General features: G+C 40.0%; 1 protein-coding gene and 1 long non-coding RNA gene across 4 annotated transcripts; one reads left to right on the top strand and one right to left on the bottom strand.

The window, feature by feature from the left end:
• Nucleotides 1-13,732: 13,732 nt before the first annotated feature.
• Nucleotides 13,733-27,948, bottom strand: LOC108898454 (polypyrimidine tract-binding protein 2). Of its 3 annotated transcripts, none has more exons than XM_018698317.2 (14): nt 27,833-27,948; nt 26,727-26,754; nt 24,264-24,324; nt 22,078-22,250; nt 21,286-21,426; nt 20,532-20,687; nt 20,312-20,422; nt 19,967-20,177; nt 19,476-19,591; nt 17,335-17,368; nt 16,675-16,767; nt 16,208-16,424; nt 15,408-15,485; nt 13,733-15,235 (listed from the first exon to the last, which is right to left on the bottom strand). In XM_018698317.2, the coding sequence occupies exons 1-14, from the start codon at nt 27,838-27,840 to the stop codon at nt 15,106-15,108; spliced, it is 1,557 nt and encodes a 518-aa protein (XP_018553833.1). In that variant the 5' UTR covers nt 27,841-27,948; the 3' UTR covers nt 13,733-15,105. The 3 variants fall into 3 exon arrangements, with proteins under 3 accessions (XP_018553833.1, XP_018553834.1, XP_018553835.1); XM_018698318.2 differs by having other exon boundaries at nt 19,979-20,177; XM_018698319.2 differs by having other exon boundaries at nt 24,306-24,324; nt 27,833-27,947.
• LOC108898455 (uncharacterized) lies at nt 27,909-35,088 on the top strand. The gene is made up of 2 exons (XR_001963442.1): nt 27,909-27,997; nt 30,886-35,088. It is a non-coding gene; the product is annotated as an uncharacterized LOC108898455 (long non-coding RNA).
• The last annotated feature ends 37,001 nt before the right edge of the window (nt 35,089-72,089 follow it).

The following is a 72,089-nucleotide window of genomic DNA, read 5'->3' as shown; positions in this document are numbered from 1 at the left end:
TCTACCAATTACTGAAAATCTTCCAGCTAAATGTTTTATGCATATCCTAAACATTTCAAAGCTATGATCAACATTATAGTTCTGCAACAGGACTTCTGGTATTTGGAGCAAGTAGCTGGTGAAAATTAAGGTTGAAAAATCAGTAGCACCTGTTATTTTGAGGCTTTTCTATTCCTTAATTTGTGCAAGCAGGTTATTACAACCATAAGTTACATTTTATTGTTGGGCAACCTCCAGTGGCTGTAGTAATAATGCCCAGAGGAAAGGAGGAAGTTAGGTGATCTTGTATAGACTGAAAACTTGCATGTTAGGGGGAAGATGGATTTTTCTGCCATCACTCCATGAGGGACTTTTGACAGATTCAGATTTGACACTGGATGTGGATTCAATTAAATGAACCCCAACTTTTTTTTTTTTTTTTTTTTTTTTTAAACCCTGGTCATGCAGACTTTCTTTGTAAGACTGACAGGCATCCATCAAAAAATGTAGTAGAGACACTTCAAACACACATTGACGTTTATGCTGACTGTAGCTAAAGCAAAGATATAGTTTTTTTTTTTTTCCACATTTTTCCAGAATGGTTGGGACCCTTCAAGAGAGGTAAGAGTTGTTTTAGGCACTGAACACTGAAGCTGCTCTCATTCAGATCAGCTAACAGTAGACTGACAGCTCAGGTATTGAAGATGCTAGTCATGGCTGATAAGAGGCAAGAAATGACAACAAACAGAGGCAGTGGGGGAGATGAAATTACCAACAGCCGCCTGATGTCTCAATGTATGACATTCAGTGGGACAGAGCCTGGAGGAACCTGCTGTGGCTGATCGTCACTACACTTGACGGTAAAAAGGAAAGAAAAGGAGGATGGAAACGTCCACGGGGTGGAAAAAAAAAATCAGGAAATGGTGCAATAAGCTGTGAATGTTAGCTCACTACCTGAAGGGAAAGCTATTGGTGTTAGAAATAAACTCTAGGAAGATTAAAAAAAAACCTGAAATGAACGATGAAGGAAAAGGAAAGATTAAGCTAATAGTCTCCTTTATAGCATAACTGGGTTATTTTAGACGTTGGTGGGGGGGGGACATTCACTTCACTTCCCCCCCCCAAAAAACTTCATATAAATTATTCAAATAGAGGTAGGGGGAGTCATTTGCATATAGATAAAAGTCAGTTTAATATTGTAAATTACCTTTTTATACGGCAATCTGGAAGATTTGGCTTTAATCTCTCAATAAATGTCTCGCTCTGTGTTCTCTCTGTCTACCTGGTGAGTGTGAGCGGGTGAGGAGGAGTGGTGGGGGGAGGGGCAGGGGGTTGGGTGGTTTGGGGGGGGGGGGGGTATCACACAGAAAAAGGTTCCCTATTCGTTTTACTGCCTCGCCTTTAATTAATAGATTATGTACACATGCACACTCCTGTCAGTCTCTCTCTGAGCTTCCCATTACCACTGTGACCTCTCTTTCCGCTGCCCAGCAACCTCTCACACACACACACACCACACACACCACACTTGCACATATATACCAGCCACAAGCATGTGGGGGTTGATGAATGGGTGGGTAAACAGGAGATTGGGAAGTAAATGTGGTGTACGGTTATAACCAATGAGCCTTGATGAGGAAGCATGAATGTTCCTCTGAAATTAAAAATATCATACAAATAAAAGCTGGTATTCAAATAATGGCCAAGTCCAAAACTGGCACAGTAAATAGAGTTTGGTCCCTAATAAAGGTCAGATAAAGAAATATTGGGTATGGGTGGAGGATTACTTGGAGGATGATAGTCTATTAGCCCACATGAGAAATTTAGTGTAAAATACATTTCCACAGCACTAATTCCATTAGTACAACAGAGTCATGTCATACAACACTCTACTTGCTCCTGGGTTCTCGCTTACACATTTCATTTGCTAATTAATTCTATTTTTGGTTGCTGTTGAGCTAACTTCGGTCCAAGTCTGCACTTCCTACGAATGTTCATGAAAGCATTTCAGAAGCTCATAAAACACGACCCTTCTCTTTCTTGGAGAACTTAAATGAAACATTTGTGCAGGAAGTTTTGAGTTTCTGTAACAGTACCATACCAATCAAAAAAGTGACAAAGTAGAGTGGGTTACAATTACTCAAATGTCAAATGTCAAATTTTTGCCTCTAACTGTGAATTGTCTGTGAGAATGCAAACAAAATGCCAGACATGCTGTCTGACAACGTTGGAAACCAAAAATGTTTGTAGTTGTTCTGAACCGTCACACTCAAAGGTGGAGTGAAAAGCTGGTCATCATAGAGAAGGTGGAGATGTGATGTTGTTTGTATATGGTGTTAACAGCGCATATTTCAGGCAGTCACTGATGGAAGGCATCTGTAGTATTTGCAGGGGCAGAGGCAAAGAGTTTTGGAAATGCAGAAAGTTCACACACAGATTCACTAACATAATGTCGGAAAGGGGGGTTTTTCAAGTCATTCAGTGTTGGCCATATTGGGTCTCTACACCTAAAGAGAGTCCGATAATATGTGGGTAATGGAGAGGTTTGCAGTATTTCTCCAAGCCAGATCATGAATAAAATAAGGAGTCAGCGTGTCTGCCAAACTAACTGGTTGCATTTTATACATGCATGAAATCCTATGGTGTCCATCAGCACCAAGGGTAGAAATTTTGCTAATTTATGCACACAGATGATTTTACCAGTGAATAACAGATGCACACGAGTTGGTAAATAATGCTTTTGAATGAATCATTTCTCCCCAGTAATTACTGCATTAGTAACATGGAGCTATCACATGCCATTTGCCCTTGTCTCCTTGATGCTGCATTGGACATGGTTCCTGTTTGGTTATGAAAGTGTGATGTGAGACTTTGCACTGACTTAGATTACATCTTGCCTTCAGCAGTTAAACCTTTGAAATAAACAATATTTAAATGTGCACAAAAAAAAAAATACATATTGAAAAACTGACATTTTGTTATCTGAATTATAAATAATCTATCATGTACAATGAAGTCAGTTAATGTTAAAATGATATGTGTTATCAGCTTTAATCAGGTGAACACATACAAATAAATATAACTGTAAAATGGTAAATAATGTTCAAAATCTTAACTATCTATTATATAACCAATAACTCTTAACTGCCAAAAGATCAGTGGTAAGGAGCCTCCCACGTAGAGCACAGCATCTTATCAGTGAGGGGGAGGATAGAGAGAGAGAAAGGTGCAGCAGCTCCTGGGGGCACTCACACTGCTAACCACCAGAGGCATCCCAGTGGGACTCCTTTACATGGCTGGGCTGTCAGAACGTCTTTAAGTCACAGGGAATCAGCACTTAATGCAAAGCGTTAAAACACATTATGATTTCTGCTGGTACACCCCTGAAGACTAGACCTCCCCTGAGAGATACAGGAGGGTGTGTGTGACATTAATGTGACATCAGGTAATTGTGACATCAGTGAAACAGTAAGGACCCTGAATAAGAGACTGAATGAAGTCCAGAAACACGTCATCACCTGTCTGTGCACACCAGACCATAACCAACCACAGCGTCCTGTGAGATAAGGTCAAAGGTCACCAACCAGGAATAGGTGGACAACCAGAGATACCAGTGACCATCTCCACCCACATTCAGTCACCCATTACGGAACTTATTCAGGTGTCATCCACATAAGTGGAGATTTGGTCACGTGTTATCAATGCTGCCATTTCCACCTGCCATAAATACTGTGAGAAGGACCTACTAAATGGACCTTAACCTTTCAAATGTTCTGTTCCCACTTTATTCCATTGCTCTGAGTGCAGTCCTGAAGAACAGCATGAATCAAATTTGTCAATCATCTATTCTAATTAGAAAAGTGCTGTTGCTGATGATTAGTAAATCAAGAAATCAGTCACTCAGCTGGGTTAAGCTGCGCTCCTTAAATTCTAATTGATATTTATTGTGGGATTTTTGATGCAGTCTTGGACTTTTGTGGCTCATCTTCCCCCATGTCTACTATGTAAACGATGAGTGCGTTTCTATCCACTTGTTTTTACGTGCATTTTCAGTTTTGGCATAAAAAAAAAACTCTAAAACAGAAACAGAGTGGAAACAGATTTAACGAATGAATCATGACTCAAACGTCCATTGAAACTTCTGTTCCACTGGATAAACAATAAATGTTGGCAGATGAAAATATCAGATCTGTGTAGAGCAATGATGAGACTGTACCCCTCCTCAAATTAATACATGAAACAAACAAAAATAATCTGTTTGCCAATAATATTAAAAATTTAAAAAAATCCTATATGTCATTTGTGCAAGCATCTTATTATGACCCAGTGGTTATGAGCAAGTCAGGTGATGATGATGATGATGATGATGATGGTGATGATGGTGATGATGTTACAGAATGACTTATCTGTGGCATGTCTCCTGCCACCCTCAGGGCACAAGTTCAGGGAAAGCTCCTATGAGTCATATCAGTGGTTAGGGACAATTGACCTATCAGGTTGATCTGCATGAAGAAATGTTTGTATTTTCTTTTTTTTTTTTTTCATAAGTTGAACTTTGACTGGGACTTCTTTAATGATGTCATCTTGTCTTGTCTTCTTCTGCAGTGATTTGATGGTACTGACTTGATAATTAGCTCCACAAGCTGTTTATCCCAGTGCACCAACTCCTAATATTCACATAGCAGTGGAAGATGCATTGACATAACAATGGGGACACAAACATGTAAAAGGTCGCCCACCCTTCCAAATGGAAGCAAGACTCACAAATACAGAAATGGCCCTGCTGCACTATTTGAGACATTTTCCAAGTAAAGCCCAACAGCCTTGACACCTGAGATTCAGCACAGTTCACCCATTTTTTTAATTCATCAAACATCTTTGGTTGATTTTCTGGAAATTCAGTGAAATCTGGATGATAACCTGACTTATGATGAAAAATCAAACACATTTACAACAATCCTTAAAGTTCTCAGGGTTGAGGAGTGATATTTCCTGTCTCCACAAGACTTCTGACTGCTGTCTTTCTTTATCAGAGTTTTTCAGTGTGGAGCAGCTGGAATCAGACAGAGAGTTAGATGTGAATCGGATGTCTTTCTACCCATGTCCTGTGGCAGTGGGGGGAGGTGAAAATGTCCGGATGATAATGTACTTTGCACGATAATGGTGGTACACCTTGATGATCAATGTAAGTCATAAAAGGCACTGTGACATAAAGAAGTGATAAATCTCCCAGGTCCTCAGTGAAGCAAGACACATAAAAGCAGGCGGCTGTGGGTTTCCATGGCTATTGCAGGATTTCTCTCCTCACCTCGGGGGCGAAAAATGCAAATAAAATACAGATTATAAAAAAGGATAATGTGTGGGCTTTGGAAGATGAGGAATGAAAATATCAGCGGGCCTCTTTTTGATTTGTATGTCCAGAGGCGACACTTGAGATGAACGAACCATGTCTTAAATTACCATGTAATAAAATTTTTACCTCAGAAGGTGGGGTGTCTCACACAAAAAATAGCGTTGGCAGCTTAATGGTGCCAGAATGTGGGGGAAAAAGACCATTATATTTTCCCATCTGTGACAAATCCTATTAGTAATGTGGCATGTAAAGATGGAAGTGCGCTGATGTTACGTCTAGTGGACATCTTATTCTGTTGATTTGATAATGTAGATCGATGGGAACATAAAAGCGAGCAATCAGCATTAAGTTTGGCTCGTTCCTTTCCTGTGAGTGTGGTGGGCTGACTTAATCACTGCACTGGTCTGTGTGCTGGCAGATATTCTATTTGTCATGCAATAGAAACACAGCCATCTCTAATGAATGCAAACTCTCTTTCATTTTATGCTCATTGATCTGTTGATGTGATAAAATCAATTGTTTATATGCAGTTTGCAGGTCATCTAAATCTATAATGTCTCCACTTTGTATCTGTACAGGTGTGAAAATTATGTTTTGGACAATGAATCACTTCCAGTAAGCAAGCCCAGAGCAGAAAATCCACTCCGCTCAGTGGTATTTGAGGTGTGTGGTAGCACTACTAATGTCAGTGATAGGACCAGGATTAATAAATTGATCAGCTGGTTCTGTAAATGGCAAAACTTGTGATTCATTCATTTTGGAGGAAGAACCCAGATGGAGAGTTCATGTCCTTAAGGATGATGAGCACTTGTTGTAGGGTGTACTTAGTAGGCTTAAAAGTCCATTGAATGTTGTTTTGAAATGTCATGATGATCCACAGAACAGCTTCTGTGTGCCCATACAGAATGATGTGAAGTGCTTATTTTAGTTCATTCTGGAGCTGTAATTTTATAGTCTCACTAGAAACTAGAAAGTTCAGCCATCCCTGCTATGTGTGTGAAGGATGAGGAATCTTTGAGTTTAATTAGCTGCTTGTTAGTGGCTTGAGCAAAGATGATGCGCGAGTCCAGTTAGAAAATCCTGGGAGACAGATTCACAGTTCAGTCCTTTTGTAACCATTCACATTTCACATTTTCTTACTTTAAATAATTGTTGCCATCATTTGAGTTACACCAAATAGGCCAATCGTTGTTTTTTTGGATAACATTGCACTTAATGAGAAATTCTCCAGATGCTTTCACTGGGTTTCATGGCAGAGATTGACCCTATTTGTAGTAGTACACACACCGTCTACCCATCCACATGTGGTGACAGCCACCAGTGAGAGTGGTGGTTGGCTGGCACCAGTCCTACATGGCAGTGGGGTGGGGGGATAGTGAGGTAAACAAGCCATGCATTAGAAGACACAGCGCTGTCTGTGCTCCAACACAGAGAGAAAGACAGAAAAAGAGAACACTGTCATTATCATGTCATACGGCCTCCAGGTTAAATATGAGATTTGACATATAAACTCACCTGGCTGTACCCTGTGTGTCTGTAGCCTGTTGCACCTTCTGAATGTAGGTTTGAGTGTAATGTCAACACTAGCTACTAATTGGTTAGTAGTTGGAACTATTTATAAAACTTAATGTGTATTTGAAGTCATCCAACACCCGCACTATTCATCTGACTTGGCACCCTCAGACTTCTACCTCTCCCCCAAAATGAAGAAGGAGCTCAGTGGACGCCATTTTAAAACAGAAATACCACAAAAGTTATTAACTTCAAACTTTCTGCTTAAGAGTTGAACTGCATGTACATGTAATGAGAGCTGTTGAAGTCATCGCCTTCTACCTTAGATCATGAACTTTTCATATTACACCTTGAAAAAACTTTGAATCAAAATCTAAATCCCACCTCAAGTGAACTGTAGCGTAAAATTAAACTTGTGCTCTTTTAGGTAACAGCACCACGGTACGCCATCAGATGACAGTATGTGGGTGTTGCTTTTTTGTTGAGGCAGTTTTCCAATAGCTCCAGTTGACTAATTTTTAATAACACAATTACTACTAATACCTAATACCTAGTGTCGTGGGGTGACTTAACACATTTTCCACATAAACAAAGACTGTTGAAGTAATTTGCTAGCAAGCAAGTGCTGTTTCCACACACATCTGAGAATGTGTATAATCATGGTGCACTATCATAACTGACCTCAAAATGGTGGAAGCTGAGTCAAGGGAAGCTTGACAAGCACATTGATCTGTAGCTAGCTGTAGTTAGCCACCTGTCAAAGATCCCAGCATTATCCACAATGGACATGTGCAAACGTCCAAAAAATGATGCACCCCTCTTTGCTTGACCGGCTCCAGCCTTTGTAAACAGGACACAACCAAACCCACGAAAATGACAGAGATGATTGATGCAAGAGCTGGTAGTCAACCTCTAAATGAGACGATAAATGCAAACAGGTAATGTCAGGTCCTTCATGGGACAGAATGTTGTTTCATTCTAATTGATGTTTAAGTGGTCAACCACTGCTTGCCTTGCTTACACGCCACTCCTATTACCAAACCTTTAACCACTTGACTCCTTGGGTCTCTCCTTTTTTCTTATTAAATATCACATTTTTTAATTAAGTTATACGTTGGTGCAATTACTTTAACAAATGTCAGCAAGCTATTTGATCAAAGTAGAGGAATTAAATTGGTATGAGCAATGTAACGTCTCTCCCCTTTAATATACTTAATATGAGGGGGGGAAAAAAAGCTAAACACATTACTTATCAGCTGCCTTCATCACCTAGTTCTGCCCCAAGGAGCTTCTTGCCTGCTGTATGATTGGGAAGCAGAGAGAAAGGTAATGCAAACCCAGAAAATGAAATGTCTACATGTTAACACAGAGCAGTTTCAAAAGAGGGAAAATTCCCTGCATTTTTAGTGTTGCTTTTCATACTTCAGGATGTCAGGCACTGACAGGAAACTGTTGGCTGATTTGATTCCTTCTCTGAGGGAAGCAGCAGACGTTTTCCTTTTATGTGTGCAGAAATAAAGAGACTGTGGAAGGAAAGTAACATTCCCCTCAACATACTGTAGCATGAAGCCCATGAGGCCAAATGTACTGACTGCATTCAGATGTGTTAACATTTGGTGGAATGTGAGAGAATTCCACATCTACTTTAAGAAATGCCTTGAGGGAGCACAGATGCATCCTGAAGAACACAGGTGAGATGACAGTGTTCGCGTGTTTATTATCCACTCTCATCATTTTCACTCCTGTTTGCTTTTACTGTTTACAATTCACTTTGCTGTCCCTTTACTAAGCTTTTTAAAATGGATCCAACATACCAGTCTTGTTGGCTCTTACCAGTGCAGGATGAAGACATATTTGTAGGACTGGATAATTTCACACCTGCCTCTATTGCTGTGGTGCTGACAGTGTAAATTCTTATTTAGTCTTACAGTAGAACTCCACTACCTGTCAGTTGCTGTTGTTATTTACTCCTGGTGAGTAGGACTAGGTAAACAGCTGCTAATGTTAGTGTTAGCTATGTAGCAATAGCAAAGCTTACAATAGCTCTTCTGTAAAGGATCTGAGTGGTGGAAGAAGTATCCAGATCCCTCACATAAATAATAGTACTAGTAATAATGTAATAATACAATGTTCTGCTGGGAAATCTTGGATGTTACATGTACCACCCACTTAAACATTGTTGCAGACCAAGCATACCATCCCATGACAACATCAAATCCACCAGCAGAACACCGCTCCCAACACAAACACACACAAACTGAAATGTCTCACGACATTTGTCCAACACACACAACACAGAGGTTTACTTATTTACTCATTTTACATTTAGTTTGTAAAATACCTATTTGGGTCTTGGGCATTTATTTAAATCAAACTATTTGAAAAGTTTTATTTTTTAATTATTATTGGGTTTTTTTGTAATGTATAATTTTAATCTGAAAAGTCACAAGTAAGTACAACTGTTAAAGAAATATAGTTGAGTAAGAAGTAGAATATTTCCCTATGAGCAGAAGAGCAAAGTAGTAGGAAATTGAAACCTCAAGTAATTTAGAGATAACTCAAAACTGAACAGAAACACAGCACTTCAATGTAAATGTACTTAGTTCCTTCACCCCACTGGATGCCAGTAAAACCAGTACCGAGGTGGATGAGCTGCCCACATGGACTGACAACTGACAGAACTTGACCAGCTGAGAGGAAGGATTGGGACTAACAATCCATATTGATGGCTCACAGCACAAATACGAAGGGAGTCACAATATCTTGGTTCAGGATGTTACCTGGAAGAACAGGCTGGAAATGTGAGGGATTCTCAGTGAATTGCTAGTTAAGTATAAGTATATAAATTAACTATACACAGGTACATAGCCAAAGTTTACATTTGTAGGCAACTCTCCAGACTACCTCATTCATGTGCCACATGACTGAATATCAGAGATAAATAGCAAATGTGAGTACTTGTAAAGTAATTAGAGATCTGCAGCAGATGCAAATGCAAAAACAAGAAATTCATCACTTCAAATGCTACTAACAGTGACATGTTTTAATAGTGAGCAAGTCTGTGAAAACCCACGAGGGAGTTAGACACAGGAGGGAGAAGCCTTTGTCCCATCGTCTATGAGCAAAGTGATGGAGAGCAGGACCACAGTGTCCTGCCCTGGTGATGCATTGGCCAGACTAGCTATTGATTGGCTCTGCCCTTCTGCCTTGATACATCATCTCATCTTTGTTTACAGAGCAGGATCCAGGACGCAAGCACTTCCACTGAAAGCTTGCAAAGTAAAAGTCCCTTGCATTGGTGGTAAGGAGCAGCGTGTCTGCGTGATGATGGATCAGGTCATCTGCCTGGTCCCAGGGCCTGACTGTGGAGCGTCATCTTCATCAGACAATGCCTGACAGGACGTCCATCATCACAAAGTCACGCCGATGGGTCCGGTCCCTGATGGAGCAACGCCTGCTTACATCAACACATCGGCAGCAACTTTATCATTTTCAGTCATTTAGAGCACGACACAAATTGAACCTCAGCGGTTGACTGTAATCATCAGGGGTTCAGGTCTACAGGGTCTAACTGTTGTTTAGAGGCAAGTTTATTATTGGACTTTTCTTACGGTCAGAATCCACATGCACTATGACGCATTAAGGAATATATATTGTAATTAAACTTCATTTAGACTGGACATGGAGGCTGTACAGTCATCAGCCTGTCAAATTTTGCACCATCTTCTTTAACATTACGTTAGATTTAAGAACAAATATCTTCAACATGCTACTGCTTTGTTAAAGTTTTGAGAAATGTGAATTCATTTTTTCTCCATTTGAAATTTTTGTTCGGTATAACATAAAATAAAAAATCCACTATTTGACAATAAATAAATGTATATGGTATATCAATGCACAAAGAAGTAATTTTTTTCACCTACTATGTGAAAGACCTATAGCTAATAAGGTGAAAAGGCCATTTCTCATTTCACCATGATTCCATTTGTATTAATTATTTATAGATTAATTTATGTCAGTGCTGCAAGGCCTGCCACGTACAATGACTAAACCATAATCGTCACACAGCTGAATGATTAGCTTAATTTCACAGAAACACTTGCAGTGGCAATTAATGATTTACATTATTTTCACCCATCTGAGGAGTCATATTTGACTGATGTATAATTTATCATTTATCATCATCTTTATCCAAAACTGAACCCACTCTGGACTATCACTGTGCTCGGTGTTCATGGTCCACCTACCACACCTACTTTCATATTAACTGATAGGAATCCACATAAGTAAGATTCTCATTGTATCCAATAGTGGAGGTTTTCCTTGCTTCATAGAGCCAACAATATCCCAGTATTTTCTCAAAAGCTTTAGAAACATCTGATTTCCCATTTATTAGCTACACCTGCACCATCTAATGCATCCCAATAATCTCATTCACAGTCTGGGGAGTACATTGCAGAAGCTTTTAGTGAATATTCCCCAATGAAATCTTGCGTACACTTGTAAGATGAAAATTGCACTGCTGCAGCTCTTTGTATTAGCTGGAAGTTTCTGATTCCACTTCATGTCACGTACTGTTGATGTTAAAGTAGATATTCTGTATTTGGCAGCAACAATTTGCCAACACAAAATGACCATCCTGAAGTAGAGGTGGATCTGTTGATAGATCCACTGCCCTGTGCTCAGTCCACGCACCACACTTTCAAACCTTGAAAAATATTTCAGTAGGCTGAGTACTGGCAGAAAGAGTGGGCTGTGCATAATTTAAATCATAGAGGAAGCCAACATCTAGCTGGAGACATGCAATGATTTTATTTATATTTGATTCCTGGATATTGGGGCTACTTATACAAGCCTTGTTATAAAGTCAAAAATAGAGGGGAATACATGGCCATGGCCAAGATTTAAGAAACCAGACACCATAAAGTATCTAAAACTATTAATTATTTGCATATTATTTGATTTAATATTACTATTCAGTGAGCTGTTCTGTTCTATTGTCTTTTTTCCCCCAAACTGAGGATATAATGCAGTTTTCACATGCCAAGAAAAACATTCAGACGAGGAAGCAGCTGACTGGTTGTTGGCCACAAAACTGCTTTAAAAAACTTCAGTGATTTAGCTGCACTGTCATGTTGAACTCATGATTAAAAAAAAAAAAAAAACTAAAAAATGATCAAAATCAATGCAGCAGAAGCAGATATATGGCCGTTTTTTTATTCCACACATTCTTCTTCCGTGTCAAAGCCTGGTGCCTACATTATCCAAAATACAACTCAAATGACAAAAGTTTGGTCAGACATTTGGGTCTGTCTTGCTACTAGCTGCTTAACCTGGAGCCTCAAGTGGATATGAGGAAAAGGCTATGGAGGTAGTTAACTTCTTTCTACCTTCACACCCCCCAGAACTTTTTCATCTTCAGACGTGGAGTCTTCCAACTGACTCAAGTGACATCACTTAAGAACATTTATCAGACTTCACACAGATCTGTCTGGAGACACAGTTCCATCTTAACAGATGCAGCAGACAGCTCTGTCAGTCCCTTTTCCGGGACTGAGCTCACTTGCCAATCACTATGCCAAGTTTCAACTCACACTGACCTGACTCTAGGGAAAATGTAGCTGCAGTTGACTGCTGCTAAAGCAGTCAAATCAAAATATCTATCTATCCATACATCCTTTAGCTATACCTGCTTATCCTTGAGATTCATACAACCATTCACAACTATGGGCAACTTAGTGTTGCTATTAAACCTAACCTGCATAACTTTGGACTGTGGGAAGGAATCCAGAGCTCCCAGAGGAAACCAACACAAACCCACACAGGCTCAGGGAGAACAAAGTTCAGCACTGTGAAGAGACAGTGCTAACCACTTCAATACTGTGCCATCCAAAATTTAAATATACTGAGCCTAGAGAATACTGGAATCGATCTATACAGTAACTACCAAGTGTAGGATGTAAACCAGGTTGCTATTTCCTCCCAAATCCCAGATATATTTTTGTCAGGGACGTGACCACAGAGTCCTGAATGGTAACTAAGAGCCTGGAGTGGGGGGCATGTTTAGACAACACCCAGCAATATGTCTCTGTGACCTTTTTCAAATGGATTTTGGAGACCAGTGAGAGTGTAGGAGTACATTAAGCAAGTATATTAATTACAGTACAAGTTTATCATTAATAATGCTTGCAAGTGGGCTCAAAGATATATTGGTGTTATTGTTTTAACTCAAATAAAGACATCTGTTCTTCCTCCAGATCAGCTGTTAACAAGTGTTAAGATTTTTTTAAGGACCTGAACAGTGGCTTAGATCAGTCATTTTAATTCTTACAGACCAAAGCTGTGTCGAGAACACCTTACACTTTGAAAAATATCCCATCATAGAGCCCAGTGGCAGTCTCCAGCAATGTGAATAGGCTGTCACTGGCTTAACACATCCTATTATCTCTGTTTGTGCCTGTAGCAATGTAAGTCAAAGATTCTCCAAAGCTGGCATTAGCATAACATGCAGAAACCTTGGAAAAATGACAACTGAGGCCATTTATGTAATTGATAAAGGTGTGAGAGCAAGTAGATAGATCAGACAGATTGTCAGGAGAGCAGAGGCCCTTAGAGACTGATTAGAAAATAGGCACCTACCAGAGGAGAGAAGAGCAAGACATCAGAGGAATAGATTGTGTCAGTTGGCAGGGTGGGAAACGCATCAAGAAAATGTACTTCTTGTCCTGTGAATTAGTACCATCAGAGGGCTCAATCTGGCTTATTAGAGCTTGTTTTCAAGTGGCTCCAAAATGGATTTTGGCTTCCTTCCCACCCTGGGACTGAGATGGTTTCAGAAGTGAGTGGAACGGACAGAACAGAGAAGAAGAGAGACAGAGGAGGTGAATGTAGAGCTACAGAAGAGTTTTATTAGGCATGCTACAGAGGTAATGCAGTATACACGAGAGACCATGAGAGGGAAAACTCAAAAAGCAGGAAACCAAGTCGCACCTCCCCTTGTTAGAAAATAATTCATCTTTTAATTGTGCCTCTTCAGAACTATACCAAATCGTTACATTTTGAGCTGTATAAAATCAGACTTCGAGGAAAAAATATACATAACTATTATTTCTGAGCAAACACCTCAAGTCAAGAGGTCTTATTGTATCAAAAAAAACTGAGTGGGATTTAACTCAACACTTAAAATTCTGGGCATTTTCCCTGAAATGCAACATTTCAGTGTTTTCAAATGCTTGTTTTTAATGTTAAAATGAACTAAAGGAACACTAAAGGCACAGAAACTTTGGTCCAACTGAGTAGCCCTCTCAAGTAAACTGTCACATGACAATGAAATCACAGTGGACTCATCTTCTATCTGCTTCCACAGCATGCAACACTTTCTGATGTGAGATCCTATTGTCACTATACATGCTTAGAAAACCATTGTCACTGACAATTACACCTCACCGATATGGAAAAAGCATGGAAGGCTTCAAAAAACACAGATAAAGAAATACTTAGCCATGAGCCACATTATGATAGTTCATCTTAAGCATGGATTGTGAAGCCCAAACTGGGGGAGAACAATCTTACACTGAATGTACTTGTGGAATAATGGAATTCAAGTTAAACTGCCTGTCACAGGCTGCTGTAAAAACTCTTAAATGTTGCCTCAGGAATATTTCTCTCTCCTGCTGCTAAACTAAAAAGGAAAATGTTATGAATCTCAAACTCTGGAACAAAACACAAAAAGCTACGCCTGGTTGGTGGCAGAACAAAAACTGTAATAATGTCTAAAGGATGACAAAACAGCTTGCATTCTCACCAACCCCCAAAAATATTCAATACCAATGTGCCTCAAAAGCATAGGAGGGTATTAATGAAGATGTCCATCTGTATAAACAGTTGACAATGTCAAGTAAGGCACATAAGTACTGTAACTTTTAAACTAAATCAAAAATTAAACATTGATCTACATCAAACTATCATACAGGGGGACAATCAATCATGTCAATATTTTGACATAAAAATACAGAGGTACAGTTAAGAATAGCTGGGAGGATCCAGTATCTGCAACATACTCAATCGTTCTCTTTAAAAAAAGGATGCAAGTCAAAGGTTTCAGTGTCTCTCAAGGAATGACAGGATCAACAAAACCCCAACAACAAAACTGATTCAATCAATGTGGTCCCCCCCCCAGTGTCCAGACACAGTCTGAAAGGTTGCTGACTGACTCCGAGACAGTAGATCCGTGTACTGTCAGGAGCGTGTGGGTCACATTCTCAAATAGTGGACTTTGAAAAGGAGACTCTCAGGTGCTGGTTGCCTCCCATGTTGTAGTTGTGAAGGTCGATCAAGGCCTGGATAGCCTCCTCCACTGTCGACATCTGGATCAAAGCCATTTTGCGATCCCTGGAAAATGTGACATAATGGTTGAGTACCACAGGAAACCAAAAAATACAAAACTTAACTTTAATGGGTTTTCAACGGTAACAAACGCTTGTCAGGTCAGGTTCGAGGGGTAACACGAATGTGACGCATTTTACGTGACTTATCTGTGTAGGTATCTGATCTGTGTACGTACTGGAAAAACTTGAAAGCTTTCACAGTGCCACCGGCGTTGGAGAAAAGCAGCCGCAGGTCATCCTCTGTTACATCTTGTCTGTTAAAATGAAGGACACATTACAGTCAGGAAAGAATTTCAGGCATGTCACGGCACACTCACAGACTTCACTGTCAAAAGTTTTCATAGGGACTCTTCTATTCTTATTTTGAATAAAAGACACTTTCTGATCAATTTTTTTGTCATTTTCCGCTGCTTTTACCAAAATTCAGTTCACCTCCACTGCACTGTGGTGGAGACAGAAACGAGTCTGAGTAAAAATTTGACTTGGACACTTCAAAACCTGGACAAATAAAACCCAAACTATCTTGATGGAAAGATACAACTAGAGAAAGAAGAGAGAGAGAACTGAAAGAATGGAAAACACACTCAGTTGTCACTTTAAACAAATGCAGTCCAGTACGCCAGCGCTGCAATCAATCCTTCCTTCCTGAAGATTATAATCACTTTTGTCTTCGGCTGCTTTCCCATATGCAAACCTGAAAATGTCATTACCCAGCAGGTCCGTACGTGTGAACGCAACTGTACAAATCCATCGCACTGGACATTAACTGGACTTTATCCTGCAAGCTCCAAAGTATAGAGTTTGTGTCACGTCCACATGGCTTTACTTGGCAAGAGTCAGTCAGTCAGTCACTCACAGACAAACAATGGCAGTTTACAGCTGTATCCTGCGATTATTATCGATTATTTAACATGTGCATTCTCTAGCACATGATGACAGAACTGCCTGATCCAGAGCTGACTGGCCGGGTACTTACGGGATGTTGGAGAGGTGGAGGGTGGCAGAAGGTGGGAAGATGTTCTGGAAATTTTTGGATCCAGGTTTCTTGAAGCGATGAAGCGGGGAGTTGGCGTAGTCCTTGGTCAGGCCCTGGTCGTCCAGGCCGTCGCGAGGCAGTGCCACTGTCTGATGCTTTGACAGCGTCACCCGGATTATCTTCCCGTACATCTTTTGGCCATTCAGGTGGCTCATTGCTTTGGCCGTGGCAAAGAAAAGGAAGGTAAGTGATGAGGATGCTGCAGCCTGTGGCATTCACTGGCTCATATGAAATGAAAACCACCTCAACAGCTCTGTTGTTGACATAAAGTTAATACTGTCAGCATCCCATTGGCCTCTTTGACTAGCATCTTTGTAGCTGTTTGCACAAGGTGATCCAGAAGTAGGTGCTACTTGCATTAAAGACAATTTAGACCCAAATACCTCAATATGGTAGCGTCTGCTTACCTAGCTGGGCCTGGTTGGCATCTGACATCTGAATGAGAGAACTGTCCTTCTTATTGTACAGAATTTTCACCCTCTGGACATCCCCATACACTCCTGTATTAAAGCCGCAAGGCAGGAGGAGAAGAGGTGAGGTGGAGAGAGAAAGCAGACAGTTAGACAATTAAAAAGTTAGCATTGGAGACAAGGATATTTCAAGACAAGAAGCAAAGAAGAGAGAATAGAGTACACACAAGAAATTTACAGTAGACTTCAGAGTGAGAGGTGTGTAGAAAGAACAGGTAAAGAGAGAAGAGACACCCTCTAAACAGATAAGTTATCAAGCTGAGCCAGATGACTAAATAAAAACAGCATGCAAAATTATGATTTAACTGTGCATTAACTGATTTCTACATTGTAAGTTACTGGGCAAAGTAATAAACATTAACCCAAACCAATAAACAGGGGGCAAAAAGTTACAAGTTACCAAAAAAGCTACTGTGCGCAAATCAATATACATAAGCTTGTAATAATAATAATAATAATAATAATAATAATAATAATAATAATGACAAATGTGTCAAAGATAGAATGGAAATAGAACAAAAACAGGTGGTAGAAGAAAGAGAGAGAGAGAGAGAGAGAGGAGAGAGAGAGAGAGAGAGAGAGCTAACGATAACATACCGAAGAGGGTAAACAGACTTTGGGGCGTAACCATCTTTAGAGGGAGAGAAGAGCAACAAGCAGCGTGAGACAGGTAGAGAGGTAGAAGAGTCGGAGCGGAGCGGAGGTAGAGATGGACAGATCGATCCAGAACGGAGGTAGGTAGGAGGAATGGTGGTTTTGTTTTCCCCCCGGAGAGTGATGGAGGTGGTGGGTCATGGAGGAGGGGAGCAGGCAGCAGAAGAGGAGTCATGGTGGGGTGGGGTGGGGTGGGGCGAAGGGGAGGGGGTCGGTTAATGTGGAAGGAGGAGGAGGAGGTGGAAGAGGAAGGGGTGATTTGAGGGGTTAAAAATTCCCCACCAGCACATGGAGGGAGGGGGGAGGCAGGATGAATGGAGGAGAGAAGGAGGGGTGGGAGTAAAGAGAGAGAGGGGGGAGATGAATAGGGAGGCAAATGCAAATTGGGGGGAAAAAATAAAAAAAATAAAAAGTGAGGAGGGGGGAGGGACAAAAAATAAAATATAGGTCAGTACACTGGAATAATGCAGGTAGTTTGGTCAGAGATAATGGCTTGGATCAATGTTTTCTTTAGTCAAAATACAGCAAATAACTTGCGCCAAAATGTATTTCACCCTGGACAAGCATGGGGTAAAGGTACATTCTTGTCAAAATCATAATAAAATCAGCAATATAAAGTCATAACCATGGGATAAAAACAACATGCAGCAGGTCAGAAATCTGAAGATCTACAATCTTTCAGCGAGGGAGAATGGTATTACAACGACATGAGAAGCTGAGGGGGGAAAATTAGTTAAGAGACCATGCAATTAAAATTTTGTTAAGCACAATTTGGCATGCAAGAGTTGATGTGAAGGCCACTCGAGTAAAAGGTGGCGTTCACACAAGTCCAAGAAGCTAAAAGAAAGCTAAAGCACAGTATCTTAACATCACAGGTTCGGTTTGAATGGTTTAGATACTGTCAAAGGCTCCAGAATGATACATTCATTCACAGCCAGAGAGAACAGACTAATGAGGAAAGAGACAGAGACATTAGGTGAGACAAATTAGATGCTATTTAAGTCACAGTTTAAAAAAACAAAACAAAACAAAAAAAAAAAAACAAAAGGCAGAAGAACAGGGAGAAGAGAAAGCAAGCGAGCATTTCAGAGAGGCAGGTAGTTGTTCCCAGAACTGAGACACAGGTTAGGAGACCACAGAATGATTTCATATGAGCTTTCATATGAGCTGAGGAGAGGTGAGGAGAGCTTAGAGAGAAAAACAGAAGAGAGACAGTTAGCCGAGTTAGATACAGTTTGACAAGAGAAGGGAAGGGCAGAACATCGGAGGAGGAAAGAGGGGAAGGTTTTGGTGTGGTGACAGAAACAACAAGTCCCCCTCTCTCTTACGGGGACATAATGAGTCCTGACCAAAAAGGGGAAAAAAAGCAACAGCAAGGCCTTGGGCATGTAAAGGACACTAGAAAATACAGCAAAGACAAGGTTAGACAAAAATTCTTGCTTCATGTGAAAACTAACTGGAATAGCAAGAGGTCCAGTCCGTCTCTTTTAAAAATGGTTTGGATTCCAAAAGTGAAGCATCAGTCGAGTCCTAGGACAGTTCAGTGATTAGTAACTATCAGAGCAGAAACCATAAATAAAACTGCACACTCACAGCTCCTCAAGAGGTTCAAAATATTACCTCATAAATGACAGAACAGAGGCAGATTTTCTAAGGAGATTTTTTTTTAGAATAAAAAGGTGAAGTAATTCTATGGGTGCACAAAACCACCCTCACATTCTCACAGAGGAGCCGTTGCTCTCTGCTTTCTAATTTTTTAAGTTTCTAATGCTTAACTTACTTAAAACTCAACTTAAAAATCAAGAGCACATCTAAATGCTCCAAATTAAGTGGTTTAATTTAACTGTTCCAAGTTGAGTTCTCAGGTCAAATATGTACAAAAAAAATCCCACCATGGACCTTCATGTATCCTGAATGGCAGACACAAGACAATGAAAATGGAAATGGCAGCATAAGGAGGACAACTGGCTATAACCAGCAAAATAAAAAAGGAGAACAGAGGGATGAAGGTGGTGGGTAGGAGTGGTGGAGTTCAAGCCTTAGATGGTCCATCTGACTGGTGCGTTTAGATGTATGTTACTGACCTCCTCGTTGAGGTTGCTGACCAGCAGGACCCCGCTGGACCCTGTCTGTCCAGCTAGGGCCACCCTCCCTGCAGCAGCGGCAGCCGCTGCTGCTGCGCTCAGAGGGTTCAGGGCTCCTGACAGGAAGCAGACAAAACAATCATGGAATGGAGAGCAGCACTTCCACTAAACCACTGCATTACAACACTGAGCTGAACACTGGACTTTTAAAACAGCCCAAATAGCATCCTTATTTTCTATTTAAGATTCAAATTTAGCAGCAGCAGCCATCACTCTTTATCTATTAATTCAAGGGTTAAAAACTATAGAGTGTTTCTAGATTACTAAAACCTATCCAGAATCTAATCTAAATGTCTCCTAAGAATAAATACATGCCATGTGAAATCTAATCACATGGCCCTATAATGGCCCTTGCATTTAGCTAGTGGGTGACAACAACGACAATAACAAAAACAAGGTTAAAAAGGAGGAAATAAAAAAGTGCGATCTACCTGGGATCTTACCGAGGAGGGAGTTGGAGTCTTTGCTGAAGGCAGCGGCCACCGTGGGGTCAAGGCTGGGCTGGCCGTCACCAGCAGGAAGCTCTGGTCGCGTGTAGTCACGACTCTTATCGTTGTTGTACTTGACATTTAGGTTAACCAGCTTGGAAAAGTCAATACGCAGTGTGCAACATGAGTTGTAGATGTTTTGGCCATCCAGTGCCTGGCAAGGGGAAGAAAATCATTATCTGCCATGTTCAACTATTAGATTCGCTAGTGCAAAGCACTAACACCTGGACATGAGGTGACTGGACACATAACGTGATTGCTGAAAGTTGCAGGTAAATGACACCTCACCAGTTTGGCCTGCTGTGCATTGACAGGATCACTGAACTGTAGAAGAGCCTGGAACTGATTGTTCTTGGTAAATGTGATTATCTTCATGACTGTACCAAACTTGGAGAAAATCTGCCAAAGAAGCAAAGAAAATACTATAATAACTTTTTACACTGAATATTTTGTATCATGCCGACTGAACCATTTCTTACTGTGCAAGATCACAAAAACTGTAGGTTACCTGTTGCAGTACATCCAGCGTTACAGGGTAGAACATGTTGTCAATGATGATCCGCAGCACAGGACTAGAGGCTGCAGCAAGAGCCTCCTGAACATCTGAGCTCGGTGACCCACCAGACTGGACTGCTGACACCGCCTGCAGCACTGCCTGGGTCCGCTATGGCCAAACACAAGCTGTCAATTACTGTTTTTAAACATGGAGCCACACCACAGAAGAAGATAGCCCTTTTTCATAACTAACAATGCATTGGTTATTAGACATTGAGGACATCATTATCATTTGAGTTTTAGACCTCAAGCTACTTGATAATTTCAAATGTGAAAGACAGCCAAACAAAAAACACCATCTCAACCAAGTAGTAACAAGGCACTGCAGTTGCAGCCATGTATTATAAGCTTTTCTGTGATTGGAAATTGTAATTATTCAACAGCTGTAGAGTTTGGTTAAAATGAAAACCTGCAGACCCTCAGCAGATTGTCCTGAACTCAGTGTTCTGCTAGTCAGGTTCTGCTGTCCTGACTATATAGCTGCAGCAGTTAGTTGATTAGTCAGTCGACAGAAAATTGATCTGCAAAAATCCCCAAATTTTGACAGTTCTATCTTTTGTCAGTGTTACATTATGGTAAACAGAATATCATTTTGACTATTATTTAGCTATTTGGGTGCTACAAAGTTATTTCACTTTTCACTATCACACTGACAAACAATTGGCAGATTAACAAATATCTAAAGTAATAATTAGTTTCAGCCTCACCTGATTTCCAGCATCAGTTTTGAGTTCTTTGTGATTGGAGTACTGAATAAAGACAGGGACATTGCGGATATGAGGAGTTACTGTGGTGTAGTAGTTGACCATGGTTATGGCTGCCTCCTCTGTCCCCATTTCCAAGAAAGCCTGGAAGTAGAGAAAATAAATTCACCAACGTTGTTACCATTTAAGAAGTGATTAGAACACTCTACCTTTTCATTGAAATTTCTTATTTTAGATATTGAGCTCAGTAACAGATAAATACAGAGGCTTAACCTCTATGCCAGAGGTCAACACTGCAAAGTGTTCAACTGAATGAATTGTAATTCACCACTGTAGTGGCAACAGAAACGTTATCAGACAAACACAGACAAAGTTGTCTGAACGTTGAGATGAGGCGGCTGTCGATCGATTGAAGACTAGCGGACATGCTGACACTGGTACTGTGAGGAGAACAAAGTAGCTGTACTTGACAGGAATCTAGGGGACAAATGCCAAGTTGCGTCCTACAGCCCTCCACAGTAGACAGACAATAGGCTTTTGGCCAGCTTTTGTACGGAGCTGTGGGCATGTTTCAGATGCAGTTCAAGATAGCAAGACTGACTGTGTCCAAAGAACTCGTGTGGTAGAGCAAGATGTCAGCTGACACTTGGTTCTTGACAGGTCTGACTTTTTATTTTTTAAACTAAACCTCTTACACCGCCTGTATAAATCTATCTGTGATGTCAAACTGATGCTCAACCATCGTTCAGTAGATAAATCTACAAATACATCTTGTTGTCCATTTCTTCCACTCACCTGGTTCTTCCCCTTTAGTGTGAGGATATTGGTGACTTTGCCAAAAGGCAAGCCGAGAGCGATGACTTCAGTCTCTGAGGCCTCGTTGGGCAGCTTCCTGATGTGGAGTACACGAGATGGAGGGGCCTCCTCCACCCTGAGCTTTTTACTGTCACTGCCATTGGAAGCCCCATCTAAAATTTTTGCATAAGCACTTATTAACTACACTACTCAATGCAATGATAGCCAGTCTCAGTTAAAGGATAAGGCTGGTGATATTTAGTATTTTTTGCCAAAAAATCCCTTGAAGATATCTCCAACACGAAGTTACAGGTATACTTTTATACCATTTATAATACGGTTAAATCATTTTCTAAAGCAGCTGGTCAGCGTAGTTTTTATCGTCATTCAGACAGGAGGATATACTGTTGGGGACTGTTTTCAGTGGTGAACTAACACACATTTGGCGCACTAGGTAGTATTTCTGGCAGCAGGATGGTGTATATGGGATTGAGTCAACATAAACTACAATGTGTGTGTTCAAGGTAATGAAGGAGCATGCTACCCAATGCAACAGTGTGGCTTGCTGATGCGTTTTAATAGCTTCTGGACAAGAATGGAGCTCTATGGCACAGAGAAAGCAGATATATCAGATTTTAGATACACACACAGCAGTTGTTAGTGGAATAAATTTATTGTTGGCTTGCCTCTCCAAATACGGGATTTGTTGAGAAAAAGACAAATATCTCACCAGACTTACTCTCTACCCAGTAGCTCCCCTAAAGTGCAAAATTTCCCCCAAGACCATAGTAATGTTTTCACACTTAAATCTGCATATTAACAGGTAATGAATGGTATATTGAAATATTCTGTATTTTCAGTATTCGATAGTTTTGTTTGCATGTTAAGAACTACCAGTTTTGGGAGACTGTTTTCTGGGTTAACATACAGGGGGTGTGGGCACCTTTTTAACCTTTATCTGCATTACTGGCAAAATTTACACTATTGAAAGAATTCTCTATATACAGAATAGATTATTGTTTTGCTCTTGAAGCTTGGTGACTGGACTGGACAACATCTGTGAAGATAAAGCTTTTATCCTGAAGGATAAAGTGTGGTGTTGGTTGTACGCCTTTAAGTAATTTCTAGACATGCACAACGTAGAACAATATTTCACTTTCACTCGACAATTGTCATTAGCATATACAGCAGAATGATGCACTGTAGAGCCTGGTTAACTTAAATGAGAGGAGCTGCAACATAATCAGGCTGAGGTGGACAAAACAGAGCTGAGTGCAGTAATGAAAGGATCTCAGTTTAATCTGCGTTATCTTAGTCGATACCAAGCTACTGAAATATGCCTGTGCAAAGAAAAGGCAAAACAATCTATGCAAATATCTTAAATGAATTATACAATTAACTAAATGTAGAATAAATGCAAATTATAGTACCTTTATAGGAGTAGCCCATAAGACGAGCCCCCCAAGTCAGTCTCTGATGTCACTGTCCATCAGTGTTTCACTAGATATCGTCATATGCCAATTAAGTAGACATGGCACAACCATTACAGAAAGTCCTGGATTTAATGAACCATCCATCTCTGCAAGACTGATTACTCAAGACCAATGGTTGATATTGTAAGGCTACCAAGCATAAAGGCAGCCTGAGAATCTTTATCTCATGTTATTAGACAGTTCCCTGGGGTGACATTAGCGTAGATGTGGGCAGTGTGTTGCAATGGCAGACTGGGACTTTGATTAAAGAGACAATCTCCCGAAACCCTTGTGTATGCCTTTATCATTGTTCTTATTTTGTTGGCAGAGTGTTTTGTAGTCTAACTTTGTATGTCTTCTCTTTGTAGCGGTGTTAACATCTCTTTCAGTCATCCTGAATTCTGCAGTTTTCTTTGAGATGTGTCTGATATCATCTAAACAGTGAGGAGGCATTAAAATGCAGTGGTATCCACTATGTCTGTTCTAGTCACATGCTGTGGTGTGTGGGTGCCCACCTACTGAAGGAGCGTGATGTTATTCAGACACTAAAAAGCTCCCATGAGAGAACAGTTCAACTCATGCAGCCTGTTTCACTTTTCAAACACCTATTAAGCCTTTGATTCCTCTTAATGCCATCTGTCACAACCGATCAAATGGCTTCATGCAAATTCTGTCAATCCCCTCCCTATTCAGGGGTGGTCGGAACGAACTCACCACTGATACTGCTCATGCCAGAGTTGGGACTGTTGTACATACTCAGCTCGTCTGATCCTCTCTGTGGAAAAAAAAATACAGACAGTCAAACACAGTTGTGAAATAATGGGAAAAACTATTTCCATTTTCCAGACAGGCCCTCAAAGACAACAATAAAACAGAGCTCTCTAAAGACAGTTTAAAGGAACAAAAGGAGGGTAGAGGAGTAGGTGGAAAGGGACATAAAACAGCAGAAGAGTGGTCTGGCTCCTCCTCTGCTGGTGTGGGTTTAATCTTGCTGAATTTAAGATGTCAAGATGTGTCATTTCATCCTGAGCTATACTAGGTCCCAGAAGGCTTGCTGGAGCTGACGGGCGCCTTGTGCTCTTAAACCTGACTGATGGGATGACGAGGAACCTGGCTAGGGACCCATTACACACACAACTTTATAATAGCTTCATACACCCTCTCCTTGTTTCTGTCTGAAAGAATTTGAACCAATTGTTCTTCTGTCACTAACATTCTTTATGGTTACGATAAACTAGATGTTGCAGGCCCTGCTACAGCCGCATGACACAAATAAATTGAAAGGGTAATAAAGTTGTCTGACTTAGGTCAAAATGTGAGCACGCAGTGCACGAGCTACAAGAATCCAAGACATGATTTCTCGCCCAACAGCTGGCAACCCTCTCTGTTTTGTTTTTGACATTGAAATATTGATGAAATAAAAAGGGTGGCAAAGACCACCATATCAGAGGAATCAGTATTTTATCACTGTTCCATTTCCCTCAGAGAGAGGACTTTAACTTTGTTTTGTGCTGACAAAAATGCAGCTGGCACTCAACAAATCTGGTTAGGTAGCCTGAACAACAATGCACTTACTCAAGGAAACGGGTTTGTTCGATGATCAGCAGGGACACAAGCCCTACCCATTTCATTAAGGCCAGTTTAATGCTATCAAAGCTCAAAACAAATATTCAAAAGAAATCAGATCGTGCTGGTGTTAACTTGAGAGTACAATGCCTAGAAAAGGATTTAAAAATGAAATGTGGCCTAATCTTTATGGCATGCCTCTTTATATTTATGTCATGGATGTTTGTTGCAAAAGGTTTAAAATACAGCAATATCCTCAGGCGAAGCCAGATCTCCATATTAGATCTTACTTTCTTCTGTTCTGTAGAATCTACTGTAATCCCTTAGAACAAGTCCAACAAATTAACAAGCTAAAAATGCTATGAACTCAGATGCAGGGACGAGGGACGACACAATAATTAAGCAGGATCAAGAATAGATTCTAAATGTGTAAGAAATGTTGACATTAGAGCTGAACTGATTAGACAAAAAAAAAGGATTGGCAACATTTAAGATATTTGATTATTCATTAAAATGAACAAAAATGTAACATTTCAGTGGGCCAAATGGGAATATTTGCTGTTTTTTAAGTTTAATATGATTAATTATTAGGGTTGCAGCTAACGATTAACTTCATTACTGAATAATCTTTTGATTATCTTCTTGATTAATTGTTGTCTATAAAACATGAGAAAGCAATGAAACACACATTTTACTCGAGCCAAAATGACAAGACTCAAAGTCTTTGTTTTGTCTGACCAGCATTTAAAAACTCCAAAAATATTTAAAATAAATATAATGTAAAATTTAGAAAAGTAATAAATTCTCACATTTGAGAATCTGGAGCCGTGAAATGAATGATCAAATCAATAAATTGACCATCAAAATAGTTGCAGATTTATTTTCTCTTAATCAGCTGATTTTTCCCTGTTTCAAAATGTACTTCTTTGGGTTGTGAACTGCATTTGTCAGAAGTTTTCTGACATTTTATAGCATAAATGACTGAAAAATTAATTGAGAAATAATCAACAGATTAATCAATGATGAAAATAATCCCAGTAGAAATTTATTATGCACCCTTTAAAGAAAACAACACTGAAACATATAATAAAGAACCGCAGCATCTAGAGCTGCCCCCTAAAAGTTAACGACTTATGTCATCAGTCAAAAAGGCTCCAATATATTAATCAGATATGTTATACAAAGAGCAAAGCAAGAGCAACAGCATGGCAGGATGTAAACCATACAAGCTGAGTCTTGTCTCAAAATGACCAAACCACAAAACTAAAAATGGAAACCGAAACGGAGGGCAGCACAATGCTGGACAGCAAGTGGCAGGACAGTGAACTCATCCAATGTTCCTCACATTACAGACAGTGAAGGTTCTGAATGCCTACACAAGTATCTACTGATCCCTTATTATCTAGTTAGAGTACAGCTATATGACCATTACTGCTGAGATGCAAAAATCTGTTATCTAATGTCTGTTTTTGTTCAACTGCAGCAGTATGTCAAATAAAAACAATGTGGATGCTGTTTCATAATGCAAGAAGAACCTCCTACAGTGTCCAAGTCATGCTCATGTGGTTGGTGTATTGAGTATTAAGGAAAAACCAAAGCAGAAAAACTCACCTTCACTCCAACTGCAACATCACTGATGCTGTAAGAGAAATCATTTATATTGGTCAAAATGAAGGGATCAAAATGTGAAAACAAAATAATATGTCATATAGTCCTTATGAGAACCAAAGGTCTTTCTTACTTGTGTATTGGTAATAGACTGAACCCCTGCTCATACATGCCCAATCTTTCATTCTGATCAGAGTGCATCAATACTTATCATAGACAAATAGTCATTCACACCTCCACTAAGATTAAAGTTAATATCTTGTTATGTGTGCAAATTAATGTATAACGTCATATCTATGTATGTTACATTTATTCGTCACCACATCAACACACTATTATGGTTTCACACTATTACGGGGAGCCATCTACCCGTTCCCTAGTGGCTCATTTTCAAGCAACGCTGAGGTCATACTTCATTCAACCATGATGCATGGTCAACCTACATTCTTTTGAATGACACACCCTCGTACACTGAATTTAACATTTGATGTTATAGCCATGTCTGTATATCGCTACTGGATTAACAGCTACAGCCACTAAACAAACTGTATTACTTTACCCCTGTTGTCTCACTAATGTTGGATCGAACAAGTGCTTGATCACATATTTATTTAAAATCAGACACATCTATTGCTATCTGAGATTCAGTAAATACAGCCACTGGACCCATTCGATCAGCTAAAGCTAGGTTAGTTAGCTACAACACAAAGGATCAACAGTACTGTACATTAGTTAGCATAACGGTTTGCTAAACTTCAGTAGCCGCTTCGTTAGCACACAGCTGTACAATACGATTGTAGAAAAGGAATCGATAATGGAACTGCATCAAAACGCCTCCCTAGGACGTCGTCATACACGCTAAGCATTTTATTACAGATAAGATATAGAGCGGCTAAAGTAATAAACAGAGAGCGTTAGCTAAGTTATGCTAACATGCTAACGTTAGGCACTTCCTTAATGGCAGAGAGCGCGTGGCTATGGAAACCCGTTAACACAAGCATACGACTCCTCCTCGGTACCATAAAATGACGCACTCACATAGTCAGTGCTCTGTGCAACCTCAATATGTGTCATATGAGATATAGTTAACATCGCTGATAAAACATTACCCGTCCATTTCTGTAGAGATTTCGCAGTGCGTCCGCTTTCGGTCCTGTTTTCTCTCCACTTTACACCTACACTGCGCACGCACACATACACACGAGAGCAAAATGGAGGCAAGACGATGCAATGGCGAAAATGACCGGAAAGTTCCGAAGCTACCGAGCGCACTGGTGAGCTACAGCGACCAAAAGACACGTATTTTGTAGTTTATTTGAGAAACATTTAGCAATGTATTTCTGCGTTGTGTTGGTTACATACAGTCTGTGGTTGGCAAGTAATGAATATGCTATAACACGTTTATTATGACAGGGACAGAAAATAAACCTCATGCCACCGATTACCATCACCAGCTGGTGTAAAAATTAAATGACGAGGAAAAACTTAGCTTAGTTTACAGTAACGTTAAGCTAGCGGCGTTTAGCTGTCAAGCCATGCCAGAGGTAGTGAAATCTACTGTAGGCTACATATCAACAGGTGAGGATAAAAGTTGTGACACTGGGATAAAACTTGTGATAAATAAGTAAAATGATGATTTTTGGTGATGAAATAAACACCTGCTTTTCCCACAGGACTTCAGTTAATTGTTACCATCCAAATCACTTAATCTACAGGACCTAATACCCTAGTATTAGTGTGTGGTTTTAGTTTTGGTAGCAGCCCACTTTGCGTAGTGGACCACTGGGAAAAGTTCTGGTCCTCCCAATGGCCATTCTGCCATTGTCAGCTACTGTAGTCTCTAGCTGTGTCTGTCTGCTTTTGACAATGAGGTTTGTTAGCTCTGTAGAGCTGTAGGGGAACTGAGGAGTTTGCAATAATGCTCTGCTAACTCACTCTAAAAATAACTTCTTTCACATTACACACCGTCAATTGATACAATATGAAACACTGATTACAAAGATCAGTTAAAATGACAGAATGACATCAGGGCAAGGTTCTCTCAGGATATCAGGGAACTCTACACTATCATATATATTTATTTTTACAGTCTTTATAATATCATATTCAATTCACAGGATGTATCCTGGACATTTAGAACTTCCTGTAAATGTCTGATTAACATTATGAAAAGCATTCCCAAAATGTCAAGGGAACCATACACAACAACACCTAGGGACTGTTAATGTGGTCCATTCAGATTACTCTTTTTTTTTTTTTTTTTTTGCTGGGCAGTTAGGGACTCCTTCATGCAAGGGGAAAGGAAAAAAGAGAAAACAGGGCAGTTTTTGCATAATGATTAATCTTGACAGACATACGTCATGCTCCTGGGCTCCTGACAACGTCACACCCTGGGTGAAATTAACGCCTAACTGCTTATCTTAAAGGACCTGGGATTTAATTAAAAATGACATTTCCCCAAAGACTTGCGCTTCTGAAGCTGCCATGTTGAAATTAGCTGATGAGGGGCCCTCTGAGCCAAAGGGAAATAAGCAAACTGTCAAACGCTCAGCAAATCACTGCCATTTATCAGTCCTGCTCGCTGCTCAGGAAATAACAGTGGACTGACATCCTGCATGGTGCCCACTGCACCACCGATACAAGTCATATTGTTATTAACAAGAAGGAGGGGGACAAAAAAAACAAGCCTGTCAAATGTGATATGGAGACAAACAATGTGGTTGGGCTAAGTACGGGAATAGGTTGCTGAAATGAGCTCTTAAGTCAGCACAGACATATTTTGCCTCTGACAAAGGGATACTTTATGACCTGAAATTTCTGTATTTTGTAGTGAGTGCCACTCAAACAGTGAGTTCTCAACAGAATTAAACAAAATGCTACTGAACTGAATCGGCATGGGACACTGCATGCACTCCTCAGAATTGTGCTAAACATGGAACTACTACCTCAGAGTAGAACGTATTGCTGAATCTTCAACACTGACTTTCAATAAAGAGGAAGATGACTACGAAAGAATGAGACATTGCTGTGTTATACTTTCTGCTGCAAAGTAGAAATTATGGTGATATTTTGTAGTTCTGCTAATAACTATAGTATGGAATATTAGACAATGGTTAGTTTACATTACAGCAGGCCTTATTTAAATAGATAAATAATACAGGGGACTAAGCTGTCTATACGCAAAAATGCAATGGCAAATAAGAAAATAAATTATATCTCATTATATGTATTAGTAAGCCATTTGCAATAAACTTTAGAGGATACATTGACACACAAAGGGCAAGACTCTGATAACAGAGATCTGGGTTTGCACCCTGAGTCCCACAAGTAGTTCAGACAACAAAAGCACTGTAGTCAAGATTATGAAAAGATGGTGTTGTTGGGTAAATGAAAATACGTGTCTCATGCTTCAAGTCACTTTGCTTTTCGGTATTAAACGAAAGCCATCATTTTCCCCCCAAACCTTACAACTATAAAAACATTCATGCTGTGGTTTCCTCAAGCAGAATTTCTACAAAAACAAAATACATAGTGATTTTGCAGATACTTCCTGTACTTCCAATACAAATGTTTAGAAAAAATGTAATTCAAGTACCATTATGTTTTTTTTTTCCTTGCTGTTGAGGGTTGCAAGTGATTGAAGTCTGATTTACCACAGCAGAAAATGTCAGTTGTGTCAGGATCATCAATGTTGCACTGTTTTTTCATCCCAAGCCCACCAAAGTTTGTATTTTTGCCAAAACAATACTTTTAATAAGCTCATCGTCATCAATGAACATCTCTCCTCCCACTGATATTCCTGTACATCTTTGCCTGAACTCCATCTTCTAGCAGCTCCTAACAGGACAGGACTCCTCTGGAGCTCTCTTAGATATCAGCAGATGTAGGAGTCATTTCCAGGGGGAAGAAAGTTAATTATTTTTACTCCACTACAAATTGGAAGTTTTTAGCCAGTTAGGATTATTCTTCTACTTTTAAGTGCTTAACAAATACAGGCCCACAACCCATGTATTTGTCAATATTTGGACCTAAATTATTAAACTCTACTATGTGGTCTTACTGGCTGAAAATAGGGGGCTATTTAAAATATATGTATACAGACTCTTTGTATGTGTGTCTTTACCTCACACGCAAACACACAGCTTTCATCTCTCGTTGACAGAGGTGTCACAGCGAAGGCATCATCAGGAGGAGGGTTGTGACAGGCTCAGTCAGAGGTGATGTCATCACAGCGCGACCTGCGAGGACGAGGGCACCGCAATCCCATCGGGCTGTCTGTGTCGGCGCAGGGTCGAGGGATTGGATGTGTTGCTGGAGGTGTGAGGTGTATGTCAGTGGGTGTCGCCTCCAATATCTCCCTCGCTTTTAATCAGCCACATTAGTTTTGAGTGCGAGTTGGTATGTACACTGCTGCTACCGCAGGACAGGGATCACACACAAAAACACACACTCACACTCTCACACACACACACACACACACACACGCACACAAAGTAGGCTACACTGGAGCTTCCTGAGTAAGCCGTCATTGCTGATGCACAGTCAGTATTCAGGTTGATAATTTAGCCCTGCTCATTTGAAACTGAAACATTTAAACAGAGAACAGTAATGTCATCAAATGTCATTTGTGTCATGGCAACCAGCAGGAAGATAAAATGTCATCTTGTCTGAGAATGAATATTTCTGCAGGGTCGGAGAACCCATTTATTAAAATCACGGCGCCGGCGCCCCACTTTGCTAAAGAGACAGTATTCCCTGTCATGTTTCACAGTGACCCTCCAGCTTGACATTTTGATTTCTCTCATTTTGTCCTTTCCAGTTTTCTCTCAGAGCGACAGCACGCGTGCCTGTATGTGCGTGCACGCGTATGTGTGTTTAAGTGTGCCATAGACTAAAAGCCGCCCATCCTAAAAGGCAAGACTAAGTGAATGTCAGAAATGTCAGGACGCCAACATGCCCACTGGTGACATGGGGGATTGGCAGATGTGCCAGGCATCCTTGGAAGAACATGTCCCCACTGCTATTGAAGACTTCACTCTCATGATGTTTGACCTCTTTTCTCACTGCTTCCCAGTGGAAATTTTCGAAGCTGAGACTTCTCAGAGGTGGCACAAGGGAGTATGAGGAAAATATAGATGCCAAAATGCTCTTTTCAAAGCACATTTCTTCATGTCTACATGCATTTTCACAATCCATCATTTGCTGACAACAGCTGTAGGAAGAATGTCAATTTGATATTATGCAAATGTATTCAGTAGAACACATCACAAACATTCATGGGTTGTGGTGTGTTGTGGAATGTGAATTTTATGTGCTCTGACACTGCTGAATAACTAATGATGTGGGACTGACCTGTTTGCTTGAATGCCTGTCACAAAAAAAACCCTGCACTCTAAGCTGCAGAGTGAGAGGATAGAATGGTTGCAGACTTCCCCACTTTATTTGATCAAACCCGTAAGTTACTGTCAAAGCAAACTCATTCATTTTGACAAGGAAAGAGGCTTTCAGACCAGTTCTGACTGATATGGGCTTTGTGGCGGGCTGACACAAACACCTATTTTTTAGGGGCGGAAGCTGCTGATGCTGGATAATTTGTGCTGATATTGACTGTCTCCAAATTAGATCATTTTCACTGCTGAAAAAAAAAAATAGCAGAATTTTTCAAAGACCTAACAATCTTCCTGTTGGACCATAGTTAAGTTCAAATAGTAAGGAATATGATGCACCCCAACTGAATACAGTACACTCATACAACAGCTTTATAAAAAGATAAGGTATCTGGCTTCACTACACCTAACACTGATGATCCTGGGCAATAATCTCACAACCTACATATGCCCAGGGAGAGCAGATAAAAGATAACTAGTGGCTGAATCTGGTTTTAAATGAATAATAATTTAAACTTACTCTGTTAAGTCTCCATTTATTAAATTTAAACCTGCATTAATTGTTTTTTAGCTATGTATTGAGTGCAGTGCAACAAGTGATAAACACAGCAATTAAGTTGATGTGTAATGTGTAATTTATTCATCCAGCATACACAGACCAATGCCAGGATCCATTTTGAGTCATGTTTGTGTTCACCTGATGCATGAAATAGTCACCCTTTTTGCTCTGTTTTTGGTCTCCACCACATCTGCCTCTGTAGCTACTAAATGCTCCACCAGCTACTTTCGAACTTTGTCTGTCTGATGTTTGTGGTGTTGAGAAGGCAGTGTATAGTGCATTTATTAGAGCTTTTTCACTGAAAATAGCTGCTTGCTGCTGCTGGAAACTATGATGAGAATGACTAAATAGCTCGGTTGTTTACCATAAAACCAAAACAATTTGCTAAAAGATGCTGAATTGATTATATAGAGCTGAGTGGCAGAGTGACTGCAGAGTTGGTGATACTTATCTGTCCCCATAAACAACTCATTTCACATTATATAAAGTCGTTATCTATTGTTGAAATAGAAAAAAAAATATATTGATCCAAAACAGCTGTAAACTGAGAATCTTGGGGAAGTATCCTTCAGATTCTTATTCATGTCATGGTTTCGCAAACAGCTTTACACCATGAACCACTGAAACTAAAACAAGTTGATCAACATGATTGTTACTATCATCATTATACAGAATTTAATCAATGACATCTTCCAATCACTTCAGGTTAATAAATCTATTAATCTCATTCAGGTACCATGTGATCATATCACACAGTCATTACAGTTATAAGAGCACATATTGTATGACAACATCATATAGACACTTAACACACTTATATACATCTTACACCTCCAGCCTCCCATCCCGACCCCAATATTAAAACAACCTCACATACCACATGTGATTATAAACACATATTGATTTTCCAATGTGACTGTATAGAAGTTCCCATGTCTCTCCATGGGGACAGAGACTCAGAGAGAGCTGTCTCTTTTGCCTCCACACTGTACTGAATCAATGTGTCGCTATCCAGGCAATAGCTTCAATATTCTCCCCTGCTCTGTTTCCAATTTGGTGCTCGATTGGAGACATCATTCTTCAGTTGTCTTCACAGAGAGTGGCTGTCAGTGGGGACGTTAGTCTATCCACTGGCCAGTGGGCTGTGGAGGCGGCACTGCATTTGTATTGTGAGTGCATGCAGGGCCTCTGGGTACTGGATAAGAGTGCTGCATGCTTTTATGTAGCTGTCCCTACAGTTTCTTCCGTCTTCACTGCAGTCACACAATTGATTTCTACCTTTACAATATAAGGGCAGAAATCAATTAAAATGTACACCTGTGCAAAATGACATCAAAATACACAGTTTTTTTCCCCCTGTTCCTTTTAGAGTCAAACCCACAGGGAATTATCATCCGATCTGTAGTTCCCCTCACCTCTATGGACTATATAAGTGCCTTGTAGTTCAGTATTTTGGTTGTTCAACTGTTTTACTGTTTTGTTTCACTCTCGCAGTTCTCATCAGCATTGTTTCCAGCAGCAACAGGCAGTTGTTTTCAGTGAAAAGGCTCTGAGCCGATACACTACATCTGCTCAGCACCAAACAGCAGGTAGATACAGCTAGAGACTAGCTGGGGAACCAAGTGGAACGTTTAGCAGAGATAAAAGGAGAATGAATATTGGACCTACATTCATCAGGTGAACACACACCTGACTCCAAATGAGTGCCAATATTTGTGTAACTAAAAGATTTCAACCCAATGGTCACTTGCTAGGTTTTCATTTGCATCTAGCTGTCCTCATAAGGGAATTGAATTGCTCAGGTATAATCATTTGATTTAAAATGTGGAACATTGTTTCTTCATTAATGAAAACCACGAGAAGTGGTTGCAAGTTTTGTTAAAAAAAAAAAGAAAAAAAGAAAAAACAGGTGAGAATACTGTATGCCCTCTAGTGGTTGAAAAGAAACAAAGTAAAGTTTCAATAATGGCTGTGTAAATTATACGACTGTGCCTAATTCCCATTGTTTGTAGAAAAAAATGTTCAGAAAAAGAGCCAGTATTTGGATTTTGTCACAGAAATTGTGTTTTGCCACTGCAGCTGGCTGTGGTACTGTCAGGTTGGAGACCAGCCATCAAACAAATGTTGGTAAGGCTGTACTTAAAGTGGTGCTCATAAAGCATTACATGGAATAATAACCACATAATGATAATTAGTACAATAAGATATAATAAACACAATGTGCAAAACTGTAAGAATCTGAACATTTTATGGAGAAACTATTTAGTTAATGACACTATAATAAACTGAATGTGATTCTCTGATGTTGCTGATGATGTTCTCCCCGATGTGTGATGAAAGTTGATCTTTGCTTCTAATGTTTTTATAATCTGCTGGTACGACATCACAGTGCACTTAAAATAAAATGTTGCCCACAGTTTCTCCTGCTGCTTTACTAAAGAAAAAAAAAGTATATATTATAAGTGACTGTTGCTGTTAAGGCAGCGGGTGAAATTGGAACATAAAAGTGTTTACCAAAAAGTCAATTAGTATGCATCACACCAACATTTTACCATTCATATTGACTCCTGGATAAAGTTATAGCAGTAATAGTCTATTAGTACATGATATCGTGAAGGACAAGGGTGATAGTAGTCTTTAATTTTTCTTACTGGCAAATAATTGTATCCTTTCAACAAGTAGTGTGTGTGTGTCCAAAGTCTGATACACTGTATCTTATTCCTCTGTGCCACAGATCCCATTGTTGCCCAGAAACTATTAAAAATGCATCAGCTGCCCAGTTGACATGGCCCTCTATTAGCATGAAAACACACACACACACACACACACACACACACACACACTGTAGTTTATTTGATTCAGTAGAGATTCCTGTAGAGTTTTAGTGTATTTCACAAGAACAAAAAGCAAAAATAAGAGAATAATTTGAAAAGAAATGTGTGTACTAATGAGTATTGTTTGCTAAAAACTACACTGACCAGGTGTTTTGAGGAAATTACTGAACCTAGATAATTTAACTATATATTTATGAGCTTGTGCTTATTGTAAGGCTTATTGTGTCTTGGAGCCAGGGTGGGGGAATGGGAGGGTTAAATACTCATTTTATCTTTTTATATAATCTCTAAAAAAAACTGAGACTACCCGCCTTCACTTCAGCTAAAGGTTTTGGTGAGCTGCTGAGCAGTAGGCCGTTTTCATACCTGGGATTAGCATGTTTCTGGGTGATCCGATCACAAGTGGACAGCTCTGAGCATGGGTGTGAATGCATCCAATCGCCCAGGCCTCATTCTTAAATAAAACTTCCTAGACTGGCAATCTTTCTAGTCTGCCCTCCTGTGCAACCCTCAGAGGGATAAGTGGTACAGCTTATGGATAGATTAATGGAAATAACACATTCAGAGTTACATGCAACTTTGCAAAATTTGAGTTCTTCTTTTATTTTATACATGGCACAATGTAACATTATTGCCATGCAATGTTGTTTATTCTAAACATTAACACAAGTGTGCAGGTAAGCTGTGACATGTGTGAACATATCCAAGGTAACACTCCCCACCCCCAAGCAAAGATTCATTCACACACACACAATTCCAACCAGCTCATCTCATCAAGAAAACTGAGGAAATACACGTGAAAACATGGAATATTCAGCTCCAGTCACTTGTTTTCAGAGCGTACAGTATTTGGTGATGTATGTGCGTCAGTGTGTGAACATGTGCTCGCGAGTGTCTGTGCTGAGGGCTGCTGCATTTCATATTCCTCTCGTCTCTTTTTTTATTAGGTTGTTTACCAGCAGAGCTGAATACCGAGCAGTCGGGGGTAGTGAATGAAAAGTGAGGGCGGGTGAGTTGGGGGTGCGGGGCGTTGGAATTGAGAGCCATTTTTCAAAATTTGATCCAATTTCCGTAATTCTCAAGCCTCCTGTTTTCAAAGGTCCCTCCACTCTCCTTTCCAGTCTGTGACAGGCAGAGAAGCCCGAGCGCTGAGGCTTATAAAGTAATATAATCACCCACCCACCCACCTACCGCCCACCCTGCCCGACCGCTACCCACACACACTGATGTGGGGCCCATTCGCACAATATTGGCACAGCTGCAGCACCCAGGGTGTCTTATGATTATGAAGATGAGGGGAAACAGAGAGCTGCAAGCTGTCTGCTGTCTCCTGGGGCCCATCATCACTTCTCTCCCTCTTTCTCTCTCTCTTTTTCTCTCAGGTGAATTTCAACTATTTCACCTGATGCTTTTTTTTTCTTTCAGTTTGTATATATTTGGTTTATTTATGTGTTGTTTTCATTGCCTCGGCAGTATCTTCTTTTGTCACCACAACATCAGTGTAGAGACACGATTGGCAGCTCAGATTCGAACTGGGGTTTATTCTGTACGGACTGCTGAAGGCCAAAACTGCTACAGCCACTCATACTAAAGCTGGAGAGATTGCAATAAAGCAATTTTAAGATCCAACTTGTCTGTACCACTCAGAAACTTGATGAGCTGGGTAGTGAGGGAAGCAAGAAAAGATAAAGCAGTCTTATGACAATGACAATTGTGATCTTGGACTAAAGTCCTGGTTCTACCAGTCAGACTCATTTTCTTACATAAACTTTGCATGCAAATCAACATCATTTTGTATACATAATGTACACACAATGGTTAATAATAAGATTAGGTTTTTCAATGGTCTCTGAGGATACGTTGATTATGCGATACTGACAATTCTAAAAATGGAAGTAATTCTTCCTTGTTAAAGTAAATCTCCAAAGTGAGCAAAATCTTGTCACTCTACACACACACACACAAGCAGACAGACACATAGCCATGAAGACAGGTGAGGTCCAGGTGTGCTGATCATTGAGCCCTACGGATCCTGCTGAGGCTCCCTGGGTCTCCTGTGATAGCGAAGCCTCCAGGGCAGAGCTGGCCACAGCAGTCGATGTAAGCCAGTGGAGCCTGGTGACAGTGTGCAGACAGGCTTTTGCAGGAGCAGTCAAGGTAAATTGAATGTGCCTAACCAAGGTGCAGGATATAATGTAACTGTCCCTGGTATCCTGGGGTTTGACACATTTTGACACCATAAGATGATTTTATGTAGGAATTACAAGAAAAGCCGAGGACAGTGTCTGACCCACTCTGTACTATAGCTCTGTCTTATAGAAGTTTCAATGTGAAACACAGGAAAGTTTTATGAGCAACTTACACCAAGATCGTTTGTCTTTTGGTCTGGCATTGCATATTTTTAGCTTGTGGTTGGAGTTAATTCTGGAGTTTTGTGTTCACTGCATCCCTGTTCCCTTTTAAAGGATCATTCCACTTATTATAACTTTGGTCTTATTTTCCTACTTTTGGCCATCATTTCTTTCAGGTATGATTGTAATAACCAGCTAAGGACTAGGAAGCAGGAAACACGGCAACCACAAAATCTGAGCAAGCAGTCATACAGTACTATAAAAAAGGTATGGTACAAGACTTTCAGGGGCCTTAAAAGCCCCATGTTCATTGTGAGGCGCTGTGTGGTTATTTTAAATAACTGAGCACTGCTTATTTCAGTGGAAATGAATAGGGCCTTATCTAATGCTAGGGTACTGGAATAGCCCACAGGCCATAGGAGGTTAATCTGTGCAGTTATCTAAATCTTCATTTGGATGAACTAAAAGTGACTGAAATGGATCTATCACAGAAACTGTACAACTAAAGGCCTTTTCACGTACAGAGCAACACAAATACAGAGCACGAAAATGGGAGATACATGCCTTCAAATATACAGAAACTGAAGCTCCACTGTGCTAGTTGCGGACATATTTTTTAGCAGCCTCCGATAGCCTGTGTGATTGTGATTATTTGCGGTGCAAAAACTCAGAAAAATCAACTTATTTCTGAAAAAAAAATCACTTTTTTGTCGCATAGTTTTCATGTTAACAGTTCGAAAAAATTAATTGACGGATGAATTAATCGCTGCAAAAAAACGCCCTCAGTGTGAAAAGGCCTTAAGTAGGGAGGGTCAAACTTGAATCACTGAAAAACTTTTAAAGCTTGCTTCAGTTTCATCTTCAAAATAAATTTCGGCACATGGAATCTATTTCTGCATAACAGATTCTGATGAGTTGCTTCAACTGCTGTAATGCCTGTCACACTACTTGTGGGGATTCAGACCGATAACAACCCTGCATTAAAACATTGCATGGGGCTGCGTTGGTGGGGACAAGGTGCCTGAGGAACAGAAACACAACTGTATGCGATTCAGGAAGTCAAGGTAGAGTGAGAAGCTGTTTTCAGCAGTATTAATCGTGTTACTACCATCTGATGAATTTTCCTCAGTGTTACGATCTTTGACCTTCAGTGGCCTGGACATCTAGTAACCCTGCTTGCTCTGCTTATTGAAAGCAAAGTGCTTCAGTATGAATCTGGTGTATGAGCCAGAGGCAGAGTAGCAGGGTCTGCAGAGGAGCCATTAGGCAGTGACGGAGGCTAGATGGGGCCACTGACCTTCATATGCTTCACTCAACACTGCAATCACAGCAAGTCCCCACTAAAATAGACAATCCTCTGTGCGAACCCAGGATTATTCCACACAACCAAAACTGTCTCTTTTACATGGAAATGACCAGTATTCATGTCTGAAAGCAAGTGTAATGCAACATAAATCCCTCAGTGCAACTTCGTGTGCAACCCATGTTTTAACAAATAATCTGTCTGAATAAATTGCTATTGATGGTGAGGACATTTGCTGCAATGGCACCTCCATGAGTCCAAAACTAATCTCAGATGTTCAGATCAAGGAACCCCTGTAAAATGATGTAGTCCTAGCCCAAATTACAATTAAAAAGCTGATTAGCCTCTGGACCATTATCACCTTTGACTAACTCTACATCTCTGCTAAAATATCCCCATTTTAAACTGTCTGCACACCAATATGAGCTGGAGGTGAATTATATCAAATGAATTATTTCTGATTAATGCTATTTATTATTATCTTTGCCTTTTTCTAGAAGAGCTAGAACACAGTTTTCCAACTTGTTTTGGCTTATATATCTGAGCAGCTCCTGCTTGTTATGCCTCATCGCAGGTTGCATATATATCTATAAATTTCCCCCTCAGATTGTTTAATGTTAATGTTTTTATAGGTCAGAAGAAGTAGAACTTTCCAGTATTTCACGGGAAAAAGTTTACGCAGTACAAAAGTCTGTTTTCCCTTTCAATTATCACTTGAATTCGGTATTCAGACAAAGATATTAGATATCCAGAAATGTATTCATGTCACGGTGGAATGTCTCTGATCCATTTAAGATTTAAGATACATTTTAATAGCTGTTCTTGAGCTTTTGAGCATATCACATGATCTTCCTCAGCACTTTAAAACCTGCAATAAAATAGATCTATGAGACTTGTGAGAGTGAACCAGTACAGTACACCGTTTTCATATTGTTATTTGATAAACTGTTACTGTAAAAATATCAGTTGTATACACCTCGAGGTTTAGTGCCTTTGACATATCACACAGTCTTTATCAGATTCTCCATCTTCTGATGAAGCTGTATTATGATATTAAATGCGTCAAAACAATTACTGCATGGATCTTAATGTGAAATTATTTACCTGGTGTTGTTTTACGAATGAACGTTAAATGTACAATATGTAACTTTTCCACATTTAAAATGTCAAAAAATGACAAGATCTACATATTTTGTTGAGCTGTCAATGAAAATGTAATATATGTTTTCTGTGAAATCCACTCGTTTGAGTACTCAGACTATTGTGTCTAGACTTAATGAATACAATATACATCACAAAATGCCTAGGTATGTCTATTAAAAAATGTGCATCAGTGTGCATTATTTTAATCAAGGTAATGTGCAGTTTTGTTTGGTTGGCTGTCAAAAGGATGAAAGATTTTAGTCATCAGAGGTCTGGATCTTCAGTTAGCAGAGAAACAATGTTAATGTTAGCGGTAGCTCGGCTCCTTTTTTTTTTTGGCGGGAGACTTATTAGAATAATTCAGCTCCTGGTAAAAACCTCCTGAACGACCAACACTGAAGGAATCTTAACTAAGAGAAGCTGACTGCAATGACGGCACAACAACAGCTCCCATGATCCCATGCTACTTCACGACATCACCAAACTCCATCTTTTGTTATTGTTTTGATTGAGTGACCCCTAGCAGCAGAAAATTACATATTGTGTATTTAAAAAGTCCAAATTGTCAAAATAGTTGACATCTAATTCAGAACAGAGAAGGTTTCTACAATTGAACAAAAGTAACTGTATGGGAACAAAGAAAATTCATTTCATGAATGGACCATTTCCAGTAGGTAGCGATATTGTAGTATTGATCAATTTTATAATAAACAAACAGTATTATTAAAATCCATCATATTAGAAGTGAACGTCACAAACCCTCTCATATATGATTTTTATTATCAGCCAGGCTTATTGGCAATCTAGTATTTAATCTACTTCTCACTAGCTTACCTTCACTCACTCAGAGAACACAAGTCTGTGTTTGAGTTGCTGGGTTGACACACTGTTGCAGGAAAGAACTTGATAATGACATTTTCTGTGTGTTTTAGCTTATGATCTGCTTTGAGTAGGTTTTCATCTTGAGCAGTCTTCCTGTGTGTCAGCGCACATTCTTCATTATTTGATTTCTTGTAACAGTGATAAAAGGGAGGACTTGGCTGTACAGTGAGATAGCCAATATACCTCCATAATTCAATTTGATAACGCTAAACTCTCCTCCACTGAATCCTCTGAGATCTTAGCTTCTGCTCTTCAACCCCATCAGTCCAGCACTTAAACGTATCAGTCTAGGGATGACTGTCACACACACACACACACACACTCACTCTCTCTCACACACACACCAAATTAATAATCATTAGGCTTATTTCCATATGTTTTCTACTGCAGATGCATCCAAATGCCAATTGAGAAATCATCACTGCAACTGCAAATTGGAGGTTTGAATTCCTCAATGTACAGAGTGCCATTCGTTAATGAGAGGTGAAGGGTAAAATTGAATAATGCCAAAAAGAATTCCCGTGGCATTCGGAAGAGAGCGCAGAAGGAGGAGGGGGAAAAAAACGTTCATGCATAAACATTTCTCTCGGTGCTGGTATCATCCTGAGCACCCTCAGTACAATTGGCTTCTCTTTAAATGTAATATATTCTAATAGAGAACACACTGTAAGGACGGTGGCTCCACATGCAGCTAAAGTGATATTTGTGTAGTGCTCTCTGCTATTGTTTTTCCATAAAAGAAAATTAAGGATATAAGGGCAATCTGTTAAGAACCAAGTGAGCCTGCACAATATAAACTTTCTACAGTGTAATTTGCATCTCTACCCAAGGGTGATGTTTTTTTTTTTTTTTTTTTTTTTTTTTTGGTTTTTGTTATTCTGCCCAGTGCTGTTAGGGATGCTTCATCTGAATTTGAAGGAAGTACATTTAAATCCCAGCACAGTGATATGAAGCACCCTCGTGGCAAGATGCCACCAGCACTGTTTGTGTTCCTCTCGCTAGTGCCATTTAGCGCTCTTAGCAAAACAAATCTTTTCTTGTACTGTGAACACTCTTACTTCCATTTACAGCCACCAAAGGCTAACACTCAACACCTGCAGCCCATTATACCAGCCAGGGTGTAAATTCAACACTTAAGCGCTGCTTTGAAACAACTGTATCCTGTATGCGAGTGCTTTCGGTGGAAATTATGGACATGGCAGAGTGACATGGGTTAGCAAGAACACAGATCATCTTTGCAATCATTACATTAAACAGGAGTAACCAAGGTTACACTGGTCCTGTGTGAATAAGGCTTTAGTGTGGGTTTCTCTGTAAACAAGCCTTTGTTCAGACTTAAGATTATCTAATACAGTAGCCAGGTCTCTAAGGACTCATGCTCTGCTGAAAACAGTTTACTCTTTGAACCTGTAAGTGCAATTTTGAATTTAGAGGTTTTTGATGCATACCTTTTAAGCTCTTCCCATTTTTTGTTTTTTTTATCACTAACGTCAGTTGGTCTCTTTGATTTTGCTTTTTGTCCTGTAATAGTCTTGTCTTTTGTCCTGCAAAGTTCTAAACTATTTTGGTACTTTTTTTCTTCTTCTGACATTGTTGCTTAAAACCAGCTTCCAAAAGCATTAAGATGGAGCAGATGCAGGACACAGTCGTATGCAGTTGTAATGTTTAATAAATCTTCTCAGGCAGCAGTGATGCATGGATTATTTACAACTCAGGGAGTGTTTATCCGATAGGCCACAGAGACGGGTTAACCAGACACCATTTCTCTCATTGTCCTGTGACATTTCACTTATTGATAATTTATGTGCAAAAAGCATTGTGCTCAGATTAGCAGTGCAAGGAGTAATCACAATTTATGGCCTTAAAAGGGCAAGCCATCAGGCTGTACAGGAGAGAGAAAAATGCCCAGCAGCCATGTGACCAGGAACACTGAGATTTCTATATCAGACAGGAAACACAGATTTATGAGGAACTAAGGGTAAATGAATGTTTAAACTGATTTCTACTATGGTAGATCAGACCAGAGGTGGGCTATATTTCCTCAGGTCCATGTGCTTAAGTTACTTTTCTGAGTAAATTGCACTTGTTTGAGTAGTGTTCAGGCAGCATACCTTTTACTCTTTCCCTAGAAAATAATCAAAACTCTGTTACACTTATTATACTTAGACTAATTGCTTTTCCTCTATTTTGCCCCATTAATTTTTATATGCATTCCATGCACAGTGAAAAGGCTGGTAGTCTGCTGATCCCAGGTCTGCAGTGGCTCTCCATTACCACACATTTGAGTTTGTTTTTGTACTGTTGCTCTCAAACAGCGTGTGCAGCTCATGCTAAAACTACAAAAATGCATATTAAAAAAGGGGGAAAAAAATCAAAAGCCTGCTTAAATTTTAAGTGTTCACAACTGGCACCTCAAGTAAAGATGGTTTACTTTTCATCCTCTTACTGGTATTTGACATAAGCAATATGATGTGCTATGAGGGTGCACATGGGAATTTTGTGATCACACATAAAGGAATAGTTTGACATTTTGAGAAGTTATTTGATTTTAACTTTAACTGCTTCAAGTTCTTACAGTGCAACAGTACTTTTGCTTGATGACAGATTTTTTTTTTTCTTTTTGCTTCTCTGTCTGCCTCTGGACAGACTGAGGAGTGGAGGGATGACATGAATGGTATTAAAATCCCAACAGTGTTCACAAACAGTCAGCACCTATTCTTGCAATTGTCCACCTACTGTAGTATGTTTTCATTGAAACACTGAGGAAGCCACCAGGCAATGCTCTGAGTATTCAGTCTTTTTTTACATTTCAGTCTGCTGCTGTGTGGCGGGTAATAAATCATGTCTCGATCTCTTCTTAGAAGGCCCCAGACACTTTAATCATCCTGTATTCTTGTGTGTTTAGCCATAATAATTTGGCTCTATCATGCAAGGACAGTCCTGCCTGTGATTTATGTGTATGAGCGTGTGAGGGAGCGGAGGAAGGAAGCGGAGCCGGAACACAGCCTCGCTGCTGCTACTGTTTGGCTTATGTTTTTCACTTCCTCCAATCGTTCATCCCGGTGTCTATGCTGTATCTGTTCATTTTCTCATTCTGCTTCCCCCTCTGTCTCTGCCAAGCAGGCGTCCATATGTTGCTCTTTATTAGGGCTGGGAGAGAGCTGAAGACAGAAGCTGAACTGAAGTCAGTTTTCTGGTCAGTATGCTAAACACTATACTGCACTCCTACAGACAATGAAATGAATCAGTCAGTGTGGGAAACTACAACCCCAAAACTATTGCAATTTCAACCAGTCAGAATGATCTATTTATGACTGGAGAAAAAGAAGAACTCCGGTGATGTTGTATAAAGAGCGACAAAGTCCATATTCCAGTTTGTAACCTCTATTAATTTTGACACCTGATTTAGTTTTCATCTTGGTTGTCTGACAAAAATATGCAACAGTTTTAGTAAGATTTTTAGTCATTTAAGTCAGTTTCAGTCTAGGACTAGGTCTAGTTGTCGTCACTTGAATGTCGTCAAATTTTTTTCAAAATGTTTATTTTGTCCAAGCATTTTGAGGCTACAGCTGTCACCATCTTTTTGTGCAGTTACCATGGTTACAGGTGTCCATCGCCAGATGTCCATGTCATTCTCCTCTGCAGTAATACACAGACTGACTCACCTGAGTCACTCGTTAGCATTTCAAAATTCTCTCTGTTTGAACGGAGCCACTCTCCGTAATCTAATACAGTACAGTTGTTCCTGCTAACCTAGCATTACTGCAGCTTCCTGTACTTTTCACTGCAGAACAGCGAGTCAGTCAGAAGCTGGATTCACCCACTTGGTTACTTCATTTTCTGGGTTTAGTTTGAGATGCATGGGGACATCGTAACATCAGTACTATGATCTTTGTTTAGCGAAAAGGAAGATTAGCTAAAGCGAGATTTAGATCGATAATGACAACATTAATCTTGGGATTTATAAATTCCTTTTGATAGTAGCACGAAAGATAGCTGACTGAAAGGAAACATTAATGCTACCTATACATCCATGACATTTGATAGTTACATTGGCTTTCCTCTTTATAAATATAAATAAATATAGCAGGTCAAGTGGTTAAATCATCTTCTGAACAAGAGAAAATTTGGCCGGCAGAGGAAACTGTTTAGCTAATCAGGAGGAAGGGGAATAACATGCAACAAAGATCCACAAATTAATCTACTGATCCACTTTGATTCAATGTTGCAAAAGAATAAAACACATAAATACATAAAACATAACAGTCATATTCAGTATATCCACTTTATTTATAGCCCCATGATACCTTGTGTTAATTATGGGCATGACTTACATTACTCCTGTCACTGAACTGGCTTCTGTGAGATGTATGCTATAGGCATCTTTCCTGTAACACATCAAAGGTCGGGTTCACCATCTTGGGAAATGTGGTTCTTTTTTTCTGATTTCATATTACTTTCTCTTCTCGGTCATATTACTTTGTCAATTGTCAGTCATCTATAGTAATAGAGCCGCTCACTGTTGATGCATATCAAATATCAAATATATCACAATACAGTTGCTTTGTTTTTTATTTATTTTTTCTTCATTCATGTTTTTTTTAATAGAAAACTCGGCTTCAGAAAAAAAAGATAAAAATGCCTTTATGTGTGGTTTTACATCACACTCAACACCTGTCACTGTCATTTCTTTCTGAAGAGTTGGCCTGTAGATTAAAAATTCTCACGGGTCAACAACTATCACTATTTTCCCGGCAGCCTTAAATGTGAGAGCGTGTCGAGGCATCGTCCGTATCTGGAATCAGTTAACACCATCTCGGCGCAGTCCAATGAGGTTTAGTTTAGTCGAGTAATGAACAGTCAGGTGAGACAGGGAGGACAGCCAATCAGGCTCCTTCTTCTGCCAGCTGATTAGGTGTTGCTGCCTCATTAATCACAAACAACAGCTTTGGCGCAGAGTAATTAATTAATCTATTTTAATCAAATCAAAACAAGGTCCTATTGTTTGGAGAGGAGTGTGGCTGTGGTGATGGGAGAAATTACAGGGCTTCAGTGTGAGACCTGTCTTGGAAAGCTCTAATTGAGATATTGGCAGCGTCTGACTGAACCAGATGGGTTGAAAGAAGTAAGAGACGACTGGTGCCAAACAGAGTGGGCTGACTGACTTCTTCATTAACACACTTCCTCTAACAGGGGAAGTTAGGCCTGAGTGGCAGTGCTAACCATAGGCTACTAATGTACGCTAATCCAACTCTGCTGGTTCTGCTGGCAACGCTGGAAGTTTTTAAGTTCAGCATATTTTGAATTTTGACTTCATCCAGTGAAAATGACTTGGCAGCTACCAAAATACGCCAAGGTTTTCAGTCTGTCTGGAGTCCAACACAGGACAACATCACTCCTGACAAACAGCAGACAGGCCTCATAAGGCACTGTGTCTGTCTATGTGTGTGTGTGTGTGTGTGTAGCTGTCATGTAGTGGATTTCATGAAAAAAAGGCCTCATCTTGGATTCTAGCTTTTAGTTTTCACAAGTGGGAGTGATATGTTTCCCTCCCTTCCAATATAACCTTTATCTTCCTCTTAAAATTGCACATAAACAGCGCTCTCTGAAAAGCAGTGGAAATTTCTCTCAATATGCAAAACTGTGTTCACAGGCCCCTTTATGGCTGTCCTGTGATGTATTTTTGAGATATGCAAATATGACATTTCTCTTCTGTGATTGCTCTTCAATCCCTGCTCTCCCTTCCTTTCTCTCCTTCTCTCTCTCTGTTAGTGAGAGGTGAGACATCACCTGTTCAGCTGTTCAAAACATTACAGCAGATTGCAGCATCTGTTTGGTAAAACCAAAAGGAAATTTACTGTCACTGTCCCTTTTTCATTTCGTGGTGTCCCTAGTTGCTATTTCCATCAGTCTACTCTTTCAACTGAAATACCCAGATTTCTCTTACACTGATGTTCATCCAAATCTGATGCCCCCACTCATCAAAACAGAAAACAGTGTCAGAGAAAACTATTCAGAACACGTTAATATAACTCTGAATATTGTAACCAAATAATAATACTATTCTGCCTGGACTGTAATTAAAATGGTGAGTGGTTAAAATATCACATAACACATTTCTGAGCATAATGCAAATCATTCTATTTTATGCAATTTGTGACACCATGAGTTTAGTTTTTACCTTTTTATAAAAAAATGAAATAACTACAGTGTTTGATATGTAGTACCATTTACATCCTAACCATCACATCCTGGCCAGCATGGTCCCCACATTAGCTGTGCCCAATGTATATACATGTATAGGGTTGTCACTCAAATGCACACCACATACAATGACTGCATAGTGTTTATATAACTTGTGTGACTTTCCAGTCATTCCTTCCACTGAGATGCAATCTGTGTTTTAGCTCTTGTTTGGTCTCCACCAACTTTAGCTTAGCTGCTAAATGCTCCACTATGTTCACCAGTTAGTCTCTAACAGTGCTCGTCTGCTATTCGGTGCTGAGCAGGTAATGTACTCTGAGAGCTTTTTCACAGAAAAACAGTCATTTGACCATGTGACCCATTTTTAAAAAATATGAATGTGGAAGTATGAATTAGAGCAGCTGTTCTTTTATTGTTTTTTTTTTTTTAAGTACTTTGCAATTAGTCCTCCAACCTATAGACTGTTTGTCCCCACCCTTGGATATGACCCATTGGTCACGGCAGTGGCCGGCATGGTAACAATAAAAAACATGTGGTTAAAGTTATGGAAGCATCATGGTTTGATTAGATTTAGGCACAAAAACCACTTGGTTAGGTTTAAGAAAAGATCATTATTCAAGTTATAATAAGTACTTTATTAAGGTTAGAGGACATTTATTGTTGTGGTTACAGTAATAAACATGTGGTTATGGTTTATCAGTCACTGATAAAAAGAATCAACACTATTGGTTTGGAAACAGGAAGCGAGTCCTGTGTTTTGTCAGCCCATCCATCCACTTCAGCCTCATACTACATCACCTCACTTTCTCCTTTACTCCTGCCATAATAGGTTGCCTAGCGACAAAACATAACTATGGGATCATCATACTCTATGGGGTCATTTTTACGGGGAGGACAGTCTTCACTTTCAGCTGCATGTCATATATGAGAGGTGATCATCGTTAGTGTCATTTCATACGTGGCAGGATAATTAAGTCAGTGTAGTTTAAACAGACATCTGGATCACATGAACATCGGATATATTAACTGTGAACTTAAGCAGTAGGTCCTCTGTTTTCTTTCCTTTTAGTGGAGGCTCACCTTACAACTTAAGAGATGGGACATTATTAGTGTTTGGTAACCTCCTGTATACTGCTCCAGTTCTAAAGCATCATGACATGTGTCTTCCAACTATAACGTTTAATATTTGAAGGGAAAACATTGCCTGTTGTCTTGGTGTTCCAAAAATATCTGTGTACAGAGCGTTTGCCTGGACAGAGAGTTTGGAGCAGCTTTATATGCACTCCTTAGTGGAAGTCTATCAGAGCTCTTTGTGCCTGGAAGATGTTTTAAACAGTGCCACGTTGACATGGCACATGCTGACCTCCATCCGCTTGCCACTGTACACTCTGACGGGAATACAAATAGGGTTTTATACAGGCGAATAAACAAATGCTTAGTTTAACTGAGTGGCCTTTTACAGGGGCTCAGTGCCCTTCTTTTTTTTACATTCCCCCCCCCCCATTTCCTGAAATGTCAGCTCTCCTCTGCACGCTGTTTATCTAACCATCTAATTCCTGTCACAAAGAGAGAGGCAGAGAAAGACAGACGGGTTACCAGGCTCACTGTTTTTTGTTTTTTTTTTTTGGTTTTTTTATAGAGCAGTTATGGAGGGGTTGGCCTTTTTGGGGGTTTGAACAATGTTCTGGGAGCACTCTGTCATTTCTCACTCTGTGACTTTTAGGAGCTTATGACGGATGGTTCGCCGCCTCCCGCCTCTTCCACATTAAACTGAGAATGGTATCACTCAAAGTGGGCCTGTAATGCACAAATAACCGGCAGCCATTTTAGAATAAATGCATGGCTGTGGCAGCGGGATGCGGCAGACCTTTGGGTGAACCCCAAATGGAGCCTTCTGTTTCCTATTTAGCCAATGCCTGTGATCTGTCATATATACATATATACAGACTGCTCTCTACCCACTCTGCCACTGAAAGCTGTTTCTAATGCCGGTCGGGGGATGGAGGAGAGAACAGCCACTCTCATCTAGAATTACACCGATGTAGCGGTTTGCAGATATATAAGGCCAATATTTACTTTTTTATTAAAAATCACACCCAGTCCGGTCAGTTCGCTCTCCCTCTGAAACAATGAATATCATACAGTTTTACAGAAAACAGATTTACTCAGTTCACCACCGAAGTTGGAAGGAGGTTGTGTTTTCACTCGTCTGTTTGTCCGTCTGTCTGCCTCTCTGTGTGTTTATTAGCAAGACATCTCAAAAAGTTACCAACAGATTTGGCTGTTACGTGGTGGACAGAGCTCTCGGTGCAAAGATCAGTTTATTCCCATTTGGTCAGGAGCCAGATCTGGGACGTTTGCCATCATAAACAGTTTTTTAGCAGTATTCTCTAAGTACTAGGATGTGTTTGTGAGAAAGTTTCGAGGCTTCCCCTCTCTGAATAAAATATGGAATGGTTTTGGGCAAACACAAAGCAGTCGGCTTGTTCAATACATATTGTTTGTTCAGTGAACCTCTATGATGGACAACTGCTCATAGCACTGCGCGTCTGTGTGGACCATATCATTTGCATGTATAATTCCAGCCTTAAGTAGTAAACAATGGGCATACTGACGCATTGTCATATACCACCTGTGTGTTTTACCTCTCCCAGTGTGTTAAGGTGTATCATAATGTAAAATGCAGAGGTTCAGTTACATAGAAAAGAGGCAAACAGACATGGTTTTGTGGTCTGTTGTGCTCTGGTGGCCTCAGGGTTTAAGGCACCAACCATGGACTGCAATGTCCCTGGTTTGAATATAGCAAGGGACTTTTTTCTTCCTTTCCTTTCCCAAAGACAAGAAGGAAATGAATAAAAAAGAAGCAAGTTAGTTCCTGGTAAGTTATGAAATCTGTCTGTCTGATCTGTCTCACACACACACACACACACACACACACACACACACAGACACACTTCATTCAAATATGTGGATGAAAATAAAACTTCACATTGTGTTCTATCTGAACACACCTTTGGCTCGCACTCTTGAAACTCATATTTTCAGAACATCAGCAGTGAGCTGCAAGGACATTTGGGGATTGAGGGGCATCCTAAATAAAATCAGGGAGTAAGTCTTTAACATAATATTTGCTAGAGTTGAATAAGAAAACATTTTCCACCGCGCACACAGCTCCAGTGTCTTCTCCTTTGCTGCTACTTGCTATGCATTCATCCTGGCAACTGTTAACATCCCCTGCAGGCGCTGAGAGGAAGGTTCAGATGTGACTTTAACAAAGCTGCAGGACTCTATCTGGGGGAAAGTATTGCTTCAAGTCATTACAGCCTTTTCTGGTCTTGTCTAGTACGATAACTGCTAAAATGCCTCTGTGGACTTGCTGCACAAAATCCTTTATGAATGAAAAATATTGAGATGAAAAAAGAGGAAAAACAATAAAACAATGGAGAGTTGTCATAACCAGAAATAACAACAGTATTGTTGTTATTGCTGTTATTGTTGTCTTGCGGTTGTGTGGCTGTTTCTTTTAACCATGATCAAAATCTTTCGCTAACCTTCATGTACATACCAAGCAGCTTTGGAACGCCACAGTGGAAATCGCCTAAACCTAACCAAATTATAGCCACAGTGAGGGTAGAACAGAAAACAGCCATATTAATAATTACTTTAGGTAGTTGTAACAAACAACATAATTTATTCACTAGTGGAAGATCTGTTGAGATAGTATGAGTGTTTTCATATTTCCCATGTAGATTATCATTTTCAGGAACATTTGCAAAGGCTGCTGATCAAAAATCTGTTATAAATATTCAGGAATAAGCTTCTAAAACCGGTTTCCGAATTAAACAACACATTGTCTGTCCATGCCCTCTAGAATGTCACCGAGAAGTGCTTTCTAATCTGAAGCTCCTATCAGCAAGACCACATCGTTTATCATTGCTGATGGAGGCGGTCTCTCATGTTAATGTCTGTTGTTCTGTTTTCTGTCATTCGTCTTGGGAGGCCAGTTTCAACTATTAATAAGACAAGGTTTTAGATTGCCTCTGATTGGTGTTCTTTAATGTCCTTTCTATTTGGTCATACTGCTGCTTGATGGTGCAGTGGTTAGCACTGCTGCCTCACAGCAAGAAAGGTCCCGGTTTGAAGCCCAGTTTGTCCGTGGCTTTTCTCTGTGGAGCCCGCATGTTCTCACTGTGAATATGTGGCTTTCTCACACAGCTCAGAGGCATGCAGGTTAGGTTAATTGGTGACTCGAAATTGCCTGTAGGTGTCAGCCCTGTGATAGACTGGTGACCTGTCCATAGAAATGGAATATATTGCACAATTCAGTTATTTTAGAAATGGAAAAGTGATAGGATATGGTGTAGTATGGTGATGGTTATGAGAGCACAATAATCTAAAAACAATAAAATAAGAATAAAACTTACCAGTTCAGCTCACCTGACAAAACTATACTTTCCTTTAAGAAATTATATATAATGTTCCTGTCTGAAGTAATGACAGGGATTCTGAGCCATTGCAGACCTAAATGGAACCACTTTTGTAACCACAGAGCTTTGAGACTTTTCTAGCTTTACACACATGGCTAATTTAAGGCTTTATGTTTAGAGGAAAATCCAGTTGATGAATATTTTACAGCACTGAACATAGATCTGCTGCATATTCTCAGTCACCATTAGTGGGTGGATACTGGCTCTGATCACTGCAGCTTATTGGGCATCAGTGGGCTGTGCTGCGAAGTGAACTGCCTGCTGGGTGATTGATACATGTTATTCAGGCTAGATAGAAGGAAATTGCTGTTGTCCATCTCATTTGCACTCATTGATCCATCTGAAGGCTGGAGGGAGGGAGAGACTGAGAAAGAGAAAGGAATAGTTGATGTTGCCATGCTGGATGCAGGTGGAGCCAGCAGCAGTCCAGAGCTTTTCATTACCCACACCCAGCTCCATCTCAGCACAGTGTGGATGGACGCAGGGGTTCGGCTGCACTTGACTCACATGCAGCAAAAACACATTATCAGACGGGCTAGATAATGATTCAATATTATCGTTTATGGTCTCTCTATATGATACAGGAGAAATTCTCTATAGGTTACCACTGTTTCTTAAGATACTGGAGAGGTGGCATTTTAACATCCACCCACCACATCTAAGTATAAATACTAAATTAGCTGTCATTCAGCATTCATATTGTTTATACAACTGTTATGAGCAGATAAATGAGACAAACTGTTCTCATTAGCCTTTGACTTACAATTTCAAGTCAGCGATATGAAGAATTTTAGGGGAAAATGAACTACAGATGTCAACAGTCTGTTGACACGTCTGCAGTTCATGTGGATATTAACACATGAAGTTAAAGTCTATTCTGCTCATTTTATAAGAGGTGTATACTATTTGTTGGTATCTGGCTTCATTTGGTAACTGGATTGACCTCCTAGGGGGCCATTGTGGTAGAAATGAACTGCTGGGCCGCATTAGTAATTGTGATGTGTTGTAATTAATGATTAATAATAAAGTAAATAAATAAATAAATAGATAATGAAGGTCTTACTGATTGAGTATGACACAGGGACTCTCCTCTAAGACAAGACTTCCTGTCAGTTCATATTGTACTGTGGTGTTACATATTCTCACATATTTATTAAACTAGGGCAAAGCAGTAATCTATGGCTTTCAGGGTCCCTGGAGGTCTGAAGCCCGAAATCCACAGATTTGTCCACTTTGACCTATTGGTGATCCAGCCTTTATATAGGCCTACTGTTGTTCTTACTCACACCCAAAAAAAAGAAGAAAATCTAAGCAATTTGTGGATGGTGGTCAGACAGCTCCAAGAAGATCCCAGAAAAGCCCAAGAATTATACTAACATTTTTAGAAAAAAATATTATGCTTTGACAGGAAGACTCATTCCAGCATTAAAGTTTGTGAGATGTCCATTAGTACAAGTCCTGTATCATTTCCTAGTTGAACAAAACAGAAAAGTGCATCCATTTCTTTTCTATGTATACTGTTATGTTGTTAACCACACGGTCAGCAAAAGATTTGTGCTTTTGAATAAAGTGGAAAAGTTGGTATATTGAGAAAAGCAAAAGGTAACAAAGTCCAGTGGTAACAGATTTAATGAATAAATCATGACGTACATGAAGCCTGTGACCTAAATGTCACTCACACGTCCACTGAAGAGATGAAAACATCAGATCTGTGTGGAGCGATGAGGAGACTGTAACCTTCTTCAAATACATGCAATCAACAGAAATGTCATATTTCCATCATGTTTTCCACATAGTTTTTCCAGGCAAACATATGCTAAGCAGCTCTAAACACAAAGTACAGTTGAAGCTACTGGGAATGCCATTGCTTTTGCAGATATTTAGTCATAAACCAACATTTTGGACAAATAAAAATTTTGACCTAATGTTGGCGCTATATGGCAAGTTTGCACCTCTGACAGTGCACACCCTTGACTCATGCTGCTAGCATGGCTAACAAAGCTATAGGTAAAAACCTAGTATATGGCTGGACAATGTATGGGTAAGCGAAATCCTATCCACACTGCAGAATGTCTCTTCTGCTGGGCTGCTGACAACGCTGCCAGTGTTACCACACTGTAACACTGGTTGTTAGCTGTGCACATTCTCACTCTGCGAACACCTGACACCAGGAGCTGAGAATATGGAAGAAGGCAAACAGAAACAAGTCACAACAAGTCCAACAGCCAGCCAACCAATGGTGTAACTTCATCATGGCCAGTCAGTTGTCTGTTGTGGCCCAGCCAAATATTAGCATATAGAATTTATCGCATAGGCCTACTGTCAGTGGGGAATTGAGATCCTTGACCTGGAACCGAAGTACAGCACAGAAACACTGCAACAATTGTAGTTAACACCAGATGAAGACAAAACCTGTAATCTACCTGTAATACACCACAGTGCATTTCAAGTTTTACACACACACACACACACACACACAAATTGTTTTTTCAAATGCTCCAAATTTGGCCTCTGCATCTTGATCTGCATCTTGTATAACTGAAAAAGACATTCATAGTCAAGATAAGTGCAACAATTGTTGTCCTAATGGCAGTGGCAAGCCAGCAGCAGGGGAAGAGAGTTTGTGTTCAATGCCCCAAAGTGTCCCTAAGAAAGGCATGATGTGCCAGCAGGAAGCCAGTCTCATTACACAGGGCCTTACATGGGATGTTAAGCTCTCCACAGCCTCAGCTCCTCATTGGTCCAGGAGGGGACTGGGAGCCACAAAGGGAGGCTGAGACTCAAACCTCTGTTTCCTCACCCTCTCCCCATCTCATCTTTTTCTACTTGCAAAATCTCCCTAAAGCTCCCCTGTAGAACAGTGGAGGCAATATTTTGTGACAGAATCTCTCAGACTATTAGGCACCCAGAGGCACTTTTGGGAGTCCTCTCTCTCTCTCTCTCTCTCTCTCGCTCTCATCCTCTACATCTACCTCTCTCTCTCTGACTGTCCTTCTCTTTCTGTCTCCCTCTCAATTTCCCTCTCTCTCTCTTTCTCTCTCCAGGCAAAACAGCTGTTATCTCTCAGAGATGAACACATATGCTCACACACACGTATGCACACAAGCATTCCCTCACGCACATTCACCATTCAGCAGTCCCCAAACACACACACACACACACAGAATCGCTCACCCCTATCTAAACACACCAAGACACACTACGAGACACACCGCCCTCGGCAACAGTAAACTCGTCCTTGGTTTATTCTGCGATTCTTCACTACAGCAGCTACAGCAGAAGAATCAGAGCAATGCGTATGTTAAGGACGCACACAGACACATGCAGAAAGGAAGAGAAAGAAAGGAAAAATGAAATGATGACAGGTGAGGATGCAGAACACTTTATTGCTGCAGATTGTGGATACATCCAAATTTGTGAACAAGGGTCAGTTAACCCACTGAAAAACTGAAAAACATACAATCAAACACAAACTGCACATATTCTCACTTATCTCGTATTCAGTCAAATAGAATTGGTTTTATATGTTCATTTCTGATGTCTTATGTAGAGCTCTGTGTCGCCAGGTGTGGTCATTTCATTCCTTTTCAGACGGATTACATGACATTGCTGCTTTCATCAACAGCTTAAAATGTTAAAGAAAGAAAACTGTTGTCTCTTAGGTTGCATCACCGATGGATTTGAAAACACATTTTGGTGTTGAAGTGTTAATTAATGACCCTCATTAATCCTGCTGCCTGTTTTATAAAGTTCAGCATATACGAGCTCTGAATGACAGCACATTCTTTTTGCTCGCATGCTGTGTGTTCAGTGCTCTGCTGGATATTCATGTACGCATCCGCACAGCTGGCATGATGGACACTGAAAACAGCTGGAGTGACAAGTGATCTGATAGGAGAAGGATCTCCCCAGCAACTTAAAATCAACTTGTTTGCAGTTAATCAAACATATTTTTTCATGTTCATAAGTAATGAAGATTGAAATAATATCATTCTAACTGATCTTAGAAGGTGGTACAAAATGTTCATTCTATCTCTCTCTGTCTCACCTCATGCTGCTGCAGACTTTGCATTAATCTGACAGCATTCAGCTCAGACATGTGCTGTGTTTAAAGTGTTATAGTAATGTTACAAGTCAGGTAGAAAGATTGCAGCTGTGACTTTTATGTAAAAGTGCCCAGCGTACAAGTTAAATTGCCACCAAATTATTGTAGAGTGGTGTGGTGCAGGTCTGAAAGGGGCTTTGTAGTCACCATGAGGATGCTGGACAACAAGCAGAGACTGAAGGAGGACATTGCACCTGCCCACTGGTCACTAAAAAAAAAATAGTTCTAGCAAACTCCTCATAAAACCTGTGGCTTCTAACATTTCTGAGGTGAGAAAAAAAAGAGTCACAGCATGTTGATCAGAGTTGCATTTCAAAGTTAATTATTGAGCGTTAGTAATTTGGGTGAACTATCCTTTAAATGTTTTCCACTGTTTGTAACCATTTTTCTGTGTCCTGTGTTGTTGTTGTTTCATTATTCAGTGGTTCATTTTTATTCATCACTTGAGTGACCCAGCCATTCTATTTCCACTAGCTCTATACTTAGAAAAGGTTAGGTTGTTTGTTGTATGTTCAGACATTACATTATATTCACATTGGAGCTCCATGACAGAGAGGTTTATTTGTGCTGCATCTTCAAAGCTGTCATATTTTAGTGGCAGCACTGAAGAAGACAGAGCACTGCTCTATGATCCTGACTGCTGAGGAGGAATAGAGCTCTCTCCTAAAGGATATGGTTATGGAGTAAAATCCCATTACCTTGCTACTGGGAGATGTGGAAATGCACAGAGGTGTCAATGTGCTGGCAAAGGTAAGCGTTATGGCGGCACAATTTTAACCTTTGTTTGCACTCACCTGAGGGAATGTGGATGAGTAAATTTATTTGGTTTGCTCTATTGGAGGATGATGAGTCAAATACAAAGCTGAATGTTTTTCTTTAGAAAAAAAAAAACAAGAAGCCTATAGATAATGGAAATGAGCTCCGCCGCAGCTAGCTACAAGGTTAGCATTAGTAATGCAATGAAATGTGCGCATGCTAATCTAAAAATATATATTAATATACATATTATTGTAATATAAATTACAAGAAATATTTTGCATAGGAAGGATTGTTTCCTTTAATACTTGACTGATGCTATTCTATAAGGTTCTTATTGTCAACAAATCCCACGAAAAGACAAAAACCAACAATGTGTTTGTTTAACTACATGCTTTTAGACTATCCTACTCTGTCTGCAGCTCTCAGCCCCAAACTCATTGGTTCCTACCAAAGACATGAATCTTTAAAAGCAGCTAACATTTTAATAGATATTACTCAAACAGGAGGAAATAGTTCATTTGTTACATTTGTTAGTGGACTATTTTCATCTGTCGATTAACACACACACACACACACTTACATATATACATACACATATACACACACACATGAGCAAAGTAACAAACAACACAGTGAAAATAGCTCACAGCTATAAACAACACAGAAACACACACACACACACACAAATCAATGTCAGTGACCTCCAATCATGTCCTCACACCTTCAGGGACAGGAACTTCATAAACTAATGGATGAATTGCCTCGCTTATTTTCCCCATCCTCATCTCCCTTTTCTGGCTCGCCTCTTCACAATTAAGTTGCCTGGAGCTGAGCGCAGCTTGCATTTATCAGACAGCGTTTTCTCTTCTTTATAGTTCTGTATATAAGGCTGTTGATTTATTCTGGTGAATATGTGCCATATGTCACAGGCAGAAAATTAGTATGTGGCTTATTAATCTTTTGTCATTATGAGATGATGACTGGTTAGTTTGAGGTCATTCGCCAAAGAGGGAAACTAAACATAATGGCAGCCAACTACTTTTATTATTTATAGGCCATTATTATCACATCTTTTTGTCTATTATTGACCCATAAAAATCTTGTTTTGTCCAAAGATTTTTAGGATTCTCCAAGAGACAAAATGTTAAGCTGGAGCTTTGCTGTGTAATACTCACAGAGAGGTTGGTTAAAGAAAACCAAAGCTCCGTTCAGTGGGGATTACTGAAGATTAATTATTTGTAATTACTATTTCCTAATTTGAATCCAGTCGGCTGATCATGTCAGTGATTCTCCTCCTCAACCACGGTTTTAATTTCAGCCCCAAATGCCTCCTGTTATTCAGCTCACTCAGAGGTGGTCTGATAACTCTGCTGTCGCTCTAACAGGAGGCTCCTCTGGGTTTCAACTCATTTTCACATGCTTTACTCACCAATTGTGCCACTTCCCCAGTGGCAGTCAGTACAACTGTTTAATTTATGTCTGTGAAAGTAAAGGCAGTTGACATAGAGGCATTTAAAGAATAATTATGGGTATTTTCAACCTTTCTTGTTTTTGTCACTGAGACAATTGATTGTGCTGAAAAATGTCACTTTATTGTGCAGCTCTTTGTCTCTACCATTGAAGTGCTGCTCTGTATTATCCACTTAAGGGCCAAAACAAGCTGAAGCAGTTTAACCTAAAATGTGATTAAGACATGTTTTGCCAACACCAACGCTTATATTGCAGTTAAACATGTTGAGTCAATAAGGATGAATGATTTGTATAGAAACTTGTGCTAACATTACACTACACAATATTAGCCTGACAAAGACCCTATGAGCCTTTGAGTACAAACAATGACTTGATGTGCATCAATTGCTTATTTTATTGCATGTTAAACATAGACAACTGACACAGCATAGACAACACTAGTGTGTCAGAACACTCTTGACTAGTCACCAATCAGTCAGAACATCAGTTAGAACAATTTTTGGTTGTTCGTATCTGTTTGCCTATCTGTAAAAGTCACTGCACACCGCTGATATGAACATGTGAGCTGCAATCAAATGTTCAGAGTGCTCCTAATACAAGCAAGCACCAATAACCATCATAACACAGGTCATTGCACCGATTGTTCTCCCTCAGACACCTCAGAACAGTGCAGTACAACTTGGGCTGCAGGCTCTTCCACTGCAAAGATTGCTGTTTGGTCTCTTGGTCATAACCATAGACCTAACTTTGGTCACAAGTGATTATCCTTGACATGAAGGTTGGATCATGCCAGGCCTGTTGATGGAGATCACTGCGGACTTTGAGACTGTGCTGCTTCTGCCCCATGGTGAAATTGCAATTGTGAACCTACAAGTGGTCACAAAAACATGTGCAATACAGGTCCTAATGCTGATCATGTGATGTAACACAGAATACTGACTCACAAAAGTCAACTTTTTGATCGTACCTTGTACGTTGAATAAACTTGCCAATTAAGAGCAGCACACAGCCATCTCATCTTTTCTTCTAGGGATGACAAGTCTCCACCAGGGCTAGAAATCCACAATCTATCAACATAATGCAAAAGTCCAACAAGTTACATGGGGCATGGATGATTTTTGTCTACATCCTCATGGCACACAAACTCAAACAAACAAACAGAACTGTTTCTTTAATGATTCAAACCAAAGAATAAAAAGGAGACCTGTAAAGCCCATAGGCCATCTGTGCAAGTAGCTTATTATGGCCCACAGTCTGTGTTAAGAGGAGATTGTGGTAGATGGATGGGTCCACAAAATACAGGACTTTCTCACAGGAAACCACTGTTTATGTAATGCTGGCACAAAACAGGGACTTAGATGCAGAGAAAACACAGGAGACCAGGAGTAGGTAAAGAGAGAACAGTCTGTACCTGCAAGCCAGGCGTTCATACACAGGAATTCAGGCAGGGACAGGCAAACAAGGCAGCAGGCAAAAATCCAGAAAGCAGATAAGTTGGCAAAAGTCCATGGACAAAGGGGCATCATGAAGAAAAACATGACAGAGCATGCACATAAGGTTAACACTCACAATCTGACAGAGAACTGAGGGCACTACATACACAGGGTCTACTAGTGGGGAAAAGCAGGGGCAGGTAGTAGGCGGGGAACTCAGGTGAAGATGGTAAATGCAGACAAGGACAGGGACTGAAATGACAGGGAATGTTAATATATGGGATATACAGTAAAACAGGAAGTGGACAAAGCATGAAACTTAACGCGACATTACAGTCTGTTTCCATTTGAAACCAGTGGTCATCACTGTTTCTTTAAACCATGACCGTTCCACAACTTTCACTGCATCTTAATTGAAGATGTATTTGTATTAAATCAAACTGCATTTTTTTGGTAACCATGACGACGAAGGTTGGGTACACTTGCTGCTGTTGAGGCACTACTTAAGGAGACACTCCTATGGGTCATATTGGAGGCTAGGGATTAACAACCTAGTGTATATGGCCGTTCAGGTTCGAAGACTTGTTGACAAAAAGAGTGCAGCACTCCTTGTGGAAGCTACATTACAACAACTTCAAGATGTTCATATTGCTGACAAATCAGCAGCATCTGGAGTGGAGAATAAAACAACAGAAGGCTTTTAGAATTGTCAGACCGTCTCCTTTTACCTTTTGTCTTACAGACAATCATCATTTCACAACAGAACTGGACAATGACAGGTTGTGGATCATGACGTTAATGAAGCATTAATATGTTTCCACCACCTTCAGCCTCTGCTGTAATTCACTGAGAGAGAGAGAGAGAGAGAGAGAGAGAGAAAGAGAAAAGCAGCGTAACATAAGAGGAGAGAGGGGGAAAAAGAGAGATACTTGCATCTCCTCCAGTCAAGCAGGCTCTGGGGGTTTAAATGATTGTCGTGGGGCCGACGTCTGCTGCAGTCATATTAAACAACAGCTTGTCTGCAGAAATAAGCTGCAGGGCTATTGGTTTACTCTCCATCTCCTTCCCTCGCTTCTTCTTCTACCCCCCATTTGGTGTGAGTGTCAGTGCGCGTGTGTGCAGAAATAATATCCCACTTGTGTGTATGTGTGTCTGTTTTGTGTGCATATATCCTGCTGATGTGTGTGTATTTATTTATGCATGTGTGTGGTCATTTTGTTGTTTTCTTATACATTTTATATGCAAGTGTAGGCTTGGAAATACATCTTTCTGTACGTGTGACGTGTGTGTGTGTGCATACGTGCTACAGTGTACGTGTTATGGGCTTTTTCGAAATACACACAGCGACTCCCATGTGCCCAGCTATTGATTTAGAAATGACCAGCCTGCTCACTCACACCATCTGCTCTGCTAACGAAGAACGACAGAGAGAGAGAGAAGGAGAGAGAGATCAAGAGACAGCGAGGGAAAGAGAGAGAGAGTGAATGAGATATTCTCTCAGTCCCTTTCTCTCATCTATACAGGATTTTGAAATGAAACAAACCACGCAAATAAAGGGAACAAAAGAAGGAAAGACTGATCGTGTGTGTGTGAGCTGACTGTGTGATGCTGCTGTTCTGATGGTGAGGTTGCAGGCTGACCAGCAAGATCATTTGTGTGCAGGGTCACAGAGGTCAAGTTAGAGTGAAAAAAAATATATATATCTGGTGTATTACTGTGTAACGACAAGTTGTTTAAAATATGATTGGTACAGGGTCTGTTTACTATGTTCCCCAGCTACGGTTAGCATGTTAAAATGCTAACATTTGCCAATTTGCACCAGATATAAATTATACCTGAGGCTAATGGGTTAGTTTTGTTCAGGTATTTGGTCATAAACCAAAGTATAATGCTGGACAGATGAAGCAAGATGAAATGCCAGAGGATCACCAAAGTTATTACAACTCATCCTGAGGGGAACATGCATGTCTGGATCTTTTCTCTTTCGGTGGTTTGTTTGTTTTTACTTGCCAATCCATCAAGCAGATGTTGAGATATTCCACTGGATACTTTGGTCAGATTAATAAAGTCATGGTATATACATGTAGGTTGTTTTGTCAGGAGAAAACTGCAGTAAATGTACATGGTCTTACTGGGATGACTTGATTTGTATTTAATCAAATTCTTATTTCGCTGTTTTTATTTCGCTTTTGTGACCCCTTGGGTGTTCTGACCCCTGGGTTGGGAACCACCATTCAAAACCAGTGGGAGTCATTTAATGTGATACATTAACAACAAACAAGAAATGTATGTGGCAAATGGGAGCAAGTCAGCCAACAGGCTCTTCTTACTAAAATATGGTACAATAGCATAAAAAAAAAAAACAGAATTAGGATGAAAACCTGTCTCTACTAATCTATACCAGCCTGTCTCAGAGAAAGTCTCTGTTCTCTCTAGTTGCACTGTTGTTTAAGTTCCCCACAGACAGCCATTGTAGAGTCTTAAAGTTTGTAGCCCAGTGCATCAGTGTAATCCTATCTGTAAACTGTACTACAGTAGTATTTGTGTCAGGTGCTGTTGTGGCCCCCTCTGGTCCATATTAGAGACAGTTCCACATCTGGCAACACTATTATTTAGCAGATAAAAGGAGCTGTGGGTGGGTGTGTTGTGTGGTTAGTATGTGTGCAGACATTCCCTCATGCCTCCTTCTGTGTATGTGTGTGTCTGAGTATGTAGGTGTGTATCAATAGAGATACTACATACAGGTTGGCAAAGAACATTTTATCCCCTTTGACAGGCTGTGTTGAATATTACATGCATCCCGTGGTGTTAGCTGTTAAAAACTGAAGGCATGTTCCATGTAATATTCATTCAGTGGGGCCCGAACAGGATCAGTAGCACAGACCATAATAAGCTTCATATTCACTACCATTCATACTCACAATGAGCTAATACACAAGCATGATGAAAGATGCATTAAGGTATGACACACAATGTTGCATGCTAATGTTTGAACGCACACATTCATGGAGCATAATAATGCATAAGAATGCTGCCACAATACACACTGGAAACACCAAGCAATGTGTCTATTGTTTGCCCCCCCAGTCTTCTCTATAGCTGCCACCACTCTCCTCCCCCAGCGGACGTCTGTCTGCAGCTTGTTATCCGTCGGCGTGAGGCGGAGTGTGACAGTGTGATAATCCATGCCGATGTGTGCTGCTGACCCTGTGATGTGTTGCGAGACCTGCCTGCCTCTGTGTGTGTGTGTGTGTGTGTGTGTACGATTGTGTCTTTGCTGCCTCTTAAATCTTCCCCCGTTGCTTGGATGTTGTGTGCGCATACAGGAGTGTGCGTTCTGATGTACCTCTGCATCCAGATGCTTTCTTTTGCTTGCCGCTTATCAGGCGCACAGGGCAATGCATATGCCGCTTCAATCATACCGGATGTAAGGGACCTCACTGTTTGATATCCAGTATAAGCAGTGTGAGACTTTGCAGAGGCGGCTTTCGCATTTAGTGCTGTTCACACACATGGAAATCTTACCATCATCTTTAACACATGGCTCAGTCCACCACAGCGGAAGATGAGGGAGCCACTTCAGTCAGTCAAACACATCAGTTTGCTGACGCAGCAGTCTCATCTCACATGTAACTTTTGAGTTGGTGGAATACTGTTTGGGGAAAACATAATGCCAGAGCATTCATATTAATGTACCTGCAAAAAACACATACACCATTGACATTTCTCAACTATACTCCTTTAATATTCACATAAGGCAACTGAAGTGTGATGTGTGGTTATATTTTTCTTTTTGTTTTTTTATTACACACACATGACAAATGTCAAGGCACACTGTCATGTCTTAAAATGCAGATAATACAGGTAGAGAAAGTAATTAACAGGAGGCACATGAGTAAAGTTCAATAGATACATTTAGATTTTCGTATTGCGCTACACGCTTGTGTAGGTTTGTGTGTGAGGGCGTTATGTGTGGAAGAATAAAGGGGAAGGAGATAAGGAGATAAAAAGGAATAAAAGACTAACAATTATATTAATAATGGTGGGATGGAGAGAGAGAGAGAGAGAGAGAGAGGAATGAGTGGGATAAAAAGGCTCATAGGGTGTATCTTTGGTTGGGCCCTGAGGACAAAGAGGCATTGAGGTGGAGCTAGTAAAGGTCAGGTTAGTTAGTTATCATTAAGGCAGGGTACTGGCATGAGATAGACTCACTAAGTCTGCTGTAAAGTCCTTCCGAAGGTTTTAGTAAAATATAAGAGATATCTTAAGCCAAACGGACAGTGGATGTATTTTCATCCTGAATTGGTCATTCTCGACTGTACTGGGTGGAATTTCTGCCAGATTGGGTGCTTTTTGACGTGCAGTTTTAGGTAGTCACAATGCCAGAATCAATGTCTGACCCATCAACCATCTTGCAGACCATCGGATGGATTTCCAGCAGGTTAGAAACTTTGGCTGGCTGTCATCAACTCTTCCACCATCCTCATGGAACTCATGTCCTCATTTCCCTCATGGCTGCTGTCAGCTGTAATATTACTCCTATTTTTTTTTTTTTTTTTTTTTTTTTTTTGTTATGGATAAACTTAACAGACAATCCTATGTAAATGTACCTATCACTTTGTTTTGTGTGTCTCAGAATCAGTAGTATTCCTGCAGTTTAGAGTCGAAGGGAAATGTTGGCTACAAGTTTCCATCATCATCAAACATTTTGGTCAGATATGTCAGATATACCGACCCAACTCTGTCACCTAAGAAGTGACATTAATATTTGAATAAAACATAATGCAAACTAGTTCTCACTTTTATCAAAATAATGAGGAAGCAATGTTAATGAATCTTTCTGGCATGTCACCAAATTGAAAAACTGAAGGTATGTAGAAGTCCTTCACTGACAGCATATTTCATGTTACACTTATTACATACTTATTACACTTACTGACAAAAGAAATTAGATTCTTTCCCACCAAAAAAATAAAAATAAAATATTTTTGTCAATAAAGTTATGCTGATGGAACGAAGATGGCAGAACTCAACCCCAAGGATATCGTGCAGCATCCGGACGCTAGCATTATTTTGAAGGTAAACTTCAAAGAAAGATATGTGCTCAGGCACATTTTGTATTTAATCACTTAATAATTAGCTTTGCAAGACGAAGGTGAAGTATTTTGTGGATATCTTGTACGAACAGCACTGGATAACAGCGGTTTTCCTTGGCGCTAACTTACCAGAAGAGAGGCGGTTTCTGAACCTGAAAACAGTACACCACCTTTTACACTTGTTTTTCCACAGAATGCATGTCAGAATTTACCACTGATACTGTATATATAGAAATTATATATACTGTGATAGAGGATTTTGTCCATTTCACCCACTCCTAATGCAGCTATCAAAGTTAAACATTCAGTCTAGAAAATATCAGAATCTGTCTTTAAAACGCATGTAATTTGTGCTCCATTGAAACTGCTTCATTCATCATTAATTTAACATTACAAACATCATGCTTCATATATGTTGGATTCTATTCTCGCCTGTGGATAAACATCATATTTTTGCATACTCAGTTGACCTTTTGCGCTCTGACTAAGCGACTCTCTTGGTTAAGGATGCATTTCTTTGGAATTAATTAATTGGAAGAATATCAATCTCCCAATTACATAGCTCTTTTCAGGAGGCTTCTTGAAAACTATTTGGAAATTATTGTAAAGTGACTTACTGACATTTTCCTCAACATTTCTGAACTATTGTTCTTAAGTTCACACACACACACACACACACACACACACACACACACACACACTTATTTCTGCTTTCAAGACCATTTGTTTTTTTGATCAAAAGGAAATCAAAAGGAGTGTAACCTTTAGCCATTGGATGTCTTTAAAGCGATCACAGCAGGAAAACAGGAAATCAAATAATAAATATGCAATTTAAATATAATGACACACAAAAGCATGACAGTGTGTCATGGTTGCACGATTCTCAGTGTGTGTGTGTCTTTGGCCTTGAAAACCTATGCAAACTTTTTTATACCAAGAAATCATGTCTTTATAACAAGAAAAAGGCATTTAACCAATTAACATATTTGACAATTCATTCAATTGATTGCTTGTTTTAAATCAGTGATCATTGTTTTGTTACAGTAATTTCTTGATTTAGATATCCATGGTGTCATATGTGGCTGATATTAAAACAGATGTTCAGGGTATGCAATTGTCCATTCATGTCATCAGTGCGTCTAAAGAAGCTGTATATTTATCCCATATCCCACGTTCAGCTCACTGTAGTAATTTGTTGCTATTCTGATGTTACCTTTTTAGCCAGAACACCACACTGATGGAGCTTTTTAAAAGAAAGAAAAATGATTTCACTTTTTACTAATTATTTTCCAACCCCACACACTTCTGTCTGATGATTTAATTAGATTTAAATGCCCAGCTTTACATTTCAGCTAATTAAGATAACCTGGACACACACATATGTACTCACACAGAACACACATGGAGCAAACTGAACAGGAATAGAAATCTGGTTATGGTTATTATCGTCATGGAAACCAGCTGACGGCAAGCATAAAGCACTCCCTCTCTCTCTCTCTCGCTCTGGGCTGCTGGGAGAATTGGCCGAAAGTAAAGGTATTACTGTGTTGGACTGGTTCCAAACATTCACTCCTCCCTCACACACACACACACACACACACACACACACAAAAGCAGTCACACACCCAGCACAGCATGTTGAAATTTCCATAAAGTCATGCACACACATACTTGTGCACACACACATATACACACACAGGCATGGTTTTAGGTTCAGACACACAAATAACCACCTCGTCCACTCCACTGTTCCTGCGGTGTGTATATAGCCAGAGCTCCCTCTGCTGGTGATGGGTGTAACTGCAGAAAAAGCAAGCTGACTTCTTCACACCATCATAATCATCAGGACATGATCTGACTAAAAAACTGTTTTCCCCTTTTGTTTCCCATTAAGCATCTTCGTCTTATATCCTCTGACAGCATCATGTAGCTTTTATCTCTGTGTCATACCAAACATATGGCCCATCAAACATAGGATTACAAGACACAACTACACACCAAGCATCTAAATGATAACAAAGTGCTCTCTGTGAACCAAAATAATACCATTAATCATAACAGGCACATATTTTTACACTACACTGGCAACATAAGGTTGTGTATAACATGAATAATTTATGCTCCAAACAGAATAAGAAAGCAAAGGCTACACACCTAAAGTATAACACAATTGTAATGTTTTGTTTGTGAACAGCCAACTCAGTCTTTGTGGATCATTCCTGCTCAGAAAATCAGCTTCTGCTTTTATCTTTAATTCCCAAGATTTTACCCAAAATGAAAGCTTAACTGGAAACAAAAACAGGTTTTATACAACCTGTCACAGAGATGTTGAAATGTGTGTGAATGTGCAGTATAGACAGGTGTGGAAGAGGAGGAAAAATAAAATAAATCCTGTAACATTTCATGAAATTAGATCTCAAAAAATGCCACACACATGGAGTCGTAGTCCAGAATTAGTACAGTGTACACTCCATACTACTGCAGAGACAGAGCTGCTCACAGTGATGTAAACACACACAGATACTGTACACGCACCTGGCAGTGACAGTATCTCCTATTCTTCATTAGCGTCTGGTCAGTAATCAGGCCCAGATGAGGGAACTGTTAATTAAATGTAATCACATTGGCTCCTTATGGCCTAATGCCATTCATACACGACCGCCTCTTATCCCGCACAGTTGTCGAACAACACAAGACACATGGTTAAACCCTGAGCGACATCACGCCGGCTGCAGACAAACTTCAGTCTGAGCCCCGAGTTTTACATTTCAGACGTTCAGCAGATGCTCGGATATCCAGGCAGGCTTACATTAAAGAGATTGGAAATTTTATTGCAAATGCCTGCTGAAGAGAAATCACAGATGAGGATTTGGAGCTGGGCTGAGACACTGAGACAACAATAACTGAAGAGATGTGAGAAAAAGAGCTGAAATGTATCATTCAGTACTTCCAGGAGATAAAAGAATTTTGCAAACCAGGGCTGAAAGTTACCTACTAATCTGGAAAAAGCCCAAACATTTGGTTTCATTCTCTGTTGCCAGTCACATAGTACTGAGACATTTCACTGTCCTGCTTCCTTTGAGCTGCTTTTACGTGTGATGAGGTGGAAGACTGATATTTTTTTTGCATTCAAGGGTCAGAATTGGAATTTTGTGTTGCTTGCATTACCAAAAAAAACAAAAAACAAATGGTCAATGGTCACTTTCATACCTGTAGTTCAGTTAATTTGTTCTGGATCAAAGGGGCAAAACAGATCCATTGTTACAACTTAATTCTAGTTTGTGTCGTGTTCACACTTTGAACTGAAAAGTATTGCAATCATCGAACGGTTTTGGTGATTTCATCTTGCATCATCAGCACTACATGGACGCACACTGGAAAATCAGTTTCTAATGGTAGCACTGTGCTGAACCACATGTTTTATTTTATTTTACCTGATGTCACAAAGAGCTCACCAAGAGGTAACTGCTTATGACCGTTATTAGTTAAGACTGTGATTGGAAATATTATCATTAATGATGGATGGATAGAAATGGGATGAAAACCCTAACTCTATTGCATGGATAGTTACAGCGTGGTCACAATGTTTCATTGTTTTGATGAACTGCTAAAATGCACAACCCACCTCTGTTTTAACTGCTATTAACTCCCTGATGTATCAGGAACACTGATATACATGCTGTATATCTCACCAAATATTTTGGATTTTGAATAGGTTTACTCTGGCTGATAGCAATCCATTAAAAAAGATCCAATACCAATTCTAAGGGTTGGCTCAGGACATGTCTGATATATATGCTGTTACAGATGGCTTCCTTGAAAGTTCCCATGATGAACAGATGACTGCCCTCAATCCTCAGAACTCCTGAAAAAAATCATATACTGTATCTGTGCTTGCAAAATCCTGCTGGTGCTGGTCTGCTTTATTTCCACACCATGATTGAACTGCAGTCCTGAACCAGTTATAGGAGATCTTGGTCTGTTTACACACCAAAACACCAGGGTTCATTTGAACCACATCAATCATTAAGTGTGAAAACATTGGGACACTCTTTCTGGAAAGGTTTCTTTTTTAATGTAATTTTTCAATGTTGTGAGTGTGGACATTTTGGCAATTAGCATGTGCATTATAGTTTAAATGTAACAATTGTCATACCAAAAACATCTAGACCTGTACTCAGATGTTTCTTTGACAGGGATAATCTCTGACAACTGTTTGTCAGACTACTGTTTCTTAAGTCAAGAATTAACTTTCATGCTCAACAGGTTAAATCACAAATATTAATTCTGTTTTGCTGGTGCAGTGATATTTAAGTGAATGATGAACTGATATTTTGTGATATTGAATATTGTCAAAGTATTTACTGTTTTGTTCTAAACATTCTAAAATCAGACCAGAGGAAACATGTATACCCACATAGATACTGAGTTTTAATAAATGCATATCTTGTAACCACTACACACATATTATGTATTGAACTACTGCCATGAGTGTATTTGGTGGAGATTTACAGTAACTGATTGTACTCAGCTCACACAGTCACATACAACTAGCCATCAGCATTGAGCCATTAGGCAGAGGGAGGGCTGGTTTGTCTTTCAGTGTGACGCTGCATCATGCCGGGGTTTTTACAGCGTTTCTTGGTGTCTCCGCTGTTGCATCGTGTGGATTACAAACAGCCCACAGGGTCGGAGCCCAGCCTCGACCTCTTCTTCTGCAAAGAGGATTTATTTTCCTGGGTGGGAGAGCGTGAGAGGGGGAAGCCTTTCACACTCCCAAAGGCTGTAGTCATGCATAACCAAAACCCAGTGAAAGCATGTTTGCTGGAGGAAAACAGACATGCATGCAGCCTGAATCGAGAGTGCCAGACAAAATAATTAGAGTTGTAATAAGAGGGAAAAGTATCCCTGACTAAAAGGATGTGTAGAAACAGTGCAGCTCCCAAAGCTGGAACCATGACTGCCATCACTGCTGTAATGAAAACGCACTTGCAGCTCTATGTTTGTGCTCAGTGGAGCACAAAGTAACTCTACTGGCAGATTATAAAAAATAGTAAACTCATTAAACAAAGGGTACATCAAACAATCAGACAAATGATCAGTAAAACAGCTTAAAGTAATACTGAATAAGAATTGAATTGAGCATTTTTTTTTTGGCAGCAGCTTCTCTGAGCTCCCAGTCTTGTGCTATTGCTAGAAGGCTAGAGAAGATGGTCCTGGCAGCTGGTGTGGGCTTCTTTCTAATCCTGATGAAGGCAATGGTCCTTTTCCCTGGGCGGAGTCATTTCCTCATTACACTTCATTCAGGTTGCTGATGGGATGCTTCAGCTTGTTGTTCTGCCTATAAATCATAATCTCAGAGACCAAGAGGTTCCATAGATTCCATGGGAGGATGCCATGTTGGCATATCCAGGCCCTGGTGTTGCCACATAGATGTGACACGTCCAACAGCTGCTAGGCTGATGATGATGGTAGTCATGGTCTGGAGGTAGTGGATCAACTTCACTTTTGGCCATTGCTTCCAACATGGCATAGGTATGTCTTCGTCAAACTGGAGCCATTCCTTCTCCCTGTAAGCCTGGAGCCCTAACCCTAACCCTCTGCATGGGTCTGGGGCTTGCGTCATTTGGAGGTACTGGGTACTGTGGGGTGACTCCAGGCCTTGCTCCTCCTCCTCTCACCAGGAGTAGTTCCTGAGCACTGTGACATCAGCCCATCTACACACATTTCATCCTGGCCTGGTGGATCTTCAGGCCACATGAGTTCTTGCACAAACCACAAATAAATTCTGTGTTCATCATTATGTTCCTATTGACATGTGTCTGTGTCATTTGGCCTGTCTAAATGGGATACTCTTCCATCCCCTCTCTTAGCAATCCCTGGGTTTTTCTTTTCTGTAGGTTTATCTGTAGCTTACTGTGAGGTCTCCCTCTCAGAAGATCCAGGTCAGGCTTCTAACCCTCACTGCCCTATTGCCATCTCTCCGGGCTGTCCAATGTCTCTCCAGCTGTCACCACTCTGTTCTTGGTAGTCAGCCAGTCTATTCCTGGTAGTCACTGGTTGCTCCAGACAAAAGCTTTCACCTCACATACATCATCAGTGATTTCTCTGAGGTCATCAAGTGTAACAGTAAATTGGTAACAGAAATTCAGCATTGGAATACCGTAATTTTCGGACTATAAGCCACTACTTTTTTCACACGCTTTGAACCTTGTGGCTTAAACAATGATGTGGCTAAATTATAGATTTTTACGGGCTAACGAGCTTCATGCCGCCAAAACATTTAGCCTCGTCACATCAGACCAATGAAATCACCGAACAGGTCACAGTGCACCAATGAAACTGTTCGAATTAGATCAAACGCACTCACACTAAATTCTTCGGATCAGTCATTTTGCGCTTAATGCACACACCCTCATCATGGAAAACACATGAAGAAATGCATATGATGCAGCTTTTAAGTTAAAGGCAATCGATCTGGCTGTCGAAAAAGGAAATCGAGTTGCTGCACGTAAGCTTGGCATCAATGAATCGATGGTGAGACGTTGGAGATGGCAGAGTGAATGTGTAAATATCTTGTTACAACGTAGACACCTGCGGCTTAAAGACAAGTGCGGCCTATATATGTACAATTTTTTTTTCTTTTTAAATATAGTGGGTGTGGCTTATATTCAGGTGCACTCAAAGGTCCGGAAATTACGGTAATAAATCCAATACTAACATATGATGCAATTCAGAAGTAATAAAAGGAGTCCAGTGGATTCAATGTAAATGAAATCCATTCAATGGGATAAGTCCAGTAAGTCAAATAGAGGGTCTTCACATCATGTCCAGGATATGACTGTGTGGTTTGACAGTGTCTGCTTGTTGTAGACACAGCGAATGGTAAAAACACCCGTGTGTATTATTTATCTCCCGTATTAGCACAAGTCTCTTCACTCACTTTGACAATTTAATTATAGAATCATCAAGACTGTTAAATCATACACAAATGAAGCTAAATAGAATTGTCAAAGGATGGACAAACAATTCTGCAGTAACTCTCCTTTAAATTATACATTGTATCATTTTAAGTGGTCTTGCCTTGCAGAAAATGAAAACTGCAGACCTTTGCTACACTAGAAATTAATAGCGCACTAATGTAGCAACCAAATAAAGCAGTGCACTCTTCATTATTATTATTTTTACACATAATACTATTTAATTGATGCTTCTGCTGTTGCTTCAGAGAACCAAAAGCTTGTCAGATTTTTTTTTACATGTTAAGTGAGGAGACTAACGTGATCCAATTTTAATTACTGTTTTTAATTTACATTTAAATTTACTCATTTGGCAGATGCTTTTATCCAAAGT

Source organism: Lates calcarifer, linkage group LG24 (genome assembly GCF_001640805.2).
Source record: "Lates calcarifer isolate ASB-BC8 linkage group LG24, TLL_Latcal_v3, whole genome shotgun sequence".
In the NCBI taxonomy this organism is placed as follows: Eukaryota; Metazoa; Chordata; class Actinopteri; family Centropomidae; genus Lates; species Lates calcarifer.
The sequence above is the reverse complement of the archived record's forward strand: the minus strand, read 5'-3'. Positions and strand labels throughout refer to the sequence as shown.

What these genes read in the sequence shown, in the direction of transcription:
- LOC108898454 (XM_018698317.2), bottom strand. An exon ending in CGCTGGATGTACTGCAACAG is followed by an intron (nt 20,423 to 20,531) that starts GTAACCTACAGT and finishes CTTCTTTGGCAG; the next exon opens with ATTTTCTCCAAGTTTGGTAC. An exon ending in AAAGCTTTCAAGTTTTTCCA is followed by an intron (nt 15,236 to 15,407) that starts GTACGTACACAG and finishes CACATTTTCCAG; the next exon opens with GGATCGCAAAATGGCTTTGA.